General features: G+C 34.3%; 2 protein-coding genes across 2 annotated transcripts; both read left to right on the plus strand.

Annotated features, from left to right (window-relative positions):
- Positions 1–14627: 14627 nt before the first annotated feature.
- LOC125678707 (barH-like 1 homeobox protein) lies at positions 14628–15886 on the plus strand. The gene is made up of 3 exons (XM_048917354.2): positions 14628–15039; positions 15221–15428; positions 15624–15886. The coding sequence occupies exons 1-3, from the start codon at positions 14688–14690 to the stop codon at positions 15817–15819; spliced, it is 756 nt and encodes a 251-aa protein (XP_048773311.1). The 5' UTR covers positions 14628–14687; the 3' UTR covers positions 15820–15886.
- A 21396-nt stretch (positions 15887–37282) lies between these two features.
- LOC125678708 (homeobox protein ceh-30-like) lies at positions 37283–38791 on the plus strand. Its single transcript, XM_048917355.2, has 3 exons — positions 37283–37718; positions 38136–38349; positions 38495–38791. Exons 1-3 carry the CDS (start codon positions 37403–37405, stop codon positions 38691–38693), a joined length of 729 nt encoding a protein of 242 aa, XP_048773312.1. The 5' UTR covers positions 37283–37402; the 3' UTR covers positions 38694–38791.
- Positions 38792–72089: the final 33298 nt, after the last annotated feature.

The following is a 72089-nucleotide window of genomic DNA, read 5'->3' on the forward strand; positions in this document are numbered from 1 at the left end:
GTTGTTGTTGCTTTTGTTTGTTTGTTTTTTGTTGTTGGGGGGGGTTGTGTTTTTGTTGTTTTTTTTTTTTTGTGTTGTTGTTGTTGTTTTGTTTTGTTTTTGTTTTTTGGTGGTGGTGGTGGTCTTTTACACACGAACACATGGTATTTCTTTTTAGAAATGTTCTTTATATCAACAGTGCTACAATTTGTGCACTGATATGCAACAATATTCATGTCTTTTAGGACTCATAACCACAACGACGTTACATTTAAGTTCTTTTTACACACTTGTAGACGTTCTGACGTAGAATCATACTTTTGCGATATTCAGTTTAGGTACTGAGTTACTCCCTCATTTTGTTTTTGAAATATACTCTACAAGTTAATCCATAACAGGAATTCTTATGCTATCCACTGACATTTTACTTTAAACGACAGGCAAACGAGCTATGGACTAGTAGTAGATAAGCATAATTACATATTGCCACCCATATACCATGCATTTTGTAATTAAATTTTCTCTCCGATAACCTTTAATGAGTTAAAATATGTAAGATCATTCGTTGCATTTACACCCGATCGGAGTAATCTTGAAATTGATGACTATCGAAGTACATTACACGAAATAATAATCTTCTCGAAGTCCAAAACAGAAATCACGACGAATTTTATTTTCAATGTTACGTGGCCTAAACGATAATTTCCATGTTTTTCAGCTATCTTTCCATCTTGCGCGGTTTCAGTGTTCGTTATATGAGCATCCTACCCGATCCCAGACAGATAATCCGATGAATATTATCTATAAATGTTACCGCGGAAGATGCTTCTAAAAAATTTGAAGGTCATTCAGGTTAAGTTGCTCCATAGTAACATTGTTTGTTAGCTAAACAAGAGTGTTTAAATGTTGCCAAAAGCAATTTTAGATGGAGTGATTGGGTGTTGTTCCCAATCCGAGATGTAAAAGAAAGTTGAGTTATGTTTCGTTGATGCGTTAGAAGATATCTTAACAGCTTTTTGATCTAAACAGAAACATTTATCATTTGAAAAAAGGTTTTTTTTTTCTCAACATTATATCTTTTCAAATATTTTTTTTTTCATATTTCTAAACAGTTATTGTGATAACGTTAACACGTTAACAATACGTTACTTATCGACAAAACCTTCAGCTAATCACACGGGATTTATGGTCACTGCAAACTGTGTAAATGGGCCAGTTTAAAAAATTCAGAAGCTACTAGAGAATTACATTAAAGCATATGAGAGCATATAATTATATCAAATTCCCTTTTCATATGATATAATAATTTCATAATTTACATTTAGTGTGATAGATGTTTTCCTTCAATTGAATTTTGTAGAATTAGAAATTTCACCGATTGGTATTAAACATAAATGTTTAGAAATTTATTTAATGAAAACTAGTTCTCAATTCTGATTTCGCTTTTTACTGAGTTTGTTTTAATTTATTTCATCACAACGATTTTAGATGAAGCACAAACAACGATTGCAAGTTATGAAATTATTGCTATTCTTTCAAATAAATTAACATGAAATTAGGGTACCAGTTACTCTCTCTCTCTCTCTCTCTCTCTCTCTCTCAAAAAAATAAAAATAAAATAAAATGATTTTCCAGTACAATTATTCAAAATTATTTTGAGAGCATCTTGTGAAATTAAAGCAAAGAAAATGCCTCATGCATATAATCATCAAAATAGGCACATTTTCTTTTATTGTAACGAGGTGTAAAATTTAGCAGTTTATAGTTTTCTCTATCGGAAAAGAACTGAGCAATACACCTTATATTTTTTAAAAGACATCAACAGTTGCGTTGCTGTTTCTCGTTTTTCCCGTCCTTCTATATCAACATGAGAACATTTTTATCACTAATTGCATCAGTATGCGGAGCAGGGGGTAACAAAGATGACCCCCCTGATACATTGAGACGTAAGACGAAAATCCCCCATCGTATTTTGTCTCCTTTGGTCCATTTCGCAAGAAACAGAAACACAAAGCATCGGCTTGTATTTTGACAATCTATCATATCTTCGTCTCAACATACTTCACTTTACCGAACTCGTTCAGGTGATTGAATTGTCAATTTACTGGCCTTTGATGAAAGGTTTGTTTGTACGTAATGTTTCAGTTTACAGTCGGTATTGATAGACATGGAGATAAATTTCAAAGATGCCATTTATCTTCATTTAATCTCCTTTTTGGTGGCAGTTTTTTTGCTAAAATCGACACTTTAATGACAATCAGAAGATCGCTTTGTTGGGTTTAACATGTAGTAACACAGATTTGATAACGTATCACAAGTTTGCATGCTGGAAAAAATGCAAAGCCAGACTGTCGCGAATAAGAATTTGTAATCATAATTATCGTAAAGATTTTAGAATAATAGAAAATCAACTTTAACTTCAAAATTTGCCTTAAATTTTATTTATTTCCCTGTTTAGTAAAAAGATATGGTAATACGTAAAATTACGATTAAAAATGCCATGGAAGCATGAAACAAAACACAAAGCACACTGTTTTGAGTAAAAGGAAAAAAAATCCAAAAGTATGACTAACGTGAAGAACAAAACACAGAAAAATGATAATGATTATAATTGGTCACTTTTCGTTATGTCATTTTTCGAGTCTGGAATCTGACTGGAACTTCAATGCCCTCAAAACAAATTACCCACATTCCCAGCCCATTAACATAGCTTCCTCATTCAGCGAAAAATTGTCACTTTTATGTAGAATAAGTTACCTGAAACGATTATCATCGTTATAAACGACATCAATTCAATAAATAAGCACAATAGAAGCGTCGACGGAGTATTACTTTTAGCCTTTTTGACTTTCAAAAATTACCAATTGTATTTCTTATTAAAAGTTCGCACTGTTCTGTGCGTGATCCAATTTTATTCGTAAGTTTAACACTTAAATAGGCTATAATATTTACTGGCAATTAGTAGAGGGCTCTCATACAGACACTAGTGCCAACGAGATGTTTACAAATGAAATGTTAAACGTGATACTCATGTGAAATTTGCGCTGATAATTAGGATCTCCACTTTAATTAATGTGTATCACTATGTCGTTAAACCTCTTAAATGCTTGTTTTCCTGTCAATTTTGACAACAAGAATGTATCAAATTCAATATTTTCTCAAGCCATGGTTCTTCGTATTGTATGATACTCGTACTACGAATAAAACTTATAAATAAACATTAATTGCTAGACGTTAATCATCTAATTAGACAATAAAAACACGAAATTGAAGAGGCCTCCTCTGACGTTTTGATTTTGAAAGAAACCGTTTAGTGCTTGGGCATGAAAGAGAAAGTTAACCATGATTAGCGGCATAGGTAATAAAATATTGGTATTTATACACCATGATAATCACTACGATAACAAAAATGGAGAGAGAGAGACTCATTTTTGTAAAAATAGAATCCACTCGCTCCAGCAAGTGCCGATTTTCTCATTTTCTCCATATTCGTGATTTGATATACATGTACATGTCATTTTTAGATTCATAAAATGTTCGAATATGCAATATTACATGCAGCCTCACATCGCCCTTCTCATTACAATACCATATATTTGTGATATGAAAGAATATTTCATTATCATACTTTAATAGGTCGTTCAACAAATTTCCAAAGTATTTTCCAGAAAACATTTACACAGTCCTGTTTAAAAAAATCATCGAAACCCTGAATATGAATATTGCGTACTGTTTATTGAAGTCTCTTGTATTTGTTTGAGTACTTTTAATTAAATAAATTCTCGTTGTGTCAACTTTGGAATATCATATAAAAGTACATGCATCTCTTGAAATCACACCCTGTTGCGTGCTGATTATTTCCTCAATTTCACATTTCACTAAATTGCGTTCTGAAAATTGATACCATATCTTTTAGGTACCTGAATGTAATTTTATCTGATAATGTTTTCTCAAGTTTTCTTCTTTTATTCAAATAAACAGAGTAAGAAATACTTTTTCGTCCATAATTTTCACCACAAAGTATCTAAAAATAATCAGCTTTATTGATAAACCATATATCTTTATCTTGAAGAGACGGACTGTTTTAATATTATGCATTGTGTATGATTTCCCCTGTAAGTTTAATTAAGCATATAAATAGATATTAAAGAAAACTTGCTTATCGTCTCAATATTAATACAGTTTCCAGGGCGAAAGATTTCTCTATGACCTTTTTAATACAAAGCCAAAAAAAATCAACATTTCAAAAAACAATTGTAGAATGGCTCTAGTATTAGATACCTACGTGCACAATTTAGCAAATAATGCGGAACGAAAGAAACTTACATCGATACTTCTGACTTGTGTGTTTTTACATCGACACTATTGATATGTGCATATTTGCATGTCGTTTTTGCTTTTATATTTCTTTGCATAACAGGAATGCACGACACAGAAAAAAAGATTAAGGAGGTATACTACATTGTCATAATGGCTGACTTCATTTAAAACAGGAATGAAAATACAAATATAAGCAATATTTGTCTATTGATTTTAGATTGTATAGCTGAGTACCTCAGGAGGTAAATCAGCAGCTCGCGAGTTAGAATTCAGCAGGGTTGTTTTTTTTTTTAAAAATTCAGATTACTTTCTATTAAAATTGCATTTTTTTTTTACTTCATAAAGTAAATTTGAAAGTTTTCCATTTTGAAATATTGTTGTACATATCCTCCACTGTATGAAATTTCTCTGGTGTAGTATTCCTCCGTGTTATTAGGAAAGGCTTTAGTCAGACTGGAAGATGAGACAAACCTAGTTACTGTTTTATTTTGTTAAGTACATATTTTCATGTTTCCAATGTTTTTGCCTTTGATATCTCTATGAATTGTAATAGTAGCCATTTCCCTATTATTGCGTTGCAGCTGTGAACAATATGTTTATGAATCTTGATAAATATAAAAATCAATCTATTTTAACGACTGGGAATTTCAACAAAAATGATTGTATAATATGAATATAAAAAAATAAAAATCAATTCTGAAAATGCATATGGTATGAACTCGACGTTTCCTGCTGGCATAATTTTCGTGAAGCGTGATAAAGAAGTCTGCTGACGTGGAGCGTGGCAGTTCATACCTTAGTGTATTTTATGTATAGCTGGTAGGGTGATGCTCTGTTTGACACAAGCATACCTCCATTATAAAAATAAACAAAACACCTTTGTCAGGAATTAGAGTGGTCATATATTGAGGAAATAAAGGACAACAGGGTATTTAACACCAAAACAAATCATCTTACAACAAGACTATGCTCTTATGCTCAAGATATTATAAATGCCAAGAGATGTGTTAAACAAAAAAAAAAGACTATGCTCTTATGCTTAAGATATTATAGATGCCAAGAGATGTGTTAAACAACAACAAAAAAAGACTATGCTCTTGTGCTTAAAATATTATAGATGCCAAGAAATGTGTTAAACAAAAAAAAATACTATGCTCTTATGCTTAAGATATTATAAATGCCAAGAGATGTGTTAAACAAAAACAAAAAAAAGAAGACTATGCTCTTATGCTTAAGATATTATAAATGCCAAGAGATGTGTTAAACAAAAACAAAAAAAAGAAGACTATGCTCTTATGCTTAAGATATTATAAATGCCAAGAGATGTGTTAAACAAATTAACAATTCGACAAATAAAACACAAAATACATTAACTATGGTAAAATTGGTTCAACAATACACAACAGAAAAAAATGACATCGAATGTAGTCCAAGAATAAATCGGTAATTCACTGCAAATCCCACCATGTCTTATCATTCAAACTACGCGCAATGGTGCAGCATTCCGTCCCTTCCGACCTCCATTCAGAGTAATGAAGAAAGAGTACTACATACGACGTCAAAAACACCATTTCCCATCATTTCTTTCAAATGGCTAAAAATCAATACTCGACATCAGACGGTATAGGATTTCATGAAACTGATACATGAAAAGGTGAAGATAACAAATAGAAATCAATCTAATAACTCCTATAAGCAATACAAAATTAAGAGATATGGATAAACACGGACCCCTGGATATACCAGAGGTGAGATCAGGTGCCTAGGAGGAGTAAGCATCCCCTGTCGACCGGTCACACCCGCTGTGAGCCCAATATATTGATCAGGTAAATGGAATAATCCGTTGTCAAAATCAGTGTGTAGAAAACAGCCTATCAAATGACAAGAAAAACGCGTACATCAGACATTATTTGACCCAGTGACAGGTTATATTTACGAACTAGATCGTTATCACGACCACTGGATGTGCGAAATGCTGATTTTAAAGGAGACTGTTGTTATCCCAGTAACATCAACGTGTTTGTCAGTAGCTTGCCACGATCAACTTGTTTGTCAGTAGCCTGCCTCGATTTAACATGTAATTCTATCAATCATAATGTTTAAAATACATAAAATTAACACTAAAATATATATGGTCGACGCACGCGTAATTGTTATACTTTTGAAAAAACAATTTCCAAAGAAAGCATAAAAACATAACGCACTATTTCTATTTAATAGGAATGAGTTTCGGGAAGTAAGTCTTCATATTCATTTACAATGTTGTCCACTTGGAGGAATCAATAATGAACAATTTTCAGGCCCAGCTACATTTTGTATAAATGCTATGAAACACCACGACAATTAAAATTATTCAAAAACTAAATCTATTTCTGCTTTCAATGATAGTAATATTCGAAGGTCACTTGATACTTTTTATCAGAGCTGTATTCTAGTCCATGACGAAATAACATGGTTAATTGTGGCCTTCCGCGGGCTGGACGCGTTGTTTGGCCCATTAATACGGCCCCTCTCTGTGTCTTGGGGCTGCAGACTGATTAGAATTATTTCTACATATTGTACTTTATATATAGAAACGTTTATATGTTGTTTGACAAATCCTATACGTTGTTTTGTGATTTTGTTTTTCTGGAAAGAATTTCGATAAATTGAGTTACTTTGGATAGCAACTACTGTCTACGGTTTATGGGCCTGTGACTTTACTTTGTACAGCTTTGGGCACTAATTGTATGTTTCTATCTTGCCATATGGTTGTACCAAATTAAAGTTGAATGTAAAATTGTATGATGGTCCATGCATACTCAAAATTCAAAACTGTCTAACAAAAAATTCCTGTTCTACACGCTATGGTATGGAAATATAATCAGCCGTCATTTAGGATGTTGGAATAACTATGATAGAATGCTTCTTTGCAAGGGAATAAAATGATATTATATTCAATACTTGTTTAAAATATACCCAGTTCTTTATCATAAAATTGCATTAGGTTTATGTGTGACCTGATTTATTTCCTTAGGAAGACAATTATGTGAAAAAATTACCCGTATCGTTATTCAACAATTGAATTATATAGTAGGGCGTTTACACATCAAACGACGCTCCTGGTTTATCTAACGAAAAACTAAAACTTGTTTGGAAGTGTATAGAACATTTTAGGCTATGGGAGAGTGTTGTTAAGATTACAGTGGTGATACAAATATCAAGATATTTAACACTTTTAGTCTCCTATGGTGGTGAACTAATTAATATCCTTCTTCTGAAATAGAAATAGAGCGATACCTTAATTATATCGGGTAATTTGAATGACTTGACGATGACTCATTAGATAAAAGGTACGAAAGCAAAGTTTCATTTACAAATAGATAATGTCAATTACATACAATAATATTTAACTTGCACGAAGGGGAATTTTTTTTTTCCTAAGAGAAAGTTCCCACAATCCACATATCGATTTACAACAAATATGAATATGATTATATAAATATGATTAGAATTGTAGTAAACTGGTACACATTTCTCTCATTTTTTCCACTTGAATTGAACATATTTATTGTATATCCGTGTAGTACAAATGGATTGGATGATAGTTATTACAACATCATAAATCCATTAGATTGGAGACAGGGGAATGGATGCCGGTGGGGGGTTAAGTCGTGTGTTCCAACTTGTTTCGGGTTCGGGTCTGCACCCTGTGTTTCCTACAGCTATGCTTCTACTGCTGCATCCGGACCATCTTATACGTAATCCACCAACGTGTTCTTGTTCTTCACCTTCTTTCAACTATAATAGTCCAGGTGGACATGTCATTACTGGTGATGCTGATATAGTTGAAAATGAGGACCTCAAATCACTTATTCTAAAAGGTCCTAAATACAGAGAACCTCGATCTTTCAATTGGCGGTAGAGCTTCATCTCTATGAATTCTGTCGAAGATAATGCCAGACGATGGGTTAAATATGAAAAAGAAACTTGATACATTGTCAGAATGGATTAAAAGCATAAGAGGAATATTAAAATCCCGCATAAAACATATTAAAACAATAGTACGTACCATCTATCCTTCTGTGTTTAGTAAACCAGAAGTGATAGGGGTGTTTCCAGGGGTCCGTGTTTGCCCAATTACATGTATCTATTTTGTATTGCTTATAGGAGTTATGAGATTGATCACTGTTCGTTATCTTCATCTTTCATAGGTTACATGAGGAATATGTTTTGGCTCTAGCTGACAGGGCTTGTAGCGACATTGTCTTTGTTTGAGGAGCTCATTGTTGCAACTGTATTTTGGGCGAGTTTGGCGTTGATTCCACTTTTGGTAATCGTGGTTATGCTCCAACTGCCCTTTCGGGGAATGAGGTTCTTCGGAGCTATGCTTCAGTTTTGGACGCATTTGGTATCCCAGTCGGTGGGTCGAGTGAGTGTGGGTTGCCGTGCCTGTGCTGGGTTCCTTGGCGGTGTCTTCGTGGTCTTAGGTGATTGGGTCTTCCAACAGTCTGTTGGGTTTCCCATGGGCATGGGTTGTGCTCCTTTGTTGGCTGACCTGTTTCTATATTCATATGAAGCAGATTTTATTCAAAAACTTCTACGTAAGAAGAAAATATATCTTGCTGTGGTCTTCAATTCGACATTTAGATATATCGACGACGTTTTGTCTGTTAACAATGATAACTTTCATTCATATGTTGATTCGATATGTCCATGTGTGCTCGAAATAAAAGACACCACAGGGTCGTCCACTTCTGCTTCATACTTGAATATTTTATTGAAATTAGACATTAACGGCAAACTGACAACTCAACTGTATGACGAAAGGATGATTTTAGGTTCTCCGTCGTCAACTTCCAATATCTATGTAGCGATATTCCATTATCGCCTGCATATGGTGTTTATATCACTCAACTGATTCGATACGCAAGAGCTTGTTCTGCGTATAGTCAGTTTTTAAACCGATGCAAGCTACTGACGAACGAGTTGATGGTGCAGGGGTTTCAACAGTCTCGATTGAAGTCAGCATTTCGCAAATTCTATGATCGTTATAACGATCTAGTTCGTCAATACAACCTATCATTGGGTCAAATGCTGTCTGACGTGTTTCATACAGATTGTTAGGCCGTTCTTGGCACACTGATTTTGACTACGGATAACTCCGTTTACCTGATCAAGATATAGGGCTCACGGCGGTGTGATCGGTCGACAGGGGATGCTTACTCCTCCTAAGCACCTGATCCCACCTCTGGTGTGTCCAAGGGTCCGTGTTTGCCCAACTATCTATTTTGTATTGCTTATAGGAGTTATGAGATTGATCACTGTTCGTTATCTTCACCTTTCATTCTATACAATGCAATTCATATATCAAAAGATCGCCATCCAAACTCTCAATGTGCATTTTTGCTTTCTTAATTTACCTTTTTAATGCATGTAGATCTATTCCAAAGTTAAGAACAAATAGTTATAACTCAACTGTAGAATTACAGAAATGGCACTAGATGAGTATATTTGTAGATACCGTGTACATGACTCATGTTTTCTTATTCGTTTTTATTGACGTTGATAAAATGCAATTCTTGCTCGCTCTTTCTCTGCCATTATTAAATATTTGATCTTTTTCGCATAGAGAGTATCCGGTCTTTTACTAGGCCATAAAAGCCAGTACTGTAAATGTCCGGGAACTCCCTTAATTAACTCAGTAGTGACGCCACACCACATCTGCTTACATGAATCGATGATTGCAACGTCACATCTTTTTACAAAATACACTTATACTTATTTTATCACGAGATATTTTTCTACTTCTTCAGGGGGTACTCTACTTCGCCATAATGGTTAACTTCCTTTTAAAACATGGATGAAAATATAAATATCAGCAATATTTGCCTATTCTTTTTAAAAGCCATCACCCATCTGAGTAGCTCAGTTGGTTAGCACGTCAACTACCGAACTGTAGATCGCAGGTTCGAGTCTAGCAGGGATTTTTAAAAAAAATTCAGATGGGCATTCTAGTAAAGCTGCATTTTGTGACTTAATAAAGTAAATTTGAAAGTTTTCAATTTCAAAATATTGTTGTACAAATCCTACACTTTTCATCCACATCAAATTTCTCTGGTGTAGCATACCTCCTTAAGGAAAATCAAAACGCTGGTCCTCACGGTCGGCCGAGATAAATTCTGGTATGCAAGGATGAATATGAATGATTTTATTATAGTTTATTTACATTTATAGTAATATGTATCACAGAGAGAACAATTCTTAAAAAACATAGTAGAATACATGTAACACAATCTAGTGGCATATATGACTGACGGTCTTACCTATCAGTAGTTTAATTTCCAATTTGAAAGAGAATGCAATTTCTCACCAATTATATTATACTTGAGGGTGGTTCTACATGTATTGCTGTGATGTCATAAAATAGGTAAACATTGTTTCAATACTCACTTTAGCATACTAGGGTCTCAGTTTATGCTTACCACTCGCTGTTTCTTTAGATCCATCATACCAATTTTTCGGACACTGACATGCGTAGTGGATAAAAACTAAATAAGCAAACAAGTCCGTATTCTCTGCAAGTTTCGAGGGGACAGCTCTTCTGTGTAGAAGGTAAATTTAGTGCTACTCTTAATGCCAACGTGGAATAGAGTGCACTTAAATGAGGAAGGGTATATATTTTTAAAAGCGGCTGTTTAAAGATGTAAATGTAAGAAATACAAATTACTACAGAAATGTAAAATCCAAAAAGGTAAAGATATTTAACACTGGTCTCTATTTTTGTAGAATTTTCTAGACTTGCACCAGAAATTAAGATTGTTTTTTTTTTTATAAACATGAAAAAACGAACATTATAAGAATTGCATTCCATAGTTATTTTGGAATTTCTTTGAAGTGGTCGGAAAATTTTGAAAAAGGTAATGACAGTACAATGAGGTATTCTAAATTTGTTTGTTAAAAACATTTCTTATCATAGATTATTTCTTTGATCCTCCCCCTTACTGTTATATTTATTTTAGGATGTCACAGCCGAAATGAGAAAACGATATGGGTTTTTAATTAAGTATTTGTTAGTCATATGAACTTGCATGCTAATGGTTCTTTTAAAAAGTATATTGTCATATAATTCATAATATATTGCTTCTGTTTTTAAGCGGCGGATCGTAGAATTTATTCCGATATATTACAATGAAAATGTCACTATTCACTGAATTAACTATGGATATATTCATCAAATAGATATTGAAACATATATATGTGATGAATGAATAAGGAAACATTACAAGATTTCTTGGCAAAAATTCCCCCAGATAAGGCGAAAACTAAGTTTGTTCGAAATTCTTCTAATACTGATTTCTTGAACCGGGGGTTGGGGGGGGGGATTGGGTCTAAGTAACGGTGAGATCTTTAAAACATTCTCCTCAATAGCAACACATTACCTACAAAATGCACCATTTATGAGCATTGTTATGTTGTGTACAATTGTTCTATAACGAGTCTTAGCTTAGTACGGTTTTCACCTGGGTAATGTAATTGAGACTGACTCTTGAGCTTCTGGGTGGGTTGTCTATAGTGTGAGTTATAATGATCTATACTTGTATCATAATTCTATTCATATGTCCTGTTTGTCAAGCAGAGATTATGTCCATGCTGCAATTATATAGGATACTTGTAGGAAGAGTTTAGGAGTTCTGCTTTCTAACAACATGATTTACGGTGTGGCCATAAAATATCTGGAAAACTTAGTCCAGAAAATGACAATGACGGAAGACGTCTTTCATGTTAAATGACTATAACTAAAATGAAGTAATTACATATATTTACTTGATTAAGAATCTTATCTCAATGTTACGTCCAGTATAATGATTAATTGACAGATACAGTATGAAAGAAAATATGGAGGTAAATGGATTTGCTGTTCTATTACACCGTATTAATAATATTCAGAAGTGATCGTTTAACACATATCAAACACTTGTTCACCATACACCATGGAATATAATCGTTTTTGGATAATCTTAATGGGTAATTCAATATTTCAAATATTTGCTCTAAAAAAAACTCCAATAATATAGCAGGAAAAGTACAAAAATAAACTAACTGGCAAATGAAAAAATGCACGCCATGTCCTCGCCCATTGCTAAGGAAGAAAAACCATGGTTGTCTTAAATCAAAGATGTTTGCTGTAATTGCGGTGTAAATGATTTCACACGTCGATAATATCAGATGTGGCGAGCATTGCCGAAATCTAAAGGAACACAATTAGCATCCGGTTATAGTGATTAAGAACGAAGCGTGCCACCCGGAAAAAAGGCAAATTTCTTCAAATCTGTGGTTAAAATAATTGCTGGTTAAATTGCGGTATTGTCCTTGCAGAGTTCTTTGATAAAATGACAAGGCGTCCTGTGTAGGAGTTATTAACGCTATATTGTGTGTGCCACTTTCATCGGTTTGTTTTTATAAAGAGAAGTATTGACTTGCACGTAATTACGCATCATTTCTGTGCCTGAGATAACCTCTCAAGGTTTCATTTGTCTCAGAGGAAAGTATGGACAACAAAAGACACAATAAATTCCATCAGATCTTAGATCTTTCTAACAGTACCTTATTGTGGTAGAAATGTTGATCTAAAAACTGGCAGTAGGGATATCCTTTACCTTATGAAACTGTAAAACAACTACGGATGTGCTGTCACGCGTAAATTAACGTTACATGTACAGCATGTACATGGGTTGCATAAAAAACTACATCACTTAAAGTACCCATGGCAAGCTGTGAACTCCTTTTTACAAATTTGGTGTTGGTCTCGAAAACTTTTCAGGCAGCGAGGAAACGGTTACTTTGAATAGAATACATGTAGTTCGGTTATGAACCAAGTGACTTGTACTAATATTTGGGGATAGGTAATTTTAAAGACAGCGGATGATATCGTGAACGTTTATAAGTCAATTTTGAAACCATTCCATTATAGAATTCCTTTTCTAACATATCATATCTGATTGCAATTCGATCAGTAAGGCTCTTTTATCAAATATTGGATCTCGGCAACAAACTTTTTTAATTTTGTTCTTCATTGTGTCATAAACTTAAATTCTTTTTTTCCAGTTATAATTATTCTGATACCTTGAGTTAATCTTTATCGTGTTTATGTTTTTTTCCTAAAATGTACGACGTGAAACATTTTCTAAGGAAGTCAAACTCCAAATAAAACAACCAACCTTTATTTTTAATCGAGATATTCATCATGACATTTGTATTGTTTTACCCTGAAAAACTCTGCACTCGCGACACGCCTAGAAAAGATAATCTAATAGGCGATAAGCAACAGCAATTTTGACAACTGAAGTCATCTGACAGGAACACAAAACTTTCTCTCTTTACGTGTGTGATCAGTCGGAATACGACCTACACGTGTGGGGGACCCTATCGATTCGTCAGATACGTGCTCGGGTATTAAAATATGTCGTCTTTGCTTGTGCAAGTATACGATGTCAAGAGAGCATAAAACGGGTTGGAATTCTAAATTAAAGTTACGTACGGTGTTTTGTTGTTTTGTTTTTGTTTTTGTTTTTTTTTTTTTGGTTTTTTTTTTTCTTTTTGTTTATGAATCATGTAAAAGGATTACAGATAGCAATTGCAAATTCACTTTGAAATGTGTATTGTAATGATAAGATTTATATATATGTTCAAAGTGCAAAACAAAATGAAATGATCATTTCTAACCTTTTTAGAAATGTTATTACTGTCCATGGACAAATCAGGCAGTGAGTGGTGCATTCGATTAATTTAAAATCATATACTCAAATGATGTGAAAAATTTGAAATTGATTTTTGAACTCTACGAAATATGTTCGTCATGATATCCTACGAACCTTTATAGAGGGCAGATAACTCTTATCACTCTACTAAAATTTGTAGAAATATACAAGAAATTAATATTGCAACTAAAACATAAATGACAGGACGATATCAATATTGATGCTGAAATACTTGCTAATCAAGGAACAAATGGTGGGGTTATACATATCATCACACACATGAACCTCCTACGCTATAGGCAGTGTCTGATATTCAAATGAACAACTCCTTTACATCTTTCAACAGATTGTTATGTAACATTTCTAAGATTCTCAGAAAGCTAGAATATTCTTCATCACTATGATTTTCTAAAAGTTTCAATGTTTTTTTTCTTCTTCTTCTTCAAAATATCCGTGTAAAATTTCTGTCAATTACAACCGCAACAACCCAGGAAGAGTCCGCCCTCCCAATCAGTAACCCGATACCTGTACATTGAGGTGCAAAAATGCCTGTCATTGGTTCCGCTGGTTTCCCATTGTTAACACGATATAAAAATTAAAAACTTCCACCTCCAAAACACACACCTTACAACAATATCGAGCTACGCTATGATGGAATTCTTTAAGAGTTATCCTGTTTATCCAAATGACCAAACGAAGCCTGTGTTTTCTTTCACCCATACAAGCCATGGAGAAATGTGGAACAAGAACATTGAAGAATTCACTGGAACTTGCAGATCTTCATCGGATAGAAGATTAAGTTTATCTCCCAGAGACATTGCTGACCGCAAGCCAAGCACGAAGAAGACGTCTTTCATGATCAGTGATATTCTGTGCACGGAAAACAAAGACGTAGAAAACGATCATCATTCATCATACTCAGAACCTGCGACGAGAAGAGACTTGGATAAAGACATACGTTCATCAATATCACCAATATCAGAAGGCTGTCCCTCACCAGGTATGAAAAGAAATGTTTGTCTCCATCCCCCTATGCTCATACCCATACACACGTATTTGTAAAATCTGAGAGTAATGCTGTAAATCATTTAGGAAAGTTAGGTCGATTTTCAACTTGATGTTCTTTAATTATGAAGATTTTGCCTTAGAGTTGGTAAAATTTCAATATTCATTATTTACAGACTTCCTGCAGAGATATCCGGGTCACGAAATGATGTCTAAAATAAAGAAACCCAGGAAAGCCAGAACAGCTTTCTCAGACCACCAACTCAATAGCTTAGAGAAGCAATTTGCCAGACAGAAGTACCTCAGTGTTCAGGACAGAATGGAGCTGGCTACAACGCTAGGGCTGTCTGACACCCAGGTCAAGACGTGGTACCAAAACAGAAGGCAAGTTCCGTAAATCATAACTTCAGAGCTATGTGTCCTTTATCAGTAATGAAACAATTTCAATTAAATTAGTTACCATTTAAAGTGTTTATTATGATGTATTGCGACGAATTTTGGAAGAAGAAAAAAACATATTGCCTTATGAATATTCATCAACACTCCTTGCTTAATATTTTATTTTATTCCATTCTATAGAACTAAATGGAAAAGACAGACCTCAGTTAGTTTAGAATTACTTGCTGAAGCGAACCTGGCAAATGCTCACAGAGTGATGGGACCATATTTTAGTGCATATCCAGACCATACCTCAACATTAAGTGAATTATACCACAGGCAGACACCCAGCCTTATTGTACCCAGGACACTACTTCCTTCTATGTACAGCTATTAAGTTGGAATGAAAAGCCATGTTATATATGTAAAAATTTATATATTTATAGAAATAAAATTATGCTTTACGTGCGTCTTTCCCCCCTTAATTTAGAATAAGGTGTTTGCTATTCAAACCAAATGCAAATTAACGTACAGTGTGAAAGGTACAGTAAAATTATCAAACATACGAAATATGAAAGTATGGAATCTGAAATTATCAAAAGTACCAAACAAGAACGGACGGAGTCTCAAATTAACAAGAAAGTATGGAGTATCATTGGGGTTAAAAGAATCAAAGGAGATATTCATTCCTTTGTGGCAACTAGAATGAGAAAATACTCTTAATTCAGGACTATTGTTCGAGTCATCAAAGCATTATTGCAAGGGGCGCTACTATTGATTTGTAAGTTGTTTCACGCCCCATTCTGGTGTAGAGATGTGACCAGTCTTATGTACATGTGTTTCATTTCACACAAGTCCATTCAGTATATCTATATTTAATTATAATATGTTTAGATGTCAAATGATCAGCATAGGATTCATTTACCATTCGTAATGCAGCTGTTTTGATGAAAGGGCGTAAGAAATATTCCGTGTTTACAGTTTTCTCTGCTTTAAAGAGTACATGGAGTTCTGTTACACCAACTTTGCCTATAAGTTTAGGCTATAACTTTGCCTATAAGTTTAGGTTATAACTTTGCCTATAAGTTTAGATCATAACTCTGCCTATAAGTTTAGGTAATAACTCTGCCTATAAATTTAGGTAATAACTCTGCCTATAAGTTTATAACTTTGCCTATAAGTTTAGGTTATAACTCTACCTATAAGTTTAGGTTATGAGCGAAAAGTACTGCGAGTAAACAGTCACCCAACATCTACTTTGATATAGTGTTTTTATATATATAGTACGACGCATTGAATACAAATCATTGAAAGTGGATATCAAAAACACAAGAGATATTTGAACAGAAGTGCGCAAAGATCCAGTGGGACATACCATTGACGATATGAGTCAGTATTTCAGGAGATGCGGCATTCTCCAGCTAGAGTGTTGATGACGACATATTGTCATTACAGAGTATCTTCTAAGTCTCTGTCCCTTCAGTCGATGTTCTGTACACAATTTCTAAAACCCTTTTCTATTTCGCATTAAAAAAAATAAAAGAAGGAAATAACTGAATGGTCAACAAAGTACGTGTATATTTCCACTATTACCCGGACACAGTTTTCATTTGGGTACTGTGTGTGCGGTCTTCATTCTACCCCGATGAAAGGTCATTTGTAATCAAACAAAATGAATCAACGTTACTTGTAGCTTTTCAATATCAAACAAACTGGTATGTCATATCTGTTTCAGAGAGAACGATCTAGCCTTTTTTAAAAAGTGAATGATCCCTGATGGATGATAGATGAGATTGGGATGATATCGTCTTGGTGGCATCTTCATATTACACGATACAACAAATCCGAGATAAAATGCTTTACTTACTGTAAAAAAAAAAAAGAAAAGTAAATGCGATTTTTATAAGTTCAATGCTTAAATTTTTTAAGTTCATTGCGTGAAAATTTATAAGTTGAGTTTCTTCAAACGATCCCATATACATGATAGCTAGCAGTGCATAGAACTACATATTGCAAAAACATTGCATACAACTGGTAATAGAGTATAATAGAAGAGAAAGTTATCATGATAATTGTGAATACTTTTTATTCATATCACATTCTCGAAATGATATCTTTTACCTTCTTGGCCATGCATCTTCCGGTGGTTTTCTCCAGTAATATGGTCTGCAGTGTTAGGTGTGGAGGGAGGGGCTTACGAACAACGTTAACCATCCATTTTCATTAACATCTCTCAATCGAATCATTTTATTCATTATTTCTCTTTTATAGGGAGAAAAAGCATAAATTATAAAGATTATATCTTTTCATGTTAAAAATATATTTCTGTATATTTATTTATGTATATACACATTAAAATGATCATGTCCAATCAATGTTTCTGTTATACTGAAACTATAATATATGAAAACACAATGGCACATGTATGATATTTTGCTGAATTACTAGTACACATGTAAATACATCCTTAAAAGATCGCCGATGAACAAAATGAACAAACAGATGGTATTTAGATGTTTGCTTCCATGTTTTGGCGTCAGAACGACTCGAGCTCAGACCGCTAATTATAGGGGCATTTGGGTAAACTATTCCGATAACATCGATGGCGCTCATTTTTAATCGGTTGTCGATGACAAAAAACGATATGTTTTAGAAAATTTAACTCATTTACAAAACTTTAAGATACAAACAATTAGGTAACTGACGGATAGTCTGCCAGATAGCCCGTGATTTTCTAGCGCGCTGCTCACGGACACTTGAACACTGTTAACACCTTGTACAAACATACAAACTGGTAAAAACTTTCTAATATCCTTCCTATACACTGAACATATATTTCACGGTCATTAGAAAAAATAATTGGCTCATGGCATGCATGACCTTTAACCAGAATCGGGTTTTTTTTTTAAATTCAGTATCGGATATTTTGAAAGTTTGTATTATTGATTTCTACACTCTACAAGTACATACATATATATGTTTTGGGAGAGGGCTAAAATAGGCTATGCCTGCTGCCCAATCCCTTTCACTTTTTGTAAATAAAATTATTATAAATTCTTCAAAAAAAATATATATGTTTAATATTTCATTCACAATACTAACTTTTTAAAGTGCATTAGAGATTTTAATGATAACGTTAAACTTTTTGGAAACATAACATTTTCAACTTGCAAGTTTTGTCTAGTTCATACATGTAACATGGTCAGTTTGTTATTTGCTCTCTGATTTTGATATTGAGGATGGATTGTCACATTGATATTACAAATCCCAGGGAGTGAGAAGAAGGAAAGCCCGCACATCTGTCCAGTCATTATATAGCATTTTAAAACAGGTATTTGTGTTACCTTTGAAGCCTAATACTTGTTGTTCCTTTTATTCCCAGTTTACGATGCTCGATTAAATGTTTAGGAAGCAAGTGTTGTGGTTAAATACCATATCATGTTTTACAGCTTTTTAATATGGTGGATACGAATATGTTAACATCACTCATTTAGAGCAATAAAGTGTAAAATAAACTTAATATCTACTATGATACAGTGAAATATAAAGGTATTATCCACTTAAATCCATGTCCCTTAACCAATTACGCTCCGTTTGTACCATAAAAAGGTTTAATACGATACCTCTCCAGTCCCAGTGATGCACAATATTATCTGACATTTTTTTGTGTCTGACAACATACTTTCTGCATAGCATCACTGCATCGTTCATGTCGGGCCTTAGCTGGAAAGAAAGCACTTCAATAACAACTCATCATGAAAACTTTTCTGCAAACTTCATCACAAAATAAATACCGAAACTTAAAAATAATAAACAAAAAATTATCACTTCAACGTTTCAAATATTTCAAAGTAGAAGGCAAGATCAGATCAACAATACATATATTGTAATTCATTTCATGGTTACAATTACAATTCATGGCGACATTGCACGGGAAATTGTCTTTCATGATACATGTATTTTATGAATAGCAAAATGCTGACAATTGACGAATCTCGATCTGGGTTTTTGTTGGGTTTTTTGGGGGTTTTTTTTGTTTTTGTTTTTGTTTCTTTTTTTTTTTTATAATGGTTTAATGACCCTTTGAAAAGTTTTCTCTCATATTGAGACGTCACCAGGTGAGGTACCACAAATTTAGACGTATGGTTAACGCTCAGAGTCATTGCAGTGAAGGTTCTTCAACATGGCAACTCTGTTTTTAAGGTCATATCCGAAATATTCCCAACATTCTCTAATGCTTTATTATCATTTGTAAAACGCAGTTTCATTCTTTCATTTGACTTTATTTACCAACATTCTTATTAGAAACTAAGATACCGTAAGTCCCGCCTTATGACATCCTTAGAATGTATGTGAAAGAGATTTAGACAAGAAGTATAAAATCGTTATATCACGCCTCTTTCTACTACATATAGTGCAGTGTAAGGTGGGCGTTGCGTATTTTTTGTGAAAAGTTCATCAACTCTTATCAGAAAAATCAACGTAAACCTTTATCAACTTCATTTGTCAATTAAAAAGAAAAAGAAAAAACATGAGTCAGATATATTTCTTCAAATATAATAAATGCATATAGCTGCGTGCTCAGTCCCCCCCCCCCCTCTCTCTCTCTCTCTCTAACTTACGTTGTGAAACAAGAGAGGGCTAGAAAAAACCTGTCAGATGGAGATAGTACAAATGTCAAATCTAATTGAATAATTTGGATAATTGTTTACATAATGCACGAGTTAGAAAAGGAATATATCGGATATCAGTTAATTACTTGTAAACATATGTGTTTATATTATCAATGTTCACCCTCCAATTATTGTGCAACACTTCACATTATTTTCGCCCAATAACTTTTCAGTTTGTTACGTCTCTCCCATACGGAATAAAATAATTTGCACGTTTCTACAACATTTGTATAGCACTAAATATAATTAAAATTGCTCTAAAACGCTTCAGTGTTAAAATGATCGTGCAATATACAAGAATACACTAAAATATCAAGAGAAATCAAAATACACAAAAGCATACTAAAGCAGTGATAAAAAAAAATGTCAAAATAGCAACTATGAAACTTTTGTTTAAAAAAGAAATTGAAACTTTAAATTAATTTAAAGAAGAAACCTTAAACGTGCTGACATGAAAAAAAATTGCATTCATGAAAGTGTATCCCTACCCTTAAGATTGCAGGTCAATAAAAACAATTCATTGGTAAAAGTTTTAGAACACTTTCTAAATTGGCTTATTTTGTATGCATGCCTACTATCTACAGACTATTCCAGAGTATCGAAACGTCTTGGTTAGAGCGCGGGGTTGAACTAAAAACCGAGAATTCTCGGAGCGCAATGATCTCGCCGGAAGGTACCTTTAAAAATACATGTACATTGTATATACAGGTGACATCCCATGCGGTGCTCTGGATACAGTTAGTAGTAACTTGTACTGAGTTTAGAAAGCAGCACAGAAGTGATGTACTCATCCCTGTTACCATTCTAGCCGCGGTGTAGTCGGGAAGCTCGCTTTTAAACCGTACACCAGTGCATTTCCGTAATGTAATCTTAATGTAACGAGTGAACATACTAGGGTCTTCTTGGCACTTCCCATAATAGGTTGACGTATGTGACCTATGTTTAGTAGTTGGTAGAAGCATAGCTTTGAAATTGCATTTGGTCGACATCTTTTTACCAATATGGAATACTTCGATTACGAGACTGTAAAATTATCGACTCTATCACGCTTGAATTGCTATTACATGTATTTCAATTCATTGTAAACTGAAAGTTTACACATTTTCAGAAAATATCTTTAAAAATACATACCGTGTGTACACTTAGACATTTCAATTACTTTAACTGAGACAACAAACGATGAAAACACCATATTTTACAGGAAAAAGACACTACACAGAAACTATAGTAATACTGTCTTGCTGTTCAAATTATATGCACTCTATTTCGCGAGCGAAGAGTTTTACTCTAAGATGAGTCTTTTCTAAGTTGTTAAAACAGAACAATCCAAACCAATGTACACCAGCTATCAACAGGAGTTGTATACCAGTCATCATGGTATGTTTAAGTTTAATTTGAGCAGTCAGAATTCGAGTAAAATCTCAAATTGAAGTCCAAGTTTTGACTTAAGATTTTTTTCTTCGAGAAATCCAGGCCTGAGCTAGCTTCTATATCAATGCAGGGGGAAAAGTTTTGAATGAAAGGTGAAGATCAATCTCATAACTCCTACAAGCAATACAAAATAGATACTTGGGCAAACACGGACCCCTGGATATACTAATCTCAGTGAGATTCGTTGAGGCTGGATATTTGGACTGACGCCTCTTCCGAATCTCAGACCAGTGTCACATAAAGTGATTCGGGAAATCTTGCCTGAACTTCGGCCGCTTGTTGAGATTAAAATGGGTTAAATTGAATTTCTTGTCCGCTTCAACTTTTCGCCTTAGACATCCTATTAACTTCGTATCACAATGAAACATGCATTTCTTACCTTTACATGGTGTAAATCCCACAGTAATTCAAGTTGGCTATTTTCGAAGCCATTGCAAACGGCCACCATTTCATATTTTACCTTCTCAACACTGAAGAGTTCCGATATACTATTTCATGACAATTTGTACTATGATTGGAAATACAGAACTTACTGGTTGACAATTACTTTGTACAAAGCATTTAAGCATAAAAATTAAAAGCAATAAAAAGAAAACTGTGTAATATTTAATCAATCTATATGAAGGCGTCCTAAACTATCGGAACTCTTTCGGAAAAGACGGATAACTTTTGCATCATGGGCTAAGCAGTTTTCCGTCTTTTTTTTTTTTTTTTTTTTTTTTTGTGGTATACCTCCATCCAAGGAAAAAATAATGAATTCATTCCTTATAATTAAGACTGTGAAATTGGACAAAATGTTGAGACACTGACTTTTGTGAACACGAATCTGCGTAGAGTAGAGCCGATGTAACACATTGCCCTGGAGATAATTCGCCTTGGAATAAACATATACTCCTTTTAACGGAAAATTTGATATCGTGAAAGAGTATTCGTATACTGGCAGTAACACGTCATCACATGTTTCAATGCTGTTTTCATTTGACGAATTGGGAGGGGAAGGGATGGGGCGTTCACCATCCTTTTTATATTGGACACTAACTTGCACCTTGCCATTATTAACACTGAAATATTATAATTCAGTTTTTAGAACTGTTTGTAGACACAAATAATGGTGTGGTGGGGTTGTTTTTTTTGGGGGGGGGGGTATTCAAAACTTTATATATTATTTAGTGTTGATAATTAAATACACATCATTACTTTTAATATCGTTATTATCAATTCTTAGCATATGTCGACTTCTCATCAAATAAATGGTCCTCGAGAAAATATATCACTTATTAGCTCTATAGAAAGCGCAAAACTTTTCTCAAATCAACACCATAACGTATGACTTTTCAACTCTTTACATGACCATTCCTCACGATAAATTAAAGACTAGACTTTTTGATATCATAGACAGTTGCTTCTTCAACAAAAAAAATGGAAAACGGAAATATTCATATCTAGTGATCAGTCATCCAAAAATTACTTTGTTAAACACCACTCTGATTCCACGCACATGTACTTTGAGGCTGAAATAAAAAATACGCTGGGGTCCCTCATTAATGATATCTTCGTAATCTTTGGTGATCAAGTCTTTTCAACAGTCTGTTGGAATTCACATGGACACGCAATGTGCTCCTATGTTAGCTGTCCTGTTTTTATATTAGAAAGCAGAATTTTTTTTTTTTTATTGAAAATAGATATTAAAGGTAAACTAACAACTCAACTCAACTTTGCGACAAACGAGATGATTTCAGCTACTCAATCGTCAACTTCCCATATTTAGGTAACAATATTTCAGTATTGCCTGCAATTGGTGTTTATATATCTCAATTATTTCGATACGCAAGAGCTTGTTCTGCGTATGATGCAAGGTGAAGATAACGAACAGTGATCAATTTTAATGGAGGCAAGCTACTGACAAACAAGTAGATGGTGCGGGGGTTTCAACAGTCTCGTTTAAAGTCAGCATTTCGCAAATTATATGGCGTTATGAATATAAATTGTGCTAACACAACCTATTATTGGGTCAAATGCTGTCTAACGTGTTTCATACCGATTGTTAGGCCGTTCTTGGCACACTGATTTTGACTACAGATAACTTCGTTTACCTGATCAAGATATAGGGCTCACGGCGGGTGTGACCGGTCGACAGGAGATGCTTACTCCTCCTAGGCACCTGATCCCACCTCTGGTGTGTCCAGGGGTCCGTGTTTGCCCAATTCTCTATTTTGTATTGCTAATAGGAGTTATGAAATTGATCACTGATCGTTATCGTTACCTTTGGAGGAGTTATGAGATTGATCACTGATCGTTATCTTTACCTTTATAAGAGTTATTAGATTGATCACTGGTCGTTATTTTACCTTTAATAGGAGTTATGAGATTGATCACTGATCGTTATCTTCACCTTTATAGGAGTTGTGAGATTAATCACTGTTCGTTATCTTCACCTTTATAGGAGTACGAGATTGATCATCAGTTACAATCTAATACATGTACTAATATTAATTTGCAACACACACTATGTATCACAGAACTAATAACCACCAATAGATTTCATAAGATATAGGGCTGACGTTTTCTTTCAATAATTTTATATATTTGCTCATTGATCGTTAATGTCGTTTCTTCATACATCTACTGCTTTGACTTTTTCAAATGATAACACTGGTGCAATATGGTGTATATAAAATGAAATAAAATAAGGGTATAGGATGATATAAGAAAAACAATTACATGTATTTTTTAAAGAAAAGATTGGGAATAGGGCATTTATTTTGGCCCCAAGAGGCGTAGCAAGTATGTAATATCATGAAATTTACCATATTACTTCTGTTAGTTGACAGTTTTGAAACTCTTTTCGTGCTTCAAGTTAATTTAACCAGTCAAGACAAAACGAAATGATAACTGTTACAGATGCATGAGTAATATGGGTTCCTGACAGACATTCCCGTGGGGATCCGGTTTAAAATAGGTCCTCATTACCCCTTGCTTGTCGTAATAGACGACAAAACGGTGCTGTCCTTCAGATGAGACCGCAAAAACCGAGGCCCGTTGTGGCACGATAAAGATGCTTCCATGCTCAAAGGCCATAAGCACCTGGCATAGGCTTGAATTCTGCAGTCCTTCACCGGCACCAGTAATGTCTCCATAAGAGTGAAAACTTTTCGAGCGGGACGTTATACAATATACAACGAACCAAGCATGATCCACATGTTTTATGACTGAAGAAAACATACGTACATGGCGGGGATCAACTTTGTCTGAATAACGATCTTAATGATAGAGGGTACTTATGAAATTTCTGAAAATACATGAAGGTACAAACTGCGGCGCTTCATGCTGACATACTTTATGAAGCAAATTTCCCCTTTGAATTGTGGATCTTTACATTTCTGTTGCACTTCAATTTAGTAAACGTGATAAATTTGAGGAAAAATACCCTTCCGATGGATTTTCAAATTATTTATACATTTCATGCGATTGATTTACGTTGTGAAAACATTCAACAATACTGCTTAATTTAATGTAATTTCCTCTAGAATTTTTGTGTACCAAGGGCATGGAAACTAACTACAAGCTTTTCTGTAAATTTAAGTGAAAAGCATATGACTTAACGTGTTTTTTTTATCGTTTACAATCTTAATTGTAGATATATGTTGGGGTCAGTTTTTGAAAACGAAGCATTCCTTTTAATAGAGACAGTCTGTCAACGAGTCGTGTCAAATAAACAAATTAAGAACTGAGAATACTCTCCACTTCAAAATATTAACGTCAACAGTTATTAAATTGTCAAACTTATTGAAATGATAAAGACATTAATATTTATTATGACGTTAATCCGCTGTCATTCACCGTTATGAATGAGCATGATCGTCAGCAGTATCTAATTTTCAGTTATCAAATTCTCTGCCATTTGGTGTGTTTCAGGTTGAACCAAAGTATGGAAAAAAAATAATACAACGGACCTAAATTTATTTATTTTAAGTTTAGTTAACTGTGTATCATCCTTAGTTGTAAGGGCCTAGAATGATGAACACGAAACCATTACAAAAACAAAAAACAACAAAAAACAAGAAGTAGTAGTGATAGATACATTGTACATGGCTTTCTTGCTAGATCTGACTAGTGGGTTAACCCTTTACCTCGATCGGCAGAACACTGAGGTGTCGTATCAGAGTTCGATCCTCAGCAAAAAAAAACAACAACACAGACCCATTCTCTGTTATATTTCTCACCCACGTTGGGACTTCGGTAATCTGTGGCGAATGAGAGTGATTCCCCCCAGTACTTCACCCCACAGATGCTGAAGGGAATTCACATGTGATATATGAAAACCATATCGCTATCCATGCAAAAGTTCTGGCCAAAGTTAAATTCTTGCAGACAAACAGACGAACGAACAGACAGAACAAAATCTATATGCCCACGAATCTCCTATTACGGGGCCATAAAAACCCACCAACATTACTTTAAAGGTTTAAATATCTTTTACAATGCCTATTTTCTCGCGTTATGTAATTTTAACAATGTCAGTATTGCTAATAGAGGGCCTTGACCTCTGTTCGTAATAATTTGTATTGTGCACATTTTTTCCAAATATGATACATGGTAATATGCAACTCTATTTGTTTTTCAGCAATGAACGTGTATTAGTAATCCATCTTGATAAAAGTTTGTTTAGTTATGTGTCGTGATTCAATTTAAGCTGTTAAGCCAAAGTTTAACCCTATTTAATTTGGTTGTCTTTTTCAAATGCTTGATTGGCATCGCAGCATATGATGTCAGACTTTATCATGAACCTGAAAATATTCATATAATACAATGCTTGTTTTGTGAATTATTTGTTGACAGGGTTCAAACCAATATCAATTTATGAATATATCTTTTAATCTTAACACTGTGAATTGCCAATCAAAATTAAATGACACGTTTCCTTCAGATATCATTCAGCCCGCTAAAGTTTTATAATGGTAAATCATTTTATAATCAATCCATAAGTTTAAAAGTTCTGTTTACAAATGATTGAGCCTTTATACAATATTAAGTCTTAATTATTCCATGATAGTTCATAAACATAAAAAAATAAATTAAAGTGTTTTATATTCAAATACGTATGAATTCATTTATTCAATCACTCTTCTCTTTCCGATTACAAATGTATTATACGCACAATGACAACGTCAGTTCACTCTAGGCTCTTGATTTGCTCCGGGGTATTCGAAAATAATATTTGTCATTGATCTTCATTATTCATGTTCCTTAGATCGACGATGAGAGGGGGGGGGGTCAGATCGGTCTGTCTGTCTGTCTCTTTGTCCATTTCTTACTTTTGTCTACAACGTTATCATCAAGCTATACACAGTTAAGACTTCTTCCTTGATGCACTAATCGTTTAAGGTTAACTCGATAAGACTGATAAATGTTCAAATCACTAATCATGGTCAAATCTAGTTTTGTGACAATTGAACTTTATCAAATGCGAGCATTTTCTTTCACAAACGCATCTTGTTTTATTTCAAAATTGATTGATCGACTGGTTGAGAATTTTTTTTACACGCAATACTGTGTACAATTGTATCTGACCAGGTGATACAATAACAATAATAAGTTGCTGTCCTTAAGAAAAGGACCATGTCTTTCCAATCTAATACGTGAGCGGATCAAAGGATCTAATTTTAATTTGATTGATGTCTTTCTAACAGAACCTTAATATTCTAGGTTGAAATAGAATAAAAGTTTGACACATATTAACATGCAAAAATGTCATTAAAGGTCATATCTACTAGAGCTGTATTGATATAGATATGTAATATTTGGGTCTTTGACCTTTGACATCAGAATTAAGAGTCACCCTTGTGTTTCATTTGCATGGACCTTAACATTCAAACGTTCCACTATTGAATTTTTCACTCCTATGGAGACGTCACCATTGCTGGTGAAGGGCTGCAAAATTTAGGCCTATGCTCGGCGCTTACGGCCTTTGAGCAGGGAGGGATCTTTATCGTGCCACACCTGCTGTGACACGGGGCCTCGGTTTTAGCGGTCTCAAATTAGGACAGCCTCTTACGACCTAACTCGGATCCCCAAGGGAATCATATCTTAATGCAATGATATAAATCTGGCGCATATATACTCCTGTATATAATCAAATATATATAATTCAATAAAAATGCAGGAAAATATGCAGTTCCAAAATATATTTAAATATATTTTTGGAACTGCATATTTTCCTGCTTTTTTATTGAATTATTTTGACTGTGATATCAACTCTTTCTATTTGGATTTTATATATATTTTTATAGATTTTATATATATATATATATATATATATATATATATATATATATATATATATATATAAGAAAAGTTAGAACGTCAAAAATAATTCAACCGGTTTCATTTTCAATATTCAAGAGTTATGACATTATTGCTTAGTTACACATTTTAGATTTTAGATAGTTTAAAAAATCAAAAATGTGTAACTAAGCAACAATGTCATAACTCTCGAAAGTTGAAAATGAAATCGGTTGAGTTATTTTCGTCCTTCTAATTTTTCTTTATTATACTATTACTTGTGGGGATATTTACTTTATATATATTATTCCATAATTTAATTGCAACTACATCAATGATGCCCATTTTAAGACGTGAAAAACAACATATTACTTCCTTTGTTGAGCGTTCTGTGTATAAATGAATAAATTAGACTCCACAACATTTATTGTATTTATCAAAAATACTAAAACAAACTAAACAACTTTTTAAGAAAAAAAAATTCGCTTGAGCAACTGTTTATGATATTTGACTGATTTCGATAAACAGGTACTTGTGTATGCGCAAGCTCACCTCTATCACATGTGTACGGTGACGCACTACCCAAGGAATAAAAGTCACATTAATCAAGCTCTGGGTTTTCTTTTCTCGATATAACCTTAAAACTTGATTGACAAGATAAAAGAAACCCAGCTACGACCTTGAACACCATGCATAGGTCAACATTTTGTGTTACTTCACCTCACAGGCTTTCGACGTTTTAATCAAATAAATATGATTTCAAAAGTTGTCTTCCTATAAACGAGCACTGAGCAAGGTATATCACGCCGCCATCTTGGTTATCTTGCTTTCCTTTTTTCACGCGTCAGAGGGTAAGGAAATTCTCGTCTGCATAATGATGTCAACCTCCGTCCTCCCTTTACCGATTTTTCGCATTTGAGAAAAAGTAGACAATATTTGACGGTTTAGTATAGCTGATAAATGCACTTTATTTCCGGTTCACCATGACAATGCGAGAGATAAGGCCTTGACATAGTTGCTTCTAATATAAACGGTAGGGGTCTAATTATAATATATCAAACTTTTCGCCGAAAATTGCAAACGATGCAGCTGGTAAAAATAGAAAACCAAGATGGCGGCGTACACTTAGTGATTAGTTTGTTTACAGGAAGACATCTTTTTATAAGGCTTATTACCGTCTTCCAAGGAAAACGATGATATATATAGTTGAAGTATTTCACAGTCTTCGGACAATGCACTTCCTCTTTTTTGCGATTGGTAGAAAATGCATGATGTGAAAATTCTAATTTATTTCATTGGTTGAAATTCTGTTCAACGCAAGGGCGATAATTTGCTGATGATCTAATTTTCTTACGACTGATTTCAATCTTAGAAAAGAGAGAAAACAAAAAGAAGAGAAATTACAATATAATGAAACTGACACTTTAATCTTATTCCTTAACAACTACCACAAATGTTTCTATAATTCAACAAATAACAGAAATAGTCTTTTTTGCACGCAAACCTTAAAATTCTTCTCGGTAAAATGGACAATTCTCGGCTATTCAGTATTTTTTCTACTTCTGTGAAAAACACGCTCAACATCAGCTTTTCACGGTGTTTTGAGGTTGAGAAGAAGCAATGCTTTCTATTTTTACTACAAATATCAGGTCTACTTCAAGGTCATACTAGAAAAATCATTATACAGTGGTTTCTAGCAAGTATTTTTAAAAACTTTATCTTATATGAAAACCTTTTTAGAAAAGTTTGATTGTATGGTTATTTGATATAAAAAAAAAAAAAAAAAACTTAAATAAGGTTGTTCCTAAAGAAGGCAAACTTTGTGAAAAAGCTATACTTGTATATAATTAAATCATCGAAAGCCTGGCTTCACCTATGCGTGGTGACGTCTCTATATGAGTGAAAGTTTCTTCGAATGAGACGTAAAACACCAAACAAATAAACAACCAAAAATGCTAATTATGTGTATTCCAATACTTGTCAGGAGTTTATAAAATATCCTGTCTTGCAGATGTGAAAACTTTAATTTGAGGTGTCATGTTCTAACACGGTGCAAACTCATCTCCCAACAACTCTGGTGGTAGAGGCTCATTATAATTATCTCCTGGTTAAGATATTTAATGCTGTAATCATAGGATATAATAAGTACGTTTAAGCACTTTCAACTAAACAGCAAAAAGATAAGGAATATCAACGCAGGTTGTAATCAGCGGACACGTTTTGTTAAATAATACCTCAGCATTTAACCCATTTCAAAGGATTGGGTATCATCAAGTCAAAGCGGAATTGTTGTATAGATATACTTTCGCGGGTCAAACAAGAATTGATCGGACATTTCAAAGCTTCTTTGATCGTTGTCATTTCCTTTTCCTTTTGAAGTCGGTGTAAGAAAAAGAACTGCTTTGAGAAATCAACAACATACTTTGAAGCTTAGGTATGGTAAATTGAAGGTATTCTGGTGCAATACATGCAAGATGCTGTTGATATGGAAAGAACTGATTAATATTTCGAAAGACGTCTGTAAGATATCAAACTGGAAAGACGTAATTATTGTTTTTCAAATGAATTCAATATGATAAAAAGATTGCTTGGGGGATATAAATACATGTACGCATGGTGCAGCACTTACAATACATATAAACGAGCATAACTAAAAGAAAAATACCATGTGTTTTTTTAGTGATTGAAAAAGGAACGAAGCACAACTTTTTCTTACTCGGCTTTTGTACTCGATTCATATTGACGTCATAATTTCTTCTTCCCGTGTGCAACTGGATGTCACAACTATTTGATTTTCTATGAAGCTGAAATGTACCTAAGTGCAAATTGTATTCCTAAAATCACAATGCAAACAATATTTGATCTTTATCTAAAACATTAATATCCAGGTAGGGTTTTGTCAGTTAGATGACATCAAACGACCTTTTAAGCTTCGAATAACTTTCATTGATATTAATGCATTTGAAATAGAAGTAATACACTGTTACTTTATATCAATATTCTGGACCGATAGAAACAGTTCAAGGAAAAAGTATATTGACCATTTGTAATCGGCATCACACAATCTCACAAATGTATTATACAGTTTCAAAATGTCCCCATGTTGAAGATTGGGGGACATATTGTTTTGTCCTGTCTGTCAGAAATATTACCCTTGTTCATGACTTTTGAATGATTCTCATATTTCTTATAAGCATTCCGTTTACAAGACCTATCTATTGGCACCAAAGATTTGACCTTGTGACCTTGGCGTTCAACCTACTTTTGAGAAAACTTAACCTACGCAATATCTCCTGGAGTATTTTTTCTATCTATCTATCCATCCGTTTATTTACATGAATCTCTATAAGGAATAAAAGTAATTATTTTACTCATTTTATACGGTGTAAAGCACGTAAGAGGATTTAAAGCATCATAAACTATGATATAGAATTGTTATACACCATCGAACACAGTCAATAACTATATACTGTTATACCCCTATAAAACAGTTCCTGTATAACTCCTCACGAAAAAAGGTCCAACATTTCAACTGTTTTTGGTGACTAAAAAAAAGACTGTTGACAGATGGCGTAATATGGCGCTAACTCGAGTTATCTTTCCTGTCGCTTGGATGAAAGGTAAAGATAACGAACAGTGATCAATCTCACAACTCCTATTAGCAATACAAAATAGATAGTTGGACAAACACGGACCCCCGGACACACCAGAGGTGGGATCAGGTGCCTGGAAGGAGTAAACATCCCCTGTCGATCGGTCACACCCGCCGTGAGCCCTATATCCTGATCAGGTAAACGGAGTTATCTGTAGTCAAAATCATTGTGCCAAGAACGACTTAATAATCGGTATGAGACATGTCAGACAGCATTTGACCAAATGATAGGTTGTATTGACGAACTAGATCGTTATAACGACCATTGAATTTGCGAAATGCTGACTTCAATCGAGACTATTGAAACCCCTGTACCATCAACTTGTTTGTCAGTAGCTTACCTCGAATTAAAAACTGAATATACGCAGAACAAGCTCTTGCATATCGAATCAGTTGAGGTATATAAACACCATATGCAGGTGATAATGGAATATTGCTACATAAATGTGGGAAGTTGACGATGGAGAAGCTGAAATCATCCTGTTTGTCGTACAGTTGAGTTGTCAGTTTGCCGTTAATGTCTACTTTCAAAAAAATATCTAAGTATGAAGCAGAAGTGGACGACTCTGTGGTGTCTTTTATTTCGAGCTCACAGGGATAAATCGAATCGATAAATAGAAATGGCGGATGCACATTTTGCGGCTGCAACAGAAGATGAAATTCAATTTAAAACTTTTCAAAGTAGAGACAGGAATAACATTAAAAAGTATTTGTTCATCATTTTCTAGACAGAATTGTATAAAATTAAGTTTACTTATTTTATCTTTAATCTTCTTAACATTGTTATACGCAAGTCACGTGATTCTTGGTCTGCTAATTTGTTTACGTAATGGCGAGGTTCACTTCTTTGACTGATGATGAAATACGGAATTCATTAGATGAAAAGTAGAGCAGAAACACGAAAAATATAATTATCAATTAGGATATTGGGTATGTTTTCTTTTAAACTAGTGGATTCCACTAGCGTAAATTTAAAACTTAAATGAAAGTGAAAGTGATAAATGAAAGACGAAGACAACGCACAGTGATCAATCTCATAACTCATGTAAGCAATAGAAAAATAGAGTTGGGCAACCACGGACCCCTTGATATACCAGAGGCGGGATCAGGTGTCTAGGAGGAGTAAGCATCCCCTGTCGATCGCTCACACCCGCCGTGAGCCCTATATCCTGATCAGGTAAACGGAGTTATCCGTAGTCAAAATAGGTGTGCCAAGAACGGCCTAACAATCGGCATGAAACACGTCAGACAGCACTTGACCCAATGATAGGTTGTAATGGCAAACTAGATCGTTATAACACCCATAGAATTTGCGAAATGCTGACTTTAAACGAGACTATTGGAACCCCTGCACCATCAACTTCTTTGTCAGTAGCCTGCTTCGATTTAAAAACTGACCATATGTTGAACAAACTCTTGCGTATCGAATCAGTTGAGAGATATAAACACCATATGCAGGTGATAATGTAATATTGCTACATAAATATGGGAAGTTGACGATAGAGAAGTTGAAATCATCCCGTTTGTTATAACGTTGAGTTGTTAGTTTGCCGTTAATATCTACTTTCAACAAGCATTCTGAGAGTATTGCATGGCAATACATAGTCCCCTACCGGTTGCAAAATTTACTGTACCACAAGAATATTCAAAGTTCATTATGTAGGTTATGGTAAAAAGGGAAATTGGGGAACCAGGATAAGAATGGTTGGAAATCAACTACAATTCGAGTAGAGACTAGACCAGGAAAAAAGAAAAAAATATGATTAGGTTTAGGTCTTTAACCAAGTCAATAAACTCTGACATGTAGGTGATCATGAATAATTTATCTACATGTATATTGTTGTATTACTATGCTAGAAGATTTAATGAGTGTAGTACTCTTATCTACAGAGATAAGAAACTTGGATGTAAACTAACAATTCATGCTATTTTTCTAAGTCCAAGGGCCATAACTCAATGAAAATCAACGGACCGGGACGAAATTCAAACTTCATCTGTAACTTCTTATGGCAAAGCAATGTACCAAATATCAAATGAATATCCGCAAGCACAACCAAAAAAGGTCCGCAAAACTGATAATCCATATCATGCTATTTTTTCTAAGTCCAAGGGCCATAACTAAGTGAAATATGAACGGACCGAGACGAAATTCGAACTTGATCTGTAATTTATTGTCGCAAAGCAACATATCAAATATGTAATAAATATCTGCAAGAACAGAGAGAAAAAATGCGGAAAACTGGACTGACGGAGAGACGGACGGAGCGCAAACCTAAAGTCCCCTTCGACTTCGTCGGTAGGGAATAATAAAATATCTAAGTATGAAGCAAAAGTGGACGACTCTGTGGTGTCTTTTATTTCGAGTTCACTGGGATATATCGAATCGACATATAAATGAAAATTATTATTGTTAATAGATAATACGTCGTCGATATATCTAAATGCCGAATTGAAGGCCACAGCAAGAGATTTATTCTTCTCACGTTGAAGTTTTTGAATAAATTCTACTTCATAGGAATACAAAAACAGGTCAGCTAACAAAGGAGCACAATTCGTGCCCATTGGGATTCCAACAGACTGTTAGAATACCTGATCACCGAAGACCACGAAAATATTGTCAATGAGGAACTCCAGCATATTTTTTATTTCAACTTCAGAGTATTTGTGCGTGGAATCAGAGTGGCTTTTAACAAAGCATTTTATTGGATGACTGATCACTGGATAGGAATATTTGTGTTTTCCATTTTTGTTGAAGAAGCAACTGTCTGTGATGTCAAAAAGTCTACTCTTTAATTTATCTTGAGGAATGGTCTTGTAAAGTGTTGAAAAGTCATACGTTTTGATGTTGATTTAAGAAAAGTTTTGCGATTTCAAGTTTACCAATAGTTCTATAGAATTTTTTAGAATCAACATTTGATTTACACCACTTCTGACATATGCAATCGCACAGTACGTTTGAAGCTTCTCCTTCACAGCTGTTAACATTTTCGTGAGGAGCAAAGATAGGGTTTGGTAGAACATTTACTGGATCCAGCAATGTATCTTTGTAAGAGTTTTTATGAAGTGTAGGAATCCAGTATAGGTACGGTAACTAATATTCATCCGACCTATTCACTGGGATATTAAATGTGTCTACAACTGAAGCATGGTTTTGAAGAATTTCATCTTTTGAAAGGGCAGTTGGAGTATAAGTACGTTTACCAAAAGTGGAATTAATGCCAAGTTCGTTTAAAAAACAAAGATTATGTTGTTATAAGCTTTGTCAGCTGGTACCAAAACATATTCCTCATGTAACCTATCTAATTCTTTTATTAATTATTAATGTGTTTACTAAACACAGAAGGATAGATGGTACGCACTTTTGTTTTCATATGTCTAATGCGGGATTTCTATATTCCTCTTATACTTTTAATCCATTCTGACAATGTAACAAGTTCTTTTTTATATTTAGCCCATCGTCTGGCATAATCCTCGACAGAATTTATAATAAACAATTCATACTACTATGTGGGATAGGAAGCAACTGTCGAGCAATTGAATTAAAAAGTGAGTCGGATACATATATTAGATATGAAATCGTAAAAGGAAAATGATATTAACGTCATCATATTGTTTTTTACATCAACATATACCTGAAGATTGCTTTGAATCCATACATTTTCTGGGGGTTTTTAAAACATGAACCTTGACCTCCCGTTGCGAAGCGAGTGTCCTAATCACTAAGCTACCCCGACTAGTCCGACTTTCATGTGCATATAATTTGTAGCACAGTATGCCCCTTGTTCATATGCGGTAATGTTCCTAAAATTTATACTGTTTATTATATAATTAAAGGGCAGATAATTCTCCATTTGAATATAGAATACATTGATTTCAAAATTTCAAATATTTTTTAGAAGAAAAATATATCAGCTATCTTTCATGCGCATGTGATATATATTTATATAAAAAACATTCACGTTTTCTAATTTCTTGGCTGAACTTCCTCTCACGCATTATGCATAATTTGACTTATTCGAAAATAAGTTCTCTGAGGTCTTTGTATTAAAAGATTTATTGTCTGAAATTTCTAAATAGCTTACATGTAATTATATTACTAACGTAAAATGCATAATTTACAGTAATACGATATGCCTATACTTAGGTTCGGCTACGTTAAAACGATGTTAGATAAGCAGGCATTAGGTACTTTTGATGTTACGAACATGTCAGGGGACAGGAAGCATTTACAGGCATATTTTCACTTTTTTTTTTTAAAATTCCAATATCAATTAATGAAATAGCACAGAGAGTCAAATCATTATCTGTATTATGAAATATCTTTAATATGTCATTACAAGGATAGATATAAATCAATATAATTGCTATATTACATGCATGTTTTCTTTTGTCAAAGTTGAAAACTTTTGGATAATCATGTCCTGTACAAATTATTCTTTAAAAAACTCTAGGAAGAAAAACTTGCATTCAATGAAATGAAAATGGGAAAAATTTAAGGTCAGTGCTCAACGGACTACAGACAAGGGCAAAAAATAAACACGTATATACTTAGAAGATATCGCTCTCATAGAATATAATTTAAGTAATTATAAGCCTTCTTATTGTACATTGTGGACCTGATGCTCTACAGGGTTTACTGAAACCTATACTTAGGGCCTACAAGTTTATTGTTATTTCGGATTTCAAAAATTTCGGTTGAGCATCACTGAAGATACATTATTTGTCGAAATGCGCATCTGGTGCATTAAAATTGGTACCGTATACGTTTTACATATGTAGACTATGTTGTGCTTTCTATGTGCTTCATCGTTTCATATGTTTTTTTCTCGTCGTTGATATATATTTTTATACTTTGTATTACGGCATTAGACAATTAATGATTTAGTTATGTAATCTCTCTATTCAGTGTGTATTCCATCTGCTCTCTTTGTATTGGAGTTGTATTTTTTCCATGTAATTCATGATAAATGACAATTTCATCTCAGAAAGTGTTCAATTTTATGTTATTATCTAATTCAGCAAAATCTAGCAGCAGCGAGCTTACGAGATATTTCGAGACTAATACAGTGTATATACAATGTATGCTATTTGTCAAAATGAAGTAATGCGCCCAGAATTTGCGGCACATATCAGGAAAATTCTCGTGATTGTCCATGAACGATTTCTGATTACAACCCAACAATCCTAAACCCATATACATTGCATGGTTTATTTTCCTTTAAGGAAAAACAAAACGTGCCATGTTTCTCCATAGTTAACTGGCATTTCCTCCAATGGTAGTTGTACACTTAAATCTATTGAAGGTGAACAAAATATTCCATCATGCATAGTCCTGCTACTAAAATCAACACGTGTCGGGAGTAAAAGGAAAGTTGATTTTCTATATTTCAAGAAAGTCGTCGTTGTACCGGAAAAGTGTTGAGACTGACACTTGAAAGGTAAATAAAACGTTCGTAAATTCTCATTGTAGATTTTACAAACCGTTGAATAGGCGTTTGATTGTTATCAGTTAATCTGCAATTCATCAATTTGAAACTGATTCACGTATCCGGAGCTCATTCGTATGTATACGGACTATTTCTAAGTGATATAATATATGGAAAATTATGAAAATAATAAGATTTAAGAAAATAATATCATTAACAATGATCCGTTGCAACTATTGTGCATTGATTTCATCACGATTTTGAAAATGCATGAAAGATCCTATTTCATTTTCTACCGAGTGATGTCGATGGGGGCTTCAGGATTGGTTTAGCATTTAACAATAAACTTGAAGACCCGCCCCATTTGTAATACAACACACTGACTAAACACCCCATTGGTTAATCGATATGGCTCGAAAGTCAATCTTTGTTGACATCGGTATAAAAAAAAAATCCAAGGAGTAAAGTGGAGTAAATTTGACTACTAGAACACAGATCATAATTTGAATTCACAGAATGCATCACACCGACGAAATGCTGTCTGGACGTTTAGTTAGTCCATTACATAGTGGAGCAATATGGAACAGAAATATAGAGGCGTACAATGGAACAGGAGACTACCACTGCAGAAATACTAGATGTACCAACTTACCAACATCCACTTCAAAGGAAAATGACAAACCCAAGTCTAAAAAGTCCTCTTTCATGATCAGTGATATTTTATCTGAAGAGAACGAAAACCGATCTTCATACCCAGGAACCAACTTGAATGAAGATGGAGACAGAAGTTCACATTCACCAAACTCAGATCGGAGCTGTTCACCTGATACCAGTAAGTAATAAGATATATATATATATATATATATATATATATATATGGTATCGTGTAAGGAATGTTTAATGGAACTCGATTTTCTACAAGCATGCAATATTGACATGAAAGCAAAGTATGTATTTTTTGTCTATAATCTTTTTGATATAACATTATTTTCGTTGTTTTCACAATGATCGTGAAACCAAAATTGCTATGAGTATAGCATAGCCATAACATTTATATGTAATTGACAAAAAAGAGTGAATTCAAAATTGTGTGAAAAGGGATTTATTTATGAATTGGTGAACGTTTCCAGAATTTAAAACTATACATTCTAATAATATGTTTGACACCGTGTCAGAACCATTTATTCATGGTAAATTTAGTAAAATATTTTGATCTGCAAAATATTTAATAATTATTTCTCTTTGAAAGGTTTGGGGCAACTGTACAGCACATATGGGAAAATAAGTTCGTCAAAGCTAAAGAAACCCCGAAAGGCGCGGACAGCTTTCACGGACCAACAGCTTAACAGCCTAGAAAAACACTTTGTTCGACAGAAGTACCTCAGTGTTCAGGACAGAATGGAACTGGCTACAAAGCTAGGACTCTCTGACACTCAGGTCAAGACCTGGTACCAGAACCGGAGGTAGGTTAAAATGTTTTTCTAAGATAAAGAAATAAATGTCTGCAATTGGTTTGAAAGGATAATTTCATAGCGTCATCAACGTTGTCTTATCATCAGATTCATAAATGCACTTCCCATAATATTCATTTAATACTATATCTTTCAGAACAAAGTGGAAGCGGCAAACATCCGTTAGCCTGGAACTTCTGGCAGAAGCAGGGAGTTTAGCCAATGCTCAGAGACTAATGGGATCCTATTTACATCCTTATTCAGAACCTGCTTTAGATATACCTGAACTTTACTACAGACAGAACTCAAACTTAATCATTCCACGACCTACGCTTCCTCATTTGTATAGTTATTGAAATGTAAAATAAGATATACGTGATGTTATGTACATGTATATTACTTAGCACCATGGTGTTTGTATCTCAAGCATACTATTAAACTATTGACCATTTATTATTTTTGTGCAGTTTTATTGATTTTTATGTATGCATAAGGACATAGTTATTGAGGGCATACTATTGCTTGAATGTTCGTGAGGATCCAGGTTAGAATAGGTCCTCAATACATCTTGCTTGTCGTAAGAGGCGATTAAATGAGGATGAAACCGCTAAAACCGAAGCCCCGTATCACAGCAGGTGTGGTACGTTAAATATCCTTCCCTACTCAAAGACCGTAAGCGCCCAGCATAGACCTAAATTTTTCACCGGCAATAGTGATGTCTCCATACGAGTGAAAACTTCTCGAGAGGGATCTTAAACAATATACAATAAAAAAAAATCAATGTGGATGAACTTATGTTTTATTTTATTTTTTAAATCTCGTGTACATGTAACAGGAACAAATCAATTTCATACAAGAAAACAATGTTTGAGGTACTAAAATAACATCCTGATGTCAATGAATTACTGTGAATCTGTTAGAAATTGATACTCATGCTATCCTATATCTAGAGAGTTTGTCTGCTGAAGAAGGCGTCAGTCTGTGTGAGGATGTGCCTTAAGATTGCAGATACTTCTAATATTCACCGAACCGTCTAAATGAAGCGATTCTATAGAGGGCGACAAAGTATCAGTATTTAACCTGGAACAAAAGTGCTGAAAAAGATTAACATCTATCACCTGCAATCAGATACATTGGGTATACGTTCTGGTTTTAAAAAGGTGTAAAGTTGTTGGTTTGTTGGATGCGTATTATTTCAAAGTAGGCGTTTAAAGGCATCTGGGACCGCCAAATGTGTTTTATCAAGCGTATAAACATCTTCATAGTTGATAAGTTGTTTATTTGTTTAGTTGTCAATATCTTAAAGACTTACTATTGTTTTGCGTTGTTGTGGTATACAAGTGATAGATTATTTCGCATTGTACAAAATCAACAAAAGAAAACCAAGATTAGTTGACTGGTAAATATTATCTTCACATTGCTAAATAAAAGAACCGTCACCGCGAATAGAATGTCACAGATATGGCAACAATGTAAATGTTAAGGAAATGGGGCTTTTTCATTTTGAAAATTCATGGCTAGGTACCTCCAATTTAAATGTTCTTTTACAAATACCTTATTATAGATATGTATATATTTATGTGTTTCACATGGTGTCGCTTCATGTGACTGTTCGTTTCGCCAAGCTCCCGGCATTGATGTTAAAGTTACGAGGCTTTCCGATATAGATATGCAACCTTAACAACGAAGGTTACGGAAGGCGTTGGCTTGGATTGGTAAAAATTTGTGGGAGATTCCCTAAAGCTGTTGACACCCCTACAAAGTCAGTGTAAGTGAAACATTCTTTAAAGGGGCAAAAAACAAGAAAAAAACGTTATTCACTCATAATGAATACATTGATAGCAATATGATGTGAATCCTTGGAAAGTTTTACCTATCATTGATATTTGACACGACCTCGACTTCCTTGTGACAAAAAATTATTTTCTCCGAATATAAAATGTCGTCAACTACTACTTACTGGAAGAAAAACGGTTTCGTTGATTCTCAATTTCATGTAAACATGTTCAATATTTGTCCTTGATGAGGAAAAAATATGTTCTTCCTCAAATTTTCGATGTGTCATTCGGCGAAAAAAAAAGATGCATCTAAAATCGATAGATTGAGCTCGCATGGAAGTACATGTACGTCTTGCAACGATGCTCTTTATAATTTTTCTTTATATTGTGACGTCATTACATGTACCAAATTAACACCGAATGTAGATCCTGTATATATCCGCTTTTCGTGGAGGATTTCATCCAGATTCATAAGCAAATGGGGTTTCGTTATACTTTTGACAAAAGCTAACTACATGCATATAAAATTGAATTGTTTTGAGTATATCAAAATGTATTTTAAAAAATTACAAATCATTACCAAAACACATACAAATATTGCTCATTTGATCTATCGTTTATAAGGTGGATTCATTTATCATCAGTCTAATTGCAATGGTTCCTAATGTACCATGCATATCAGGAAAGTTGGCAAATAAAGATAGTTTTTGTAAATAACATTTATCCTGCACTTTGTGCTGATAGTATAGTGTAGAAAATACATATAATATCGTTGACAACTCTTTTATGTTTATATTAGTCGAGGAAGACTAGCATTGCTCTCTAATTGAAAAACTAAAGGTTGAAAGCTGTCTTATCTGATATTTGTAAATAAGCTGCACAATAGGTACAATGCAGCACCAGCCAGGTCACTTGATGGTATCTTGACATCTAAACCTGAAATAGTAATTATCAGCACCACACAAAACATTGTCTCTACGAATGTCGAATATTGAAACAAATAGCATCCACTTAATGTCAGAATTGCTGATGTTGGTTGTGAGTACACGATAATCGTCTAACTATTGATAGCAATTAATATACAACAAAAGGCAAAAATGCTGAAGTTTTGTAGCTGGAAAATATGAAGATTATCATAGAAATCTATACACATCAGGGGGTTATCAAGTGCAGAATTCAATTAGCAATACTAACGAGTTTCCATAAACCCTATCTAAATAAATCCTCTCTATGGTATCTACAATTCATATTGCCCTTGTAGAAATACAATCCAAAGTTCAAATTCTTAAAGTTACAAATTTGAAACTCGTTTGGAATAGTTACAATTCAGTACCTCATGGATCAGAAAATAAAAATCACTTATAGTATAACTGAAAAGTGAATATAACGAATAGTGATCAATCCCATAAAGAATGCAATATTAAGAGACCTCTGGACACACCAGAAGTTCGATTGGAGAAGAAATTGCCCCCTGTGACCAGTCACACCCGCCGAGAGTCCTCTATGTTGATCAGGTAAACGGAGTACTATGTAGTTAAAATCAGTATGTAAAAAGTACCTAATAATTGTTATGAAACACGTCAGCCGTCATTCGACCTAACGAAAAGTTGTGTTTGTTTATAATATCATTATAATGATCATAGAATTTGTGAAATCTTCAAACGAGACTGTTGAAACCCCTGTAACATCAACTTATTTGTCAGTAGCCAGTCTCGAATGAAAAAATGATTATACGCAGAACATATTATCGCGTATTAAATCAGTTGAGAGACATAAACACAATATACAGGTGATAATGGAATATTGCTACATAAATTTGGGAAGTTGACGATGGAGATACTAAAAGTCATTAGATTGATTAGTCAGTTTGCCGTTAACATCTATGTTCAATAAAATATAATACATATACAGTTGTATGAAGTAGATATGGAACACTCGGGTATGTTTTATTTCGAGTTCACTGGGGTATATTGAATCCAAATATGAATGAAATGAACAATGTTAATAGACAAAACTTCATTGGGTCAGTTAATAAAGGAGGAGCTCAATTCATGTCCATTGGAATTCCATCAGGCTGTTGGAAGATCTGATCACCAAAGACTATGAAGATATTGTCAATGAGATGAGGAGCTCCAGTATCTTCAATTTTAATATCAACTTCAGAGTAGTTGTGCGTAGAATGCCACGTTTAACCAAATTATTTTTTGAATGATCGATCACAAGATATGCATATTTCAACTTTTTTCATTTTCATTGAAGAAGCAACTTTCTATGAAGTCAAAAAGTCTAGTTTTTAATTCATCGTGAGGAATGGTCATGTAAAGTGTTGAAAACCATACGTTTTGATGTTGATTTGAGAAAAGTTTTGTGGTTTTAAATTTACTAAAAGTTATGTAGAATTTTTGAATTACACCACTTCTGGCATATGTCGTGGCACTATATGTTTGAAGTTTCTACTTCACAGCATCGGTAATGACATGCCCAGCTGGACTATAATTGAAAGAAGAACAAGACCACATAGGTGGATTATGCATAGATGGTCTATATATATATAAATCACTGTAAATTTATTTTATAATTAAAATGTTTGGATGCAATAATGGAAGTATATTTGTAGAATTGATTTATTGTTTGTTTTACGTCGGTCGATAATTTTTCACTCATATTGTGACGTCACGAGCTGTAGGTGAAGTACCACAAACTTGGACCTTCATGTATGCTTAGCTCTTAGGGCCGTAGCATTGAGGGTTCTTTAGCGTACCAACACCTGTCGTGACATTGGACCTCGGTTTTTAAGATCATATCCGAAAGACCCATGCTTCTCACTTCTAAATGCCGAGCGTTTAGCGGAGGAACGATCACGTCCTATATTAACGTCTTAGGTTTGACGTGGCCCATGGCACGAGCGGGGCTTGAACTCACGACCTCCTGGTTACGAAGCGAACGCTATAGCACTCAACAACCGCGACGTTTATGGGCGGGAAATACAGGATGGAAACTTGAAATATGGCGGAATACAAGACTTTTTATGACGAAAAATGTTGCTTATGTTGATAGCAATTATTCCTTTGTTAGTAAATTTAAGTTTAAGATACTTCATACTAAATTTGAAAAGAACTGGAAGGGTAGTTAAGAAGTTAAAAACCTCTACCCAAGGGATCATAACATTTACAATTTTAGTAGAGGTCTTCTTGCTCTACATGACTATGCATCAATTTTTTCTTACAGATGTGTGGTTGTAGAGAAGAATACTTTTGAAACTTTAATTAATTTTTGTTAGTTTTTTGCCCTGTCCCTGAGGTCCCAGGAGTGCAGGAATCCAGAACTCTACAATTTATATCCCACATGTCCCAATGATGTTTCACACTGAATTTGAAAAGAATTGAAATGGTAGTCATCAAGAAGTTGCATATGTTCAATTGATAACAAAAATATACTGATGTAGACCAATCGGTGAAATGAGTGACTAAAACCCTAGAGAGATATCGATTACCCTAACCTTGGGGGTTTTCCCATTGTGATTTCCACTTTCACTTCTTGGGTTCATAGAAATAAGGTTTTGTCAAAAATTAATTTGAGTTTACCAAACGTATCATGATATGAATTCTGGGAATTACATTTTTTTTTTAAATATTAGCTTCATCCAACTGTTAAAAATGGTTGTTGCATTCATATGACCTGTACTTTAGACTATTTTCGGTTGACAAACTACCTTTAAAGTACAAATTCATAAAACTATTCGTCTTTGACAATAAGTCACTTTCATTTCTACCGTTGGATTATATGGGTTGTGCATGATTGTAAAATTGATACTGTAGATTTTTCGAATAGCTCGTGTGCCATTATATTCTCTCATTTGATCATTTATATGCTTGACAAAACTACTAGATTGGTATTTTTTCTTTCATGAAGCAAGTAATATTTACCTTTTGAAATTGAAGTAAAAGGCAGAATGCCATATTGTAATATTTATGATTTTTCTAAGTCTACCTTTACTGGCAGTTTTAAAATTTGAGTGTTTGATAAAAAGTGTCCCAGTGAGGGTTACTTGGAGTTATGATTTCTTTCATAACTACTTTTAGTGTAAAATTTTAAATAGGAGTCTAATGCGCGAAAAAAAAATAACAACGAAATAATGCGATATTTGCATGCATATGAAGATATTCTTTTAAATAATGAAAGCAGAAATAGTAATAAATCTGTGTACTAGGTACGCGATCATTATACTATTGCGCCCATCTGAACTCGTGTAAATATCCCGATCATATTTCTCATGTAAACAATCAACCGCGTATTCCTTTAAGTTTGACTTCCTAACAAGTGTAAGAGAATATGGGTAATTTTCTGCTTAGTTTGCTCCTCGGTTTGTCGCTTGTCTAAACTATTTAATTAATTGCTTTTAAATGATAGTATACTATTGTCTCTATACGTATAATGGAGAGCTAGGTTTATTTAACATAAAATTTGGCTTAGAAGAAAAACAAGAACGGAATAGTCTGGGACAGTGTACGCAAATCTTTATGAAATTCAATTCTAAAATATTGTTTGAAACATGGAACTTCCGTGTACGCCATAGATTAATTTACTGAAGAAAATACTTCAATCAGTACGTTTCCATTTATACTACATAAAGGAATTTAAGATATTCCTTCTACAAATCGACACATAATCCGTGCTGCCAATAATTTTGCATATGCACGTAGTACAGGTAGTCGCCATACCTTATTTTGGATTTATGTGCAACATAAAGTATTTTATGCTATCAAGGCATAACTCTCATTCATATCGAAAGACATATTTTCGGAATTGTTAAATCTGCGGCAATGATTATATTTTAGAAAACTTTTAGGGAATTACATAGATGCATGTAGCTACGTTATTCACTTTTTACTTTCAACTTGTGTTATATTAGACTGAACCTCATTTCATGTTGAACGTTTTCTGACCCATTATACTAAAACTGGATATAAATCTAGGTATCTGCCGAGAGAGCATTGGCTTTTCTGCAAATTGTACATTCTAATCGTCTCGGTATGTACATTTCCTTATGGTATTCTTGATTTAAGACAAGGCCGTCAACGAAGACAATAAATCTCTAGTAACATACGCACTCTCAAACGTGGGTACAAACAAGGCCTGTCCGTGTTTGGCCAACTCTCTATTTTGTATTCCTCATACAAGTTATGAGATTGATCACTGTTCATTATCTTCACCTTTTTTGTCAGTGTAGGAGTGTACTACAATATATCCCATTGTACTCGAAATTAAAGACACCACAGGGTAGTCCATATCTGCTTCGTATTTAGATGTTTTAATGAACATAGACATTAACAACATAAAACCAGCTATACTTTATGACAAACGGGATAACTTCAGTTTCTCCATTGTCAACTTTCATTATTTCTGTAGCAATATTCCATTATCACGTGCATATAGTGTTTATGTTTCAACTGATTCGATACGTTAGAGAATGTTCTGCGTATGAGCATTTTTTAATAAAGAATCGGGACAGACGACTATTCACAAATAAATTGATACTACAGTATCGTTTAGAGTTAACATTTCACAAAGTCTATGGTCGTTGTAATGATCTAATTTGCAAATACAACCTGCCAATAGGTCGAATGCTGTTTGACGTGTTTCCTGGGCATTGTGAGGTAGTTCTTTACATACCGATTTTGACTACATATTACTTCCTTTTCCTGATCGGGTGTGAGATGCTTACTCTTTCTAGGAACCTGATATCACCTCTGGTATGTACAGGGGGCCGTGTTTGCCCTACTTTTAATGTTATGTTCCTTATTGGATTTACGAGATTGATCACTGCTCGTTATTTTTCCTTTTAGCTCACCTGAGCTGAAATCTCAAGTGAGCTATTCTGATCGCCGGTTGACCGTCTGTTTGTAAACTTTTTACATTTTCGACTTCTTCTCCAGAACCACTGGGCCAATTCCAACCAAACTTGGCGAAAAGCATCCTTAGGTGAAGGGCTTTCAAGTTTGTTCAAATGAAGGACCATGTCCTTTTCAAAGGAGAGATAATCACAAAAATGTAAAAATAGGGTGGGGTCATTTACAAATCTTTTTCTCAAGAACCACTGAACCAGAAAAGCTGAAATTTACATGAAAACTTCCTGACATAGTGCAGATTCAAGTTTGGTCAAATCATGGCCCCCGAGGGTTGGATGGGGTCACAATAGAAGATCAAAGTTTTATATGCAAATATATATGGAAAATCTTTAAAAATCTTCTTCTCAAGAACCACTGAGCCAGAAAAGCTGACATTTACATGAAAGCTTACTAACATAGTGCAGATTCGAGTTTGTTCAAATCATGGTCCCCGGGGGTTGGATGGGGCCACAATAGGGGATCAAAGTTTTACATACAAATATATAGGAAAAATCTTTAAAACTCTTCTCAAGAATCATTGAGTCAGAAAAGCTGATATTTACATGAAGGCTTCCTGACATGATGCACATTCAAGTTTGTTAAAATCATGGTCCTCGGGGGGTAGGATAGGGCGACAAGGGGAGATCAAAGTTTTACATACAAATATATAGGGAAAATCTTTAAAAATCTTCTTCTCAACAACCACTGAGCCAGAAAAGTTTATTTTTACATGAAAGCTTTCTGACATAGTGCAGATTCAAGTTTGTTCAAATCATGGCCCCCGGAGGTTGGATGGCCCACAATAGTGGATCAAAGTTTTATATACAAATATATAGGGAAAATCTTTAAAAATCTTCTCAAGAACCACTGAGCCAGAAAAGCTGAAATTTACTTGAAAGCTTCCTGACATCATGCAAATTCAAGTTTGTTCAAATCATGGCCCCTGGGGGTAGGATGGGAACAGAAGGGGGGGGGTCAAAGTTTAACATACAAATATATAGGGAAAATCTTTAAAAATCTTCTTCTCAAGAACCACTGAGCCAGAAAAGCTGATTTTTACATGAAAGCTTTCTGGCATAGTGCAGATTCAAGTTTGTTCAAATCATGGCCCCCGGGGGTAGGATGGGGCCACAAGGGGGGATCAAAGTTTTACATACAAATATAGGGAATATCTTTAAAAATCTTCTTCTCAAGAACCATTGGGCCAAAGAAGTTGGTATTCACATGAAAGCTTTCTGACATCATGTAGATTTAAGTTTGCAAAAATCATGACCTCCAGGGGTAAGTTTGGGCCATAATAGGGACTAAGGTTTTACATGCAAATATATATGGAAAATCTTCAGATATGGGCCAAGGTGATTCAGGTGAGCGATGTGGTCCATGTTTCTTATTAGCTTGGAGTCATTGCACTGTTTTGTAGACAGGAACATTTGTTTTATAAACCAGAATGGAGAAAGGGGTCATAATTTGTAGTATACTAATATTGAATCAGATATTTTTTAAATATTATTTTATCGTATTATATCTTCAAAACACTCCACACAATGAAAGCAATACGTTGTTTCCTAGTTACCCAGTACCTGTTCCCCTGTGTTGAACTCCTACGGACGGTGAGACGCAAAATATGTTTTCGTGCACACGCGGTGGGTACAATATGTACAAATGCATATTGCTGTGTTCATATATTTCCTAAAGGGTGATAACCAGCTGCTATCCCATTACCTGAACTTCAGGGAAACACAACTTTAGTGAGTTTATGAGTATTGAATGATAAAATAGCTCTAACAAAAATCGATAGTCATCATCTTTCTCTGATAAAAGTATCACTCGTGTCGAAGAGGAAATAAATGATAATTTCATAATTAATTTAAATGTCCTAATTCAAATAAAGTATTCTTGATATGGTCAGTCCAATGTATACCAACGGCTCGCCGCTGGAAAAGACAAAAGCGCTTTCATAACTTCTCTCGTTATCTCCGTAACTAGTCTATGGTTTATGTATACATCTTGTACCTACCCAAGCGATACCTAGAATACCTCCATCTCAGAAGAGTTGATATCTCGGAAATTGCGTATTCATCAAAACTCTTGATCTGAAATACACAAGCACTACATAAATAGAATACATGTTGAGGGACATTGACGCAAAATTTGCAGTGCTCCGTTTTGATGTCATTACAAAAGGTGGGATTGCCGATGAATATCAAAGATTTTCTAAACAGCTAAAGATATATAACAAACGCTCCCCATAGGGACAATTTCATTCGAAACCTTGCAATACCATTCATTGACCATACTCAAGTGAGTTTAACAACAGTTGAGTTTAACAACCAACGAGAAGCCTAAAAGTCAAACACCTTGCTCTCTTCTTTTAGATATGGTGGAGCGAGCGTATATTTACTTTATACAGCAAAAATTTCAAAGGAAGCTTTGTTTGTCCGTCTATTTGACGAGGACCTAACTAGTCATCCTGTGGTCGGGTTGGTGGTACGTAAATGAATTATCAAGGCAATCCGCGCTCGAAACAGCTGGCAGTGTGGACAGGCAATGGTGGCGGCTTCAGGTGACCTTTTGACTCCGTTCTTCCTCGCCTGTCTGCTTTCCTCAGCTGATGAAAAATTCTGCTTCACAGTGTTTTGCTCCTTTGTGGACAGCTGCCCGCCATACGTCTCTGTCTTAGACTGTATGCTCCCACGTGGCGTGGCTGATGTGGAAGGCCCTCAGAACTGTTTTAGGATGTCTTTAAAGCGTTTCTTTGGCCTTATTAAGAGCACTTTCTATGTAGCAGTTCGCCAAACAGAGTTTCTTAGGCAGCCGATGGTCTGGCATACCAGCCACATGACCTGCCTAGCGAAGCTGTGACTGATTCGGGTTGACAGGTCAGTTCTTGTCAACACCTCTGTGTCAGGGATCCTGTCTTGCCATTCTATGTTAAGGCTTGTCGTGTGAAAGAGGTTCAGCTTTCTTGCATAACGTTAGTATATTGTCCAGGTTTCACATCCATAGAGCAGAGTGATGATGACAGTGGCTCTGTACACCTTGAAATTGGTCTCTGTAGTGATACATATCCAGTTTCACACGTTCTTGTGGATTCTGCCGAATGCGAGACTGGCTTTAGCAAGTCTGACATTGACCTCGTCATCGATAACGACATTTCTGGATAAGGTGGTGCCGAGGTAGATGAATTTTCTACGGTTCAGTCGCTGTCCGTTGATGTTGATGGAAGCAGACATACAGGGGAGCAAAACTATGAAGTTAAGGGATAAACTTGTCAACCATACACAGTGAAGGGACAACATCGAAATTGTGTCTCAAAAACAAAACGAAAATGTTCACAAAAATTGCACATTAAATACTATGGATATATGTAAATGCTTTTTCGAAATGCAGATGATGCATAGTAGCATGAGTAGAAATACCAATTGTTAGACTGTTCTATGCATTTTTATTTTGACTACGGATTACTTCGTTTACTTGAACAAAATATAGAGCTGATAGCGGATGTGACCGGTCAACAAGGGATGCTTATTCCTCCTAGAAATCTGATCCCACCTCTAGTGTGTCTAAGGGTCCCTGTTTTCCCTACTCTTAATTTCATATTCTCTATAGGATTTATGCGATTGATCACCGCTCTTTATCTTCATTTGTTAATGTATATTTGAAGATTTACCTTTGTTCAAATGACCGTTTGAAATGCAGTACCATATCCGCAATACATGTTTGAAAATTAAAAAAATGTCTTAACATACAAATGAAATACTGTTTACATTTTTCAATTGATTGGTACAGTGTATTTTGTATCAAAAGATGTTGGCGTTGGCTTGTGCATTGTTCTTATATCTAAAGTGTTAAACCCGAGTAGTTTCCGGACATGAGGTAGTTGTTTTGCTTTTTGAACCATATATTTTTGAAACATTTGTATTTGTGTTAAAGATATTACAAATATAATGTAAAACGCTTGCAAGTGTCTTTGTTTGTGTTTTTGTCATGGGAATATCCAAGTTTCGAGCGAGAATTAAATAAATAATTAACTAAACTTAGATAATCTTCATTTAATTGCTTCATTGCTGCTATTAGTTGAAGTATTGATAAGTGTTTTCATCTGATACTAAAACTCAGAATTTATGAATTAGGAAGAAATCGTGGTCAACCAAAATGTTGAAAGTTTTCCATCAATTATTTTGATGACTTTCGAAAACATTCAACATGTATCGTGAAAAAGTAAAAATGACAAACAGTGATCAATCTAATAAATCCCATAAAGAATTCCAAACCGAGAATAATAAAGGCGAACACGGCCTCAGGACATACCAAAAGATTGAATATTAAAGGCGAACACGGCCTCAGGATATACCAAAAGATTGGGCTATGTCATTATTAAGGATTCCCTATTCTTTACCACCCACAAACTTCTTCTCTGTCAGGCATAGAAAGTGCGTTGAAACAAAGAGAAATTTAAACAAAGCATGATACGGTCTTTGTGATCCCAGGAGTAAAAGAGACGTTTAAGCAGTCATGTTACCTTTGATAAGAACGCTCCCATTTGAACAACATTTTTCAGTGGGTCACTGTCAATGGCTTTCCTATTCTTCTACTTCAGATGAACCTTGTAAATGTTTCTGCTTGATTCTTAAAACAATGGCTGTCTATCAAAAATTAATTTTGCCCTAAGACTATCAGGCGTGAAATCGGTGAGTGTGTTAACTTTGTCTTTATCTAATCAATACTGATTTCGCATTGATTAACGTGTTACAGTTCAAATAATTAAAAACCACTTAACATTTCCTTGTGATGACTTTCGTTTACTAGCTCTCCCTCGGCGTCTTTGATATCACATCCAGTCACCCCTTGCAATGAAAGACCAGAAAGGCAAATTCTTACATCAGTGGCTATAAAAGCCGAGTGGAAATATTTCACTATGTAATGTCAAATAATGCATTTTGAAAACATTCCTTTATTCATAATTTTTATGTACTATTCAAAAGTGTTATGTCACTGTACAAAAAAAAAATAACTGCACTATACAAATTGCTGTTCGATTTTGCTGAGGGATAGATTGAGCAGTAATATAATATGATTTATAGAAAGACAGAATAATTGATAATAGTATAACAATTATCGACAAAAAGAATGGCAGAAAATCTAGAGGCATTAAGATGACATGCATAATTTACATGCACTTTACAAGTGAATTTCTTTTTGAAGAGCAATGAAACTCCAAATATGCCAACTATGTTTCCAATTCTGTAACACAAACTATGCATCAAACTCTATAAAACAAACTTCGAGAGGTATGTGTAGGTCTGTAGCACAACTTTGTAAGGCTTACATCAATTTTTTATGATATGCTGTAAATTTTGTAACACAAACTTTATAAGTTATGCTTCAGACCCTGCATTACAAACTATGTACAGTGTGCCTCAAACTCTATAACCACTAACTATGCAAGATATGCTTCAACCTCTGTAACACAACATATGTAAAGTATGTTTTAAACATTTTCTGGAATTCTTCAAACTCTCTGCCGCTCTTTTCTTCTTGAAGAATATTACGACCGAATTTATTTTGTTCAACCACTGACAAAATGTATATTGGGATGTATCTAAAATGATATCCTAATAGGTTATTGTATGTGATATGATATGTCGTTATGCTTGAATCAAAGTAGTTTTGTAGCATACAACAAAGTCTAGTCTTATTGTAGTAAAGGGATGTGTGACGATATTGCCCATGTGAAGGCATACGATTGAATTTTTTTTTAGAAGGCAGAATCTCGATTTTCTTATTTTTTGCAGAATTCATGGTCATGGCATTCCATGCGGATATTCTATTCAGTGAAGAAATCTGTAGATATACTGCATCTTTATGACTAATACCGTTTATAAAGAGTTTGTAGATTAAGGTTTACACTCAAACGCGTTTTGTTTTTATCATTTGATTTTCGTCAGCACGGTACTGTAATATGATGGCTTAGTATCTACATAAATTGCGGAGGGATACATTTTTTTGCGGAAGAGTCAAACAAATTGCAGAATCGTTAATGTCTTTTTGCGGAAAGGTCATGTCAACGTGCGGAAACTTGCAACAGCTTATCTTTCTTGTGGAATACGTCAGTCTTGATAAAACACGCCCAAGCAAAGGCGTGCAAGACTTTTACTCTTCGTGAACATTATTGGTACAAAGTAGATATTCAGAATGAACGGATTTTTTTCTCGTGGTGACTAATAGTTATTGTGCAGTTTAGAAAAAAGCATTTCTTTGGTTCCCAGATAATTAACATTTTTAGAGTATTGAGTAAATATTATTATGATATGTTCGCGCTACTCAACTGTCACTAATACAGTTAATCCTCGGGTAAATACATATAACACAAACGTTTATCTAGGGTTCTTTTCAAGAATAATGTCTTTATTAATGTCATTAAAATCTCGAATCTCACTTTAGGCAATGCACAATGGTATGAAGGCAAACAATAGGTGCCTTTGTGAAAATAACGATAACATTCAAGTGTGAATATTTTGATAACTATTTCTGATTGCTGTGGTAAAATAATACATATTTAAAGCGCTTTCTATTCATATCAGGCAATTTGAGGCAAAGAAAATAACACTTATTATGTTTAAAAGATATATTTCATTCAAACAAACTACCTGTTACTTATATACCTTTGAAAATATTCAATTAAAATACAATTTAATAATCATTTACCATCATCAGAATGTAATTTTAAAATTACAAAGAAGTTAAAAGATCTCCAATTTAGATTTTGAAAATGAAGTAGTTGGATAATTGGTTTGAATTGCAAATAAATTCATGCAGTGTCATAGTTTGAGAATAATGTTGAGTTCCTTGTGTTTTAAAACTGATTCCGGCACGCAATGCATGCATCATTTATAAAACAAAACTCGTATAAATTTCTTTTAAAATCTGTAATTGGGAACGTCCTCCACAATGAAAAACTGAAAACGTTATTTGATCTCACCCGGCCAACTGACCCTCGACTAAATAGATTTTTCACACATACTAACCCGAATTTATTTTCACTAATTTAGAGTCATCTGCAGAAACAATTGAAAGTAAATTGAAAGTTCTCCAGAGAGAAAAAACTCCCAAACCAGTTTTACCATAGAATCGGGTGGTGCCAGACGAAGATAATCGCAAAGGTGGCCCTCCATACTAAATTTATATTTTAGAAGTTGAGCTTATATGGACAATGACATTCGTTTTCTTTGCGGAGTCCATATGAATGCTAAACATTCACGAGTCAAAAGAATGGATTTTGTTTTTTACCCAAAAAGTAAAATCCTCCTACACGTATAAAGGCATGCGCGTTCAAAAGCACATGCGAGTACATTGTGATTTTCCCTTCAAAATATTTGTTTAAAAACTTGGAAAGAAACTTCGAAAAGATAGAAATTAAGATACCAACCAGAAACTGAAAATATGGTAACCAGCAAGCTTATGAATATGTTTTGTCTATCTTCACCCGCTTTGAAGTTGCTTCCTATCTCCTTGTACATGATAATTACATGTGAAGGAATCGTTACCATGAGTGGGTGCGACATATTTTTGCGTATGGTCAGTTTTTAAATCGAGGCAAACTGCTGACAAACACGTTCAATTCAGCATTTCACAAGTTCTATGGTCGTTATAATGATCTAGTTCGTCAATACAACCTATCATTGGGTCAAATGTTTCATATAAATTGTCAGGCTGTTCTTGGCACACTGATATTTGACTACGGATAACTCCGTTTACCTGATCAGGATATAGGGCTCACGGCGGGTGTGACCATTAGACAGGGGATGCTTACTCCTCCTAGGCACCTGATCCCACCTCTGGTGTGTCCAGGGGTCCGTGTTTGCCCAACTATCTATTTTGTATTGCTTGTGGGAGTTATTAGATTGATCACTGTTCGTTATCTTTGCCTTTCATACTTTAATATATGAGGCTTCAATGTAAGTGGAGTACACTGTATATTTTAATTTGCATGAATGACGACGTTTGTACCGCTCCTATTTTATTTTATTTTTAATTTATGAAATATCTATTTAATATAGTGATGGAATTGTGCAGCAGGCTTAGTCTATATGAGCCCATATTTAATGGCATTGCTGTATTCAATGAGGGTATGTATATTTTCAACGGGAACCTTCATATAAATTAATTAACCATGGCCCATGTAACGTTTCAAAATACTTTGTTGTATTTCAGAATGTAACATAAAGTTAATCGACATGATTGTACCTTTGTTTATATAATTCATTGAAATCAGGTTTTAAAGAGATACTTGTACATGCATACTTTATTTGAAATTTTCTTTACTTTTCCTAGTACATGTACCTTATGCCTTTCTCGACATGCTATAAAAGTTTAGCGTTCCAAAATACTCAACATAGAAAGTTACTTCAATTGCAAGAAATTAAAATTCGTCTCATGTCGACTTTAGGAACATTTTAGATTCATGACATAATCTATAAAGGTAATTTGATGGTCACAGAGTAAAACAGTATCTTAATGACATGACATTGCACGAAGGGTACGAAATTTTCGATAATGCAAATTGGCAGTCTGTCGGGTTCAGACTGCGAAATGAGGCTTATTTAGGGTTTTAAAAAACTAACACAGGTGAAAAACAGTTTAACCTATCCAAATGAAAACTTAATCTTGATTTTATGTAACCACAGTGATTTTATGGAACCACACCCTGTATTGATAGATAGATAGATAGATAGATATATATATATATATATATATATATATATATATATATATATATATATATATTCATAAATGACATTTCTATTGATAACACAAAGATTGGTATGCAAGATAATATTGTTAAATCAGGGAAAACTGGTTTCTACAAGAAATCATATCAAACCAACTTCATGAAACAATCGTCATCTCTCATAAACAGACGATAGAGGTATTCTAATATTTGAGAGACAAAGGTTATGTGCAGATGATAATGGAAAATTGCTACATAAGTATGGGAATTGGCGATGGAAAAGTCTCCTGTTTCTGTGCTGTTAACATCGATGTTCGATAAGATATCCAAATATGATACTGATAAGCAGTACTGTGGTGACGTTTACTTCGAGTTCAGTGGGATAAATCGAGTCGATATATGAATTGAAGCAAATATTGTTTATAGATAAAATGTCGTCTAGGTATTTAATGTCGAGTTGAAGACGAAACAAGAGATGATTTCTTCTCATTTAGAAGTTTTCTATAAACCCCGCTTCATAAGAATACAAAAATATCTCAGCTGATAAGGAGCACAATTCATGCCCAAAGCAATTCCAACAGACTGTTTGAAAGACCTGATCACCATTGACTACGTAGACATCATTGTCATTGAAGAACTGCAGCATTTTTTTACTATCAACTCCAGAGTACTTGTGTGTATAATCAGTGTGGTGATTTACAAAGTATGTTGTATTACAATTACTTGATGATTGGTCGTTAATAAAACCTCTGTGTATACAGACTTGCATATTATGTCAGGGATTTGTGTGTTTTTTAATCATTAATAGGCATAGTATCTTAGTGAAGTCATAACAAATGGTGAAACCTCATTCGGTATGATACCTTTTGGGATTTCATCAAAATATTAAAGGTAACATATGAAATAATTTCTAAATTTCTTTTTCTAACTTTAATAACTAAGCATGACATGATAAAACTGTCTTTTCATCATTATGATACGAAATATCGTGTACGTTTTTTCTTCTTCCATGTCTTGCAATCTATATAATTTACTAGAATGAAGTTTGATCGTTTTTCGCAGAAGTTTAGAAGGAAATAAAAACATGTGCACTTGTATAGAGGTTAATAAACTGAGAGACTTAAAGCAAACCTGGCAGATGTGCAACTCTATTGTAAACAATAAAACACGAAATTTGTAAAAGTTCAATGGAATACAATACCGAAGTACTGAAACAGGTCAAAAAGGTTCATATGTGCAGCGGACAAGCTATTGTTTTTTATTTAAGTAAGACAAATTTACATGGTTCAACAGATACAATAAAGAACCACATGTCATTGAAACATGAACTAAAGTTTTTTGAAATTAATATTTCCGTGTAATATTCTTACTCAACTGAAAGCATATTTTCTTTGTTCATTCAATGGTTGATAGTGCTGGTGTGTGGTAGAACTTTTTTTGCAGTGTCAGAGATATAAAAAACTAAAATGTATATGCACAGAAAATTTGACCTGTGGTTGATGTATACCATTGCAATTATAAGGAAGGACATTTAAATGTTGATTAACAGAGAAATATAAAATAGATTTATTCAGTATAAAATATTAAATATATATATTTTACAAGCATTCGTGACATGAAATAAACTTTTACATAATTGGCACAATAAATAAAATATTGACATTGAGTAAATGGAAATTCCATGGTATCCAGTAACTTATCAAATTCTTTTAAATTGAAAAAAAATAGATAATAGTATGGCATTGGTATTTCAGAATGGCCTATAAACGTCCCAAGTCTTATTCTTCATGGGATCCTTCTGACATTTTAAGCAATTATAAATTCATAGAATTGTAAATATATATATATATATATATATATATATATATATATATATATATATATGATGATGATAACGATGTTGTAGTGCTGTAGACACAGGAAACATACTGAAATGACAGGCAAAAGATAAACCTTACCATATAAGAACTATTAGGACGACTTCTGCACAGTTGGAAAAGAACAAGAATGAAAAAGCTGGAGAATATTGGAAAGACCTGAAATGAGGCAAAAAGAACAGCCCAAAACAGAGTGAAGTGGAGAACGACTGTAGCAGCCCTATGCTCCACAAGGAGCGAAGAGGACAAATGATGATGAAATGATATGAGAACTATAAAAAAAAATGTCACAGAGTGCACGTCTCTATATGAGTGAAAGATTTTCGAGAGGGGCATTAAGCAATGCAATATATAATCATTCAATCAATCAATTAAGGAGGAATACATGTACATGTATATATTAATAAAGTTTGACTTGAGACATTGCGCCAAATTAATATATATATATATATATATATATATATATAGTAATATAAGAAATCACAACTTTGGTTTAGAATACATTTATCAAGTAAAACTTTTTCACAGATTCCATAAAGGCAGTTTTATTCTTAAGGAAGTACTCTACATCGTCATAATGGCTGACTTCTTTTTAAAACATGGATGAAAATATAAATATCAGCAATATTTGTCTATTCATTTAAAAATTTATCGCCTAGCTGAGTAGCTCAGTAGGTTAGCACGTCCACTGGTGAACTGTAGATCGCGTTGTCAAGTCCTGCAGGGGTTTTAAATTTTTCTCAGATTGCTTTCAACTAAAACTGTATTTTTTTTAATAAATAAAGTAAATTTGAAAATTTTCAATTTCAAAATATTCTTGTACATATCCTCCACTTTTCATCCATATCAAATTTCTCTGGTGTAGCATACCTCCTTAAATTCCTTAGTGGGTGCTGACTGCATATTTCAGTCTTTGATCCAGTTACAATAAACAGATTCTGATTGACAGGACTTAATGTGTGAGACAATAGAATCCACATTCAAGACCGACCTCGTATTTCTTGAAGTTTTATATTTTAAGATGAAAATGTTCGAACAAGTGAAAAGGTGTTTTGATGTTGAAAATTGATATTAAACACATGATTTAATCATAGTTGATATTTCTTGTCCCTTTTTTCTCCAATGAACAGTGATCAATCTCATAAATTCTATAAAAGGTACAAAATGAGGAGAAGGGCATACACGGACCCCTGGACATATCAGAGATGGGACCAGGTGTTTAGGAATTAGCATACCCTGCTGACCGGTATCTCGATCAGGCAAACGGAATAATCCTTAGTACAAATTCAGTATGTAAAGAACGGTCTAACAGTTGGTATGAAACAAGTCAGATAACATTAGACTCAGTGATAGCTTGTCTTTGCAAATTCTCCTGTGGGGGATCCAGGTTGGAATTGGTCCTCAGTACCCCTTGCTTGTTGAAAAAGGCGACTAAATGGGGCGGTCCTTCGAATGAGACAGCAAAAACCAAGGTCCCCTGTCACAGCAGATGCGGCAGGATAAAGATTCCCACTTGCTCAAAGAAGCGACAAGCATAGGCCTACATTTTGCAATGATTCACCGGCATTGGTGACGTCTCCATATGAGTGAAATATTCTCGAGAGGGACGTTAAAGAATATGCAATCAATCTTTGCAAATTATATTGTAACTACCATAGAATTTTGATGTGCTGATCTTAAACGAGACTGTTGGAACCCCTGTAACATCAATTTATCTTTCAGTAGCCTGCCTCGGTTTAAAAATTGATCATAACAGAACATGCTCTTGCCTATCGAATCAGTTGAGAGATATAAACACCATATGCAAATGATAATGGAATGTTGCTACACAAATATGGTAAGTTGACGATGGAGAAGCTGAAGCCATTTCGTTTGTCACAAAGTTGTATAGTTAGTTTGCCGTTGACAACTGATTCATTATATCGTCATACTTTTGGATATTTCTATTACTAATAAAAGTAAAATGTCATATATAGCATTTTATAAATGTGATAGCAGTGGAAACTTCTACATTGTGAAACTATTTATTTAAAAGAACTACACCAGATATATTGCAGGTCTGAGTAAGTCTCATGTTAAAAACCAGAGCCGCTCTTTGACATTCCTTTGGCAATGCATTCTGCTTTTTCATATCATATGCTAGCTTGTGTCTTTAAACAATGAGAAATTATCAGAGAATATGTTATTAATTTTAGACTGACAGGCAAAGATATTGAAGAAAATGGAGAGGAAAATTACCTTTATTCCATTTCAACGGTGTAAAGTTAACAAAAATGCCTTATGTCGTGTCATTTTTTAACGTCTGTGGTATACAAAAAGTACTACTTCAAACAATTTTTTTTCTTTAGAAATGATTTATCAATTCAACTTGTGAAATTACCCTTGGCAAATTATCATCACGTGTGAATTTACGGCGGATTTTGATATACTACATTAACATTATACAATATATATTGTTATCATTATTGGTTGATAAAGTTTTTTGCTGAATGGTATTGGTTTTACCTTGGCTTTTTATCTTACGACCAATCCTGTTCATTGGGTTCACAAATAAATAAACCTTCCGAAACATGGCAGTTCCTTTTTTCATTTTCAAGAAAACTGAGCTACAAAAACATTTACTTATGAGGTGAAAATACCACGGGTTTACAAAAGTCTGTATTCATTGCACAATCGTAACTATTTAGCTTTTTCCGTAACCGCAAATAAACCTCGTAGATAGATCGACGTCATCACAGTTTGTTCCTATATGTACACAAATGTGACTATAATGTCACGTGATATGTTACGATATGAAGCATTCATTGAGTGGTTTTAGGGGCTAGTTATCAATACCTACCTTAAAACAAATGCAGATAAGACATCATACATCGCTAAGAATTTCCACCGCTATCAATTTCCACTTAAATGTTTATTTATTTTAATGATACCTAAAGTGAATCTGTTTGAAAATTAATCTTAGAAATAACACATTAAACAGAGATTCGGTCCTAGCCTTTTAACCTCATCCACATGCGCCCATCAGGCGCAATAATTGCATCGATTGGATCCACGTCAGAGTCTTCTTTCTGGTCACGGAAAAGGATGAGTGTGATCCGACTGTCCATTGCAATGTGGACGAAGTGGTACCTTCGTTAGAGCAAACATCTTGTCTTATTCCTTGTTGTAACAGAAATGATGAATGGACCTCGAGAATTTATCGAATAATAAAATTACACAATTGAAAGTTTATCTATAAAATTTTATGGTATTTCCGTAAATGTATCTTATGTAATTTCTGCAGATAACATCAACATCGTAATCATAGGCATGACTTGATCAGTCATAAGGTATGGTGATATTTGGTGTACACGTTATCATGCTTTATGCATTCTTCTTGTTGAGCTCTCAAATGGAATTTGAAGAGACTCCATTGTACATCCATGTAAACTTTGCATAACGAAATGCAGATAAAATGAATTAATTTGTATATTAATGTATGATTGACACATGGATATATTTCGTTTAGAGAGTCAGCGTATGGCGAGAACAGGACATAAAGATTTTATTGTCCTAGTGTGTTGGAAATGAACAGACTGCAACTAAATTTAGTTTTGATTTTATTCCAATCATACGTCTTGGCACTGCCTGGTCCAAACATTCAATTATAATGCTTGAACTTTTATTGATTGTCGTTTAGAGAGTTGTTATTAATGGTACCGAGTATCACTGGATTGTTTTCTCGTAGCAGCAATTAAATCATTGTATGGATAGTCCCTTTTTGCCATTTGACACTTATGCAGACAAAAATCATATGCGGAAACAGTTAATTGATATCCGGGGTCCAGTGTCAAGATGTTATCACGAAGTAATGCCGAACACTCTCCTGATGAGAGATATGTTTCCATTGTTCACATTTATTACCAATCATTAGATACTTCAAGTTTTTAGATAGTATTTCATAAAAATAGTAATGGCTAAAATGTTATTTCAATGATATGTTTACACCGCATTATCCGGGCCATTACCAATAAACGTTTGCATTGAGTCTGAACAAATATGCTGTCAGCGATATAACAGCCTAATCGTATAATTTCAATTAAATCTTTGTCCATGGAGATCTCGCCGTCTTTCGGAGTCAGCCAAGCTATGAAAAAATCCGCTTCCTTTATAAAGATTGTATCAAAAAATCCTTTGTGTGTCAGATGGGGTTCGCTCATTTCCAAATTAAACCATTTATTGGATAATTAAAACTTTATTTCTCATTACGACCATCAATGTCCGGTTAGGAAATAGCACAATAACATAAAAACAAATCTGGTATGGAAGTTGTTCTACATGGAATTCTTGTTTTCCAGAAGTTGTGTTTCGTTACTGCATTGGAATATTTTTAATTCCGCGGTATTTCACTACAGTGTTAAACAATTACTTTTCGAATGAAGTTCCAACAATCCATTATCAGTATCAATGTCTATGGGAGGGAATGAACACTGAAATAAATCAGGATATAGATTGATGTATCAATGAAAATTCAATGGCATGAAGATAAATTGTGTTAAAATATAAATACCAAGTTCTAAAAACTTTTTTTCTTATGACATATAAAGAAGTGCAATATAACGTATGCTGCATTTGTCATAATTCAAAAAATACTCGTGGTTTTCTAACTATAAACTACACATGTATCTATTGTGTAAATGAACCATAAGTTGTCAACTGTGGAGTAAAAATAAATAAAAGAACCATTGATAAAATTTTGGAAAATATTCAAAATGATGAAAAGTGAAACAAAATGCAATTTTATATATAATTTTGTGAAAATTTGTGTGAAATTTCCCCAAAATGAATTATTTACTTCTACAATAATTTTTTTGCCATTGTGTTTATGTAAACAAAAGCAATATTATACCAAAATACAAGTGGTTCCAGGGTATACAATGTGTAAATTCTAGATCGTCAGTGATGATTTTTTTTATATAATGTATAGCTGTTTAGTCTATTTTGTGATAATTGGCAAACTTGACTTGACTTTGGCACATGCAGCTAATGCCCCTATTCCAATAATCAGTATATCAAATGTAAAAGAAATTCAAATAATACTGCATTTTCGCATCATATAAAGAAGAGAACAATTTCATTGTGTCATTTTAATTTGAAATGTTTTGTTCGTAAATTGCGCGTTTTTCCATTTCTGGCGCTAAAATCAAAATTGAACATTTCGACATTGTATATGAATTTAACTTTTAAAAAGATTTTCTTTGTATCAGACAAGATATGTACATTCAAATCAATGATATGCTATAGCCGTGTTTCTTTATTCCAGTCTTCCTTAGAAAAGATTGCATCAAGATCGTCGCTTTGGCGCAGTTTTGTTCTAAGGTTCAGCGATGGATAATCAATGCAGATTAGTCAATCCTGTTGATTTGATAAAACCGCAATACTAAGATAAAGATACACAAGGAATAAAAATCATACAATAGTTAGCTTTAACAGTTTTGACGTGCCGTGTGGACGAATGGGTAGTATAAACCCTGTCTTTGTATCTCCAACAATGTATAATCATGGCTTAAAACAAAAAGCTCTGCAACTTTTCATAACTATTGATTCCAAAATAAAAGCCTAGTCTCGTGAGATCCTATCTTGTTCAGAACTTTATTTGATACTTATTCTCTTCTTTGGGAATAGTTTCGTTTTAATGGTCCGGTGAATATGTTTGGTTTCTGAAACAGAAGGGCGTCATCTTTGGCGTCCATTTAGTCCGTTTAGTAAACAAAGTCCACAAAGTCGGTGTAATGTTCGCAATTGGTAACATTAGATTATTTTTTTTAAAATGTATATTTTGTAGAATTCCTATAATTGAAACAGAACAAAAGAATGTTATTCAACACAAGGACGTCCGAGCTATTAGAGTGTTGAAAACATGTTACACGAGAAAAGACGTAACCTTAAGTTTGAACATGACTGTCACACATAGATAAAGAGAAAAAGTAATTATCCTGTGGATAAAATAATCAGATCGCGTTTCTGTTTGTGTTTCCTGAAATGAAATTGACTCTGCTGTTTGATTTCCTAGTTTCTGTTGAGTGTTTGGTTTCAGACGAAACTTTCTAGACTAGTGTATCATCGACAGGAGAACTATACAACAAGACTATATTTCTTCTCTTGGAAGTTCAATATTGCATAAGAAGTATGAAAATATGCTTCAGAAACATCTCATCTAATAATTAACGCCATCATTTGGACTCGTAATTTTTACATTTCGTTTTCGAGTCCAAGACATGTTATCAGTTCTGCTCGTGTAAGGGAACTTCTTTTTGTGTGCTTGATTATTTTTCCAGACTTTTTCACTCATATTGAGACGCCACCAGCTGTATACGCTGTAGGTAGACCTACCCTTGGCGCTCAGGGCCGTAGCAATGAGGTTTGTCTTTTACCTTGCCAACGCCTGCGTTTCAAATACCGAGTGTTTGGTGAAGGACCAATCACTGTATACCTATTCTAAGGTTTGATGCGGTCACAGCAGGAGTGGGACTCGAACTCACGACCTCCCGGTCACGAAGCAAGCGTTCCAACTACAGAGCTACCACAAAAGTCTATTTCATAGGTTAGAAGAGAATGTGTTCATAGTAAATTCTAAACTTTTAAATAAAATTTTAAAATTAAGAACGAAAGAGAGAGGACTTACATTTTTCAATTACCCGTGGATGCCCAAAGTCGTTTTTCAGTATTATATACAGTCATACATATTTAAGACCATATGCTAGAATGAACAAAGTCATCTTCTCTGCGGTTCTAGATATCTTCCATATGGGTGTAAACATTTCTCTGCTGTACTAGAAATCTTGTCCGTGGGAATAGATATTGTCTCTTTGGGAGAAGATGTCGTCTCTGAGGGTCTAGGCATTTTTGCGAGACTAGCTATCGTATCTGTGGGACTAAACACTGCCTCATTTCTCTGATCATTATAATTTTTCGTGTACCCGCGGTTTTACTCATTGTTTTAGTCATAAACACGCCTTATGCTCATTTTTCGAATTTATATGATAGTCCTCGTTATTGTGGAAGGTATTTCCTCCGACTCCAGAACATTTTCTTTTAAATTGGTTGAAAATTATAAGAATTTTTTCTATATATTGTTCTATATATAAAGGTATAATAAAAAAAAAACTGACGAAAATATTAACAGGAACTTGTACAAATTAAATCAATATGTTTGTTTGGAACAATGAACTAGGTAGTAAAGTGAATACAATATAAATATTCCTATATCAATGAATTATCCCGTGGGATCCGGGTTATGATAGATCCTCAGTACCCCTTGCTTGTCGTAAGAGGCGACTAAATGGGGCGGCCCTTCGGATGAAACCGCAAAAACCGAGGTCCCGTGTCACAGCAGGTGTGGCACGAAAAAGATCCCTCACTGCTCAAAGGCCGTAAGCTTCGAGCATAGGCCTAAATTTTGCAGCCCTTCACCGGCAATGGTGATGTCTCCATGTGAGTGAAAGATTCTCGAGAGGGACGTTAAACATTATACAATCAATCAATCAATATATTAATGAATTAGAACAGTGACGGATCTATAGCGCTATTACAACCCCGCCCCCTTTGGTTGGTTTTTTTAAAAGGTCATTTTCTGGAGAGGGTACATAATTTATTTAGAATAATAAATTCAAAGAATGATTTAAGATATTAAAGAGGTCATCAACACCACCCGATTATCGAATAATGCGCAAATTGATCTATGTAGTCCATAATGTATTCTTTCTTGTATCTGTAAAGACTAATTCGTCTCAAAATAGTAACTCTTCTTTAGCACCGTTCTACACACGGTGTGCGAATTTTACATACACGCAAATTTTGCACCCGATTGTATTATAGAGCATGTGAATACGCAATTTCCGAGTTGCCCAATAGTTCTTTCCCTTTGTTGAACTCTTACGCACAGTGAGACGCAAAACATACTTTCGTTCACACGTGGTGGGTACAAATGCATGATAATCGCTGCCTTCATATTTTGCCTAAAGCATGATTATCAGACATCATGCAACCACCCAAACTGCTGGGACACACAAGTTTAGTAAGTTTATGAGTAATTTATAGCGAGCAAAGCTCCTGTCGCGTCGAGCTCACTCCAATGATTACACATATGAGTCACGTGATTTGCTCTTCATCAGCTGAAAAAAAGATGAGTATTACCGGTAATGCTTCTGGAAAATATGTCGCCGTCACTGCGGTATACTTCATTGACAATCCCGCAATTAAAATAATTACATTATTTAGAAAGTACCATAAACAACAAGCTTTCTCACAGCTTCAAACGTTTTGTTTTGGCTTGGTTTGAAAGACGGGAAAAAAATTGCAGCTAATATGACATCACAATGTAATTGTTTACATCCACTGCGTTAAATTTCCCGCGTTAAATGAATAGGCGGATAAAATGTCTTGAAGTCGTGCTGCAAGATGTTAATGGGTTTCGCTCGTCTCAGCGGTCACACTGTACAACATATTAATATACAAATGTATACACTGTAGCTCAAACAAAAATCGATAATCACCATCTTTTTTTTTTTTTTTTTATTAAAGTATCGCTCGTGCAGAAGAGGAAATATAAAAAACAATTTCATATTTGATTTAATTCCGAGCGAAGCAAGGCTCTAAAGGTATAATCTATTTAATCCGTTGGTTTAATCTATTCCGTTGGTCTGTTCAGTAAGTGATCTGGTCACGAAGCCGTTAGGTTCCCTTTCGTCTGAGGTAGATGACACACCTTCTGGTGATAGGACATTGGACTTCCAAACTGACAGTGAACGATTGGTGGGAGACAGCTGGATTTACCGATAAAACGGTATTTCGGTTTTAAAACAGAAATTAGTGTCACGTTTGGAGACGCCGAAACAAAAGGATTAAAATGCTTTGTAATTTGTTTCCAGAAAATTATGATCTGAATCAATTGAAAAATTAACGCTATGGTGCCGATCAAATTCGAATAGAATAAGATAATGTACAACCTTCTTTACAGTGTATTAAATAAAATATTGTTGAATGATGAAAAGGTGTAGATAACGAACAATGATCAGTTTATTAACTCCTATTGTCCCTTGGGAATCTGGGTTGGAATAGGTCCTCAGTACCCCTTGCTTGTCGTAAGAGGCGACTAAATGTGGCGGTCCTTCGGATGAAACCACAAAAACCAAGGCCCCGTGTCACAGCAGGTGTGTCACGATAAAGATTCCTCTCTGCGCAAAGGCCGTAAGTGTCGAGCAGAGGCCTAAATTTTGCAGCCCTTCACCGACAATGGTGGCGTCTCCATATGAATGAAAGATTCTCAAGAGAGACGTTTAACAATATACATTCAATCAATCAATCTTTATCCTGAGGAGGGGAAGGATTGTTCACAAAATTGGACAATTTTTAGGTCACCTGAGTAAACTGTTGCAATTGGCTGTCGTCCGTCGTCGTGAGTTAACAATTGAATATTTTTAACTTCTTCATAACTACATGTACCATTCCAATTCTTTTCATTTGGTAGGAAACATCTAAGACATAACTCAGTATATAGTGTTTATGTGTAAAACACTTAAATAACATCTTCTTTAGTGTTATTGATACTAAATTGAAACTAAATGGATATTTAGAAAGAGCAGGTAGTTCTTTACTAAAGTTGTAAATTTGATGATCCAAGGGGTATGGGTTTTGGTATCAGAGTGGGGCCAAAATGGTCAGTTACATGTATTACATTGTGAACAATAGAAAGTTTTAACTTCTTTATAATTATCATTCCCATTCTTTTCCAATTTGGTATGAAGCATCTTTGGAACAAGGGGGAGGGGGGTAAATTGTATATTTCAGAACTCCTGCACCCCTGGGGCCTTAGGGGCTGGACAAAACTGCCCAACGTTGAATAATTTACAAAACTCTTCCTCTTTAGAACTGCACATGTGTAAGAAAAAACTAAATGCTTAATGATGTAGAGCAGGAAGGCCTCTACCAAAATTGTTAATTTCATGATCCCTGGGGTGGGGGTTCTTACCCCAGGGTGGGGTCAAACTTAGTATATAGTGTTTATGTGTAAGTTTGCTGATGCTATTTAAAATCTAAATGCATACTTAGGAATAGCAGAAAAGGATGTACAAAAAATGGTGAATTTCACAATCCAGGGTTTTGACTCTAGGATGGGTCCAAATTAGTCATATCTTTTAATGTTAATACACCTATTATATTATGTAAAGCTTCTCATCAGTGTATGCACTTGTGAGGGCATTGAACGTTCAAGAACACATCTTGTTCTATTCTGTTGCTGAGCATTAGAATTTAGCTTAGATACACAGGAAATTATTTTCTAGATTTCATGGCCCTTGGCAGTAGTGATACTTTTTCACTAGTAATCGGGTGTACGATAAAGCCTGTGCCTCTTGTTTATTGTTCGTGTAATTTGGTAAGCGCCGAGCATAGACCTAAATTTTGCAGTCCTTCACCGGCAATGATGACGTCTCCATGTGAGTGAAATATTCTCGAGTGGGACGTTAAACAATATACAACCAGCCAAAACTATAATTAATTGATTAATTGAATATTGTTTAACGTCCCTCTTGAGAATCTTTCACTCATATGGAGAAAAAATGCATAAATAGTAGTATAATAAAAGTATCATAAATAAGATTGGGTATACCCAACTAGTTACTTTACTTCTGAAGGGGTAAACACTCTAGTCGACTTTACTCAATCAACTTTGTGATTTATTGTGTGTGCGCGCGCGTGTGTGTATGTGTGTAGTTATATCTGACGGTATCTTTGATATACAACTCATACTTTTAGATAGAATTATTACATTTGACATTGTTGTGTAAAACGTAATTTAAGTCACGAAATGTCGTCATTATGTCAAAATCTATTTTTATGATTTCTAGGTCACATTCGTATTATTGCTTATCTACATTAACAAGAGGGATATCGCTAGCACCTAAAAGCACCTGCAGAATCGAGCCCAAATAGACGCGAGATGTGATAACAATCTAACGCGTGTTTACCAGATTCCCAATAATCAATCAAGAAAAAGAGAAAGTATTGTAAGGCTTTCGTTTCACTACATATGTCAAACTCCAGTCTCTCTCTTATCGCGGTAATTTGTTCTTGCTAACTGATGATAAACCTAGATTGTTCGTCTTGGCTCGTGTTGGAGTTTTTCTTTGCCACCAAGCAGGTAACGTCTGTCAATAGCAGTGATTTTCATATCTGATTATTCCATCAAGTGTAAGCTCTTTAACACACAAAGGTCATTTTCGCTCCAAACAAGCAATCTTTGATAGTCTCCCCCTGTAATAGATGAGACATACTTGTTTAATTATTCGAGAAATAGCCTAAATCATTCATGGTCAGCCATCTCTGCATTTTGTACGGTATTGCTTTCAAAATATGTCGGCTTTAATGTTACGACCAAAGGAATGTTGATGAGTATCCTATGATTCCACCCTTATAACAAACTATATTGTGGTATGAAAACTTGTTCAATAATTGAACCAAATCACAGTCATTCTTCTGCTTTAGGTGTGCGTAAAAAATTCAATTGCCAAACTTCATGTACGATTTTAACACTATGAGTGTGCTAATATTTTCTTTAGTGCTTTGAATCTCGGACATAAAAAATGAGTAGTAAAAATGCAAAAAATATGCTTATTCATATGCATCAAATTTCATTGAATTTTGATTTCGCATCAGTTTCTACAAGTACAGTCCTAGATAAATAAATATCCAATAAGTTGTTGTGGTCACTGATACGTATTGCAGACTGTAATAGTCACTGACATAAATGTTTATTTGGAAATTGTACCGTATTACCCCCTGTCATATAATCGGCAAATAAAATTTGAAAGCAGTATGTTCTTCGCGTGATTTTAAAAAGCTAAATTGAACAGTGATCAAATAGTCATCTAGGTAAACGTCAGTCTTATCGGGGAGTTGATCTCATTGTTGACCAAAAAAGGAAATCGACAATCCAGTTAAATGGGTTAAATGTTCGCGCATTAAGTTGACAAGAAATTTCTGTTGATTAAAAGGCGCATTGATATCACTTATCTATATGGCTTTCGATGAATATTCTTAAAACGTACAAATTACCGAATAATTACGACATTAAAATCTCGTTTACACAGGGATAAGCACTTGGGGTTTACCACCAGAGCAGAGTGATGTCATTGAAAATGTCATGAGCCAGTAGCAAATTAGAAGATACAGTTACCTTAAACCTTTCCAGAAGGTCATTACGCTCTATATCAACTTCCACGTTTTCTCTTAATTCATTGACACTATTTTCATTATTATTGATATCATCAATGCATGGACATTATCAAGAAAATGATAGATCCATAATACTTCCTATTAATTTAGCACATGTAACAAAGTTTTCGAAAAAAAAATTGGTTTTATTCTTATCGTATACATGAATCAATTTTTCAACCACTTCTGCACATTTTATTATGATTTTAAATTACTTGCGTATAAAGATAAAACTAATTAAACTTGTGGTACGTGTGCGTTCATTATTTGTAAGTGTGTAGACTAATTTACTGGTCGTTTTATATACATTGTTTCGTTCCTTTCCATGATTGTCGTTTAGCTGTATGCATAGACAATGCTGTATATCACTAGTTAATGCTTAGCATGCACCAATAGTCAGTAAATACCATTTGTGTGGATAATCAAGGTGATTGAGATTTGCAGTGATACAGAGATATCAAAAAGGTAGATTTATCAAAAAGCTGATAATTTGTGAATGCAGATCTTATAGATTTTATACTGATTGAAAACAATATACCCTCTATTGACGATCACTGGAATGAATAAACCGTGCTACAACGAGTCATTTAATTTTGATTTGATTCGTAAAATTTTGATCAAAGATAATTGTCTCTAAATCATAGTAGGCGATACCGTTTGAACTCTGTCAACAGATTTTTTCACACTTAATGGCTGTATTGTAAGTATATTTTCTGGTTCTTAATCCTTTTTACGCCCTTTTTGGACAATTTATAGAGTTCAAGATCATCATGGAAGATTTCATATTATTAATTGGGGTTATTTTGGTGCCTGGTATAAATCTACGAAGATTATTCCCTTCACCATACCAGATTGATCACGAACGATTCGCTGGTCCTGAGATAATCAAATGCAATCTGATTAAGCAAATTAGTTCCAAGGCGTTTTTTCTTTTTAAAAAATCAAATTTAAAATACTAAAGGAATTGATCAAAGGCACATAAATGGGACTCACATTGATTTGAATTTGTTTAATTTTATTTTACAATGGTATGGTCCGTGGTAAAATTTTCATTGTTGAATTGGTCATTAAATTATAAAAACAAATCCACGGAATAATTATTACCGCGAAAAATTGAGATTGAGATTCGATAGCTTGTCACAATACCGCATAACTTAGCTGTAAAATTAAAAAATTATTGATGTATATATGGTACTATTTTTATATTTGTGAAATAATAGTATTTATCAAATGATTGAATAATTCTGAGCATTCTGGTTACCTGAGATCCAACTAGAACAAAAATGAAGGTTACTGTATATTCACCTCTATACGTGCCTTCTTATATGATTATCTTTTATTTTTCCAAAATAGGACCAAAATTGAATTGAGAATTCCTCGATTGATTATTTTTTGGTCGCCTAACGAAAACCTGTGTCTTTAATCACTTTCAACTTGTTCTCTAGCTATGAACAAAGATGGGTCACGAGGAACCGCCGGTGTATTATAGTGCTGCAGATTGCTTTATTATCATTTTTGAACTGAAATAAACCAGCTACAATTGCTTTATTATTTTTTTTGGGGGGGGGGGGGACTGTAATACCAAACAAATTAATTCTTACCATCTACTACCACTATATATAAAGGAACATGTTTTAATGTTGACAATGAATATTACAAGGATAAATACTGGCATACATGTTATTTTGATTTACATAGTCAACACGTGGTATCATTTCAATCTATAGATTTTTCTGCATTAAAGTAGAAAAACAAAGAAATATAGAAATGCAATGTAAACAGCATCAAGGAACAGTTTTTACTTGAAATTTTCTGTAAAAGATTCTGGGGAAAAAACAACAAACGATTATCACATGAAGAATTTTTGATGAAGCGCTATATCCCTTGTAATTTCCAAGCACAATTTCATTCCTTAGTCTTCATTGATCTGAATCAATTCATAAAAATTCCACAAAATGTACGCACTGCGTCCCCAGAGATCCAGCATGAATATGACTTACCGGTAATACGATATTAAAAGTCTGATGCAAGGACATAGAAATAAACGAGACTGCAACAATACAATGTCTCTCTCTCTCTCTCTCTCTCTCTCTCTCTCTCTCTCTCCGAAGTGAGAAATTGTTTTGACATCGTTAAAACATCATTTTTCGAGTTGCATAACAATTACTTAATCATAAATTGAAATCTCATATTACAGACGATCTGATAATAATTATAATTCCCTGAGTAATAGTTACAGCAATGCGATACAGACAGATATTGCACGAATAAGAGAGAATTTCATGGCGATCTCATAGAAAATAATGATTCCTTGAGTAATATATACATGTACAAACCAGATATTGAAACAATAAAATATCTATCAATATACCATCTCAAAATCTTTCATTTTCAATAGACGAGAGGATTAATGTGCACTTAATTAAGTGGTTATGTTGCATTTCATTATGTTAGCACTTTCTATAGAAAGTTCGGGTATATTGTTGTTACCCTGGTCCGTCCGTCCGTCTGTCTGTCACACTTTCTTCTTCCTCAAACTCCTCTTTTGTGTTAAGCAGTGATCTAATGATCTTTTGAAATATGACAGATGATATTCTGTAGATGTGTATTAAGGTTTCGGAATTTTTAATTTTACCCTGGAGCAAAGTGGGAGTAAAAAAGATGGTTTTATTTTTCGAAAATTAATTTCTTTTTTAAAAACCTTGCTTTCCAAAACTCCTCATTATTTTATGTAATAGCCTAATCGTCTTTTAGAATTCTTCAAGACACCGCCAATCTTCATATTCACCCTAGGGCCCAAATGGGGGTCGAAAAATGACGGGGTTTTTTTCTACAAGAAAAAAGCCCTGTTTCCCAGAACTCTACTTACCATTTACTTAGTAGCCAAATCCTCTTTTGGATGATGATTGGTGGTGCCTTGTAGATGTGCAATAAGTTTTCGGAATGTCTATTTTCACCCAGGGGTCAAACGGGGATCATCGTTTCGAGAAAAAGAAAACCTGGTTCCCAGAACTCTTTTTACATTTTATACGCAGTAGCGCTATGATGATCTGGCATCATTCGGAAGGTAATTGGTGGTGTCCTATATATGTGCGATAAGGTTTCAGAATTTTCACTTTTACCATGGAGGACAATTGGTTGAAAAACAACATTTTTCCATAGAAAATCCCCCTTTACATTTTATGCAGTAGCTACATCATTATTGGGAGATGATTGGTGGTACTTT

This window comes from Ostrea edulis, chromosome 2 (genome assembly GCF_947568905.1).
Source record: "Ostrea edulis chromosome 2, xbOstEdul1.1, whole genome shotgun sequence".
NCBI lineage: Eukaryota > Metazoa > Mollusca > Bivalvia > Ostreida > Ostreidae > Ostrea > Ostrea edulis.

Bases quoted from the DNA above. Each gene is read 5' to 3' on its own strand.
- LOC125678707 (XM_048917354.2), top strand. From the start codon at position 14,688: ATGATGGAATTCTTTAAGAGTTATCCTGTTTATCCAAATGACCAAACG. The intron at 15,040-15,220 runs GTATGAAAAGAA...CATTATTTACAG, and splicing joins AGAAGGCTGTCCCTCACCAG to ACTTCCTGCAGAGATATCCG. The intron at 15,429-15,623 runs GCAAGTTCCGTA...TCCATTCTATAG, and splicing joins ACGTGGTACCAAAACAGAAG to AACTAAATGGAAAAGACAGA.
- LOC125678708 (XM_048917355.2), top strand. From the start codon at position 37,403: ATGCATCACACCGACGAAATGCTGTCTGGACGTTTAGTTAGTCCATTA. The intron at 37,719-38,135 runs GTAAGTAATAAG...TCTCTTTGAAAG, and splicing joins GAGCTGTTCACCTGATACCA to GTTTGGGGCAACTGTACAGC. The intron at 38,350-38,494 runs GTAGGTTAAAAT...TATATCTTTCAG, and splicing joins ACCTGGTACCAGAACCGGAG to AACAAAGTGGAAGCGGCAAA.